The following is a 72,089-nucleotide window of genomic DNA, read 5'->3' on the forward strand; positions in this document are numbered from 1 at the left end:
CTCCCTCAACCGCACGGCCTTCAAGCTCCTTGAAGAGAGGGATCGGACGATGTTGAAGTCTCTCTACGAGAAGGGCTTGGACGAGCCGCTGGTTGCCGATGACGAGGGCCCCAACCAGCCGGTTCCTTATCTGGTTGATGCGCTGGAGGACGTTGTGAGCAACATCGGCCCCATGGCGGAGGAAGAAGCCCGCGTTCTCTCCTCAGCCGCACTGACGCACGTCTTCAACCAAATCCACCTTCACGATCCTGTCGCCCGCCTTGACGAGCTGCTCGAGCCTGTGAAAGACGAGCATTACGTGGCTGCTGCTACAGCTGTGAAGGGTCAGGTGGAGGACCTGCTGAAGAGGTTTCGCGCCTTCACTCCTACGCCCCAAACCGTCGGTGCTACCAATCCTGCAACTCCGGCTGGTGGTGCAGATGAAGGCGACGCCGTTGGAGAAGAAGCATCCCTTGCAAGCGACGGTGGCGTCCAGGGATGACGAGACAACTTGTTGGCGGCTCCTTTCCTGTTTTAGTTTCTGCAACATGCACCATGCCTCGTGGAGGCGTTAAACTCGCGTTTGATTTCAGGGGAACAATATGTGCTGTAATATTTGCTTTGGAATTCTGCGATTTCCTTTCTATTTGCTTTATGTTCTTCATCGGCAGGGCCCGACCCCGCGCATACCTCAGCCGTCGTCGGGCCGTCCAAATCGCCAGGACGGACCAAGGAGTGAGGGGCTACATGATAAGTTAGGCTCCTGAGTCGCGATGCTCAGGAGTCCCCCTTGACGCGCAAACAGCTTATAGAAAGGAGATCTGGGGGTAGGTCTAGTGTTCTACGTCGGCAGGGCCTGACCCCCGCGCATACCTTAGACGCCATTGGGCCGACTGGATCACTAGGACGGACCAAGGAGTGAGGGGCTACGTGGTCAGTTAGGCTCCTGAGTCGCGATGCTTAGGAGTCCCCCTTGACATTCAAACGATCTTCATACCTTAGCTCCGCTTAGGAGGGCACGTGACGACCAGGTCCTAGGGACCTGGCAGGGTGGCGTACGCTTGGGCGCGACCCGAGCGCAGCCCCCGTGCCCAGACCCCTCGCGTGACTCTCCCGAGGGGAGGTGTTGCGACGAGGCCAGACACCGAGCCCGGAGGCTCCCTGAGGTTGATACGGCCGTGAGGCCGCCCTCAGTTGTTTATCACCTACGCAAAGCATAGCGCTTCTGTACTTGCACGGGCATAGCCGCTCCTCGGTAGTGTCGACTGCCAGCGCGGAGCATGTTGCTTCCACTGGCACGTGGAAGGGGACTCCCTACTGCGGAGAGCCCCCGGGGCGTGTACAGCCCCGCCCTGGCACGTGGCTTGCACGGCAGGTCTAGACAAGGTGTGTCTAGGCACTCATGAGCCAGCGCAGGACTCACGAGGCCCTACCTCAAGGTGGGTTGCGCCTGGTCTTGGTTCTTGATGGCTGTGGCGTTCCTGCGAGATGGTTAGACAACCTACGCCAAATGAATTTCCTGAGGCTATCGCACGAGAAGGCCAAGCACCAACGACCCCAGGAGGTGACATGAACGGGGCCGGCCCGCCAGACAGAGCTCAGCCGTTGGATTTATCGACGCCGCAGGGACGAGCCCGAGCACAGACGTCGTGCCTAGCCCTCTTATGCGAAGGATCCTGAAGAAAGACGATCGACGCGTGGCTCCCATGGTAGGTGACAATCAAACAAGTGATATCCGTAGACAGATTACACATGAAAAGTGACTAGCTTAGGTAAATGCGAGAACAATACATGCCACTGGGTCGGACCCGAGCGGCCTGGGGTTAATGAAGACCGAGAGGCGCCCCCAGCAGGGTGAACTAAAGATGCAAGCAGATACATGCCACAGGGACGAACCCACGCGGCCTGGGGATGATGCAACCCAGGGGGCGCTCCCAGCTGAATGAACTTGGAAAAATGTCACCTGGTTTGGTTGTCGAAGGAGTGTTGGGGTAGCTGAAGACACGTAGCGAAGAAGTCGCTTCTCATGAGCTGTCGAGACCCTGAGCCTCGGGAGGCTCTAGAGGCTCGGGTGGCCTCCTGAGGACCGTCTCCATCTCCGCCAGGACTACGTGGTGCCTGGCCTCCTGATCTGCCAGGGTGATCCGCAAGTTGCACTTGAAGGAGGCCGCTATGCTCGCCAGGACGAACGGCATGAGAACGTAGCTGTGAGGTGGACCCTCACACCGTCCAACACACGAAGGTCAGAAACGCTCCTGAGATGCGGCCCCATTGAGCCTTGCGATGTCGATGCATACGCGCAGCTCACCACCCTCTCCTGGGTGGAGAGCAGCACCAGGTGGGCGGCGGTCGCCGCGCATTGCTCTCGCTTCCTGAAGCTCCTGAGATGCCTTGGTGATGAACTCCTGAGCATCGGGCGCTCCTCGCCCGGTGTCCTCCTGAGGGAAACGTGTCGCGAAGCACGCCTCCATACGGTGCCCAAGCACCTCCCTCGTGATGTTGGCCAGGTCCGAGTCCCTCCAGAAGAGAGCCCCCAAGCCCTGCCCGAGGAGGGCGCCAGGAACGCCTCCCTATGCGAGGGAGGGAGGCGCCCCAGGCGCTGTCGCAGATCCTGAAGTGGCGCCGCTGGAGGTGCCACTCCCGTGAGGCCCAGTGCGGAGTAGCTGCTTCTTCTTCTTGGGGTTGGCCTCAGGGGGGTACTGCGCACCCGCGTTGTCAGGGTCTTCGATTGATGCAGCTTGGAAGGCGCGCTCGAGGGAGCACACCGCATCTCTTCCCTTGCAAGGGACTGTGATGATTCCGCCGCTTCCCGGCATCTTGAGGATGTTGTAGCCATGGTGGGTGACTGCCATGAATTTGGCCAGTGCTGGGTACCCGAGGATGGCATTGTACAACAGTCGGATGTGGGCGACATTGAAGTCGAGGAGCTCGGTGTGGTAGTTATCTCGCTGACCGAAGGTGACAGGGAGGCAAACTTTCCCTATCGGGGTGGTGGAGCTGTCTGTCACTGCTGAGAAAGGCCTGGTGGGCTGGAGCTGATCGTATGGCACTTGAAGGCTGTCGAACGCCTCGACGGACAGGACACTCAGCCCTGTGACGCCGCCGATAAGGGTCTTTGTGACTTGGACATTGCTGATGACAGGTGAACAGAGCATCGGGAGGACGCCAGCGGTTGCCGCGCACTTGAGCTGGTCCACCGAGCTAAAGGTGATGGCGTACTTGGACCACCTGAGCAGGCGCGTGGCCTCGAGCTTGGGGAGGGCTGCATTCACTTCACGAGAGAACTGCTTGAAGATGCGCTGGAAGGCTAAGGCCTGAGCGCCACCCAAGATGCAGGCGATGGCGCGCGGCTCCTGGAAGCCCCCAGCCCCTTCGTCTTGCTGGTGGTCGTCATTCCTTCTTGGCGGCGGCACTGGAGGGAGACCAGGGTTGCCCTGAGGACAGTCCTCGCGAGGCTGGTCCCTCCAGGCGCCCTCACGAGGCTGGTCCTGCCAACGATCCTCGTGAGTCTGGTCGCGCCACTCCTGGCGGGGCCCACGGTCGTCCCAATGTCCTCCACCTCGTCCACCTCCTCGGTCGTAGCCCCGGTCGTTGCGCTCGGGGCGTCGACCGAAGCGTCCATCTCGAATGGCCCTGAGCACTTGACAATCGTTGGTGTTGTGCGTGCGCACATTGTGGAAGGCGCAGAAGGTACGGCTGCCCTTGGACGACTCGGGAATATCTCGGCCGCGCTTGGTGTCTGGTTCCGCCGCGAGTACGGCGACTCCTTTGCGCTTCACGTCCTTGACCTTGGCCTTCTTCTCCTCTGGATCCGCAGCAGGAAGCTCAAGGAGGGAGAGATGCCCCTCCTCAGCTCTTGCACACTTGGTTGCTATGTTGAACAGCTCAAAGGTCGTGCACAACTCCTCATGGATGGCGAGCTCCTCCTTCATCTTGATGTCGCGGACGCCATCGGAAAACGCCGAGATGATGGCCTCGTCCGTCACCTTGGGGATCTTGATACGTGCGCTGTTGAAGCGCTGGATGTACTTCTGCAGGGTTTCTCCCGGTTGTTGCTTGATGTGGTGCAGGTCACCCGCACCCGGAGGGCGGTCGCGAGTGCCCTAGAAGTTGGCGATGAAGTGGTTGCGCATCTCTTCCTAGGAGGAAATCGAGCCTGGGGGCAGGTTCAGGAGCCATGAGCGAGCGCCGTCCTTGAGAGCCATGGGAAACTAGTTCGTCGTGACCTTTTCGTCGCTGTTGACCGCCTAGATGCTCAGCTCGTAGAGCTGCAATAACTCCGCAGGGTCGGGGTGCCATCATAGCGAGGAGGCAGATCCGGCTTGAACTTGCCCGGCCGGACGATGCTACACAACTCCGGAGTGAAGGCGTGGTAGCCTGCCATGGCCATCGGGGCCCGTCGTGGAGGCGGAGCTTGACCTTGGCGTCCCTGTGCCACCACGGCAAGTGGCACATGGCCCTGCCGCAACAAGTGATCCCCACATGGTGGTGCTGGAAGCGGTGGAGCATTTTCTTACGGACGGAGAACCTCCCGGCAACTTCTTTCTTCGTGCGCGGGCACACGGCGCGGTGGATCATGCCGCCGGGCCACGCATCTTGGAGCGAGGACTCCATCTTGACGTGGGAGAGGCTGAGGTGCTCCATGAGCCGTGCGCCTCGGTGCGAAGGCGCCATCTTGGTGCTGAGGGGGCGGACGCGCTCCGTGAGCCACATCGCCCACAGCCGGGGGTGGGCGAGGCAGCGAGAGGGATGGTGCAGGTGAGCCCCCCGCGGCGCTGACGAGCTCGGCGATGCAGTCCAACCAGTCCTCGTAGAGGTCGTCAACCGGGCGGTAGCGCAGGAGCTTGCGTGCCATGAGCAGCGCGGCCGGCGCGGCCGTGGGGGCGCGGTGAGCGTGAGACGATGAGACGGCTGGAGTCAGCGATGGGGTGATGGTGTGACCGTCTCGCCGCACAGAGGGGTGCAGTGAAGAGGCCTACTGCTCATTTGCCGCCGGGCCAGTTGTGGCATTGGCGGCGGGTGATGGAGAGCGACGGGGAGGTCCGCCGACAAGGGCTGTCTGAGCGGCACGGGTGGCGAGAGCGGCCCGGCGCTCAGCGCGGGCCTGACGAGCGTCAGCCATGAACTTGGTGAAGTGGTGAAGTGCAGATCGATGAAGAAGAAAGCTTCAGCACACCCCTACCTGGCGCGCCAAATGTCGGATTTCGGGTTCCGGCAAAACCCTTGAGGTTCGAACACTAGGGTGAACACAAAGATCTCTCCCCCTCTCTAGCTCGCACACTCTACGATCTCACGGCCTAGTTCGACGAACCCAAAGAATACGAGACACAAGATTTATACTGGTTCGGGCCACCGTTGTGGTGTAATACCCTACTCCAGTGTGGTGTGGTGGATTGTCTCTTGGGCTGAGGATGAATAGTTACAAGGGAAGAACAGCCTCGCGAGGAGATGTGTTCTTGTGCTTGGAGAGCTATTGTGGTTTGGGATGATCCGGGTCTGATCAGGATCAGATCCCCCCTATGGTGGTGGCTAGTCCTATTTATAGAGGCCTTGGTCCTCTTGCCAAATATTGAGCGGGAAGGGATCCCACAACGGCCAAGTTCGAAGGGAGACAACTAGTACAAGCTATCCTGACAAAAATAGTCTTCGCCTGCCAAAGGCTCTGGTTGTGACGCTGTCTTGGGCTCCACGGTGACCTCTGTCCTGCCGTCCTGATGGCCTTGGTCTTTTTGCACCGATATGGAAACGTTTGCCTGATGCCTCGGGACTCCTCCTCTGCGCTTGCCCCTTTAACACTAAAGAGGAAACGAGGACACTGCGCGCGCTGGCACCCGCCTGGCTCCAGTCGTCATGGCTTGCATCATAGAAACCTCCTGAGATGTCCCTTGCCTTGATCTCTCCGCCCCTCGCGAGCCAGCCTGGTGAGGCCGCCCCTGAGGAGGTCTTGCATGGTCCGCCTCGCGAGGGTCTTGAATGTTTGCTGGTGAAGATGGGTCGTACAGGGCCGCTGGTGGAGCCACGCTACGGGCTGCAGGAAGATAAGTCTAGGGAGCCCCGTTCTCAGAACACCGACAGCCCTATCGAGCTTTTGGCCTGTTAACGGTCTGCTAAGAGCCGTTGTTACGGTGGGCCACATCATTATCCACTTAATATTATTTTGACCAGCACAATTAACGCCCGCTTTGACTACGCATGTTTGTTTGTTTGTATGGCGTCCAGGAAATGTTTGGGCATGTTGGCCCCCGTTTAAATGATATATCATATTCAAGAATCATCCTGCTCTATGCTATCACCTCTAAAAACATACACTATACAATAAAAAGACTAAGGCATAGAAACGTAGAATAATCCTACACTATACAATAAAGAAATTACAACCGAATGTACCCATTGGGCATTATAGTTACGCACCAGTGATAATAAAGCGTACACAAACAACAAATTACATACATTGAACAAATAAAGCTCATACATCATGGACACGCATCAACAAAATTTACCATTTGAACTATAATCTCTTCAGAAAATAGGGTTGGCCGGATTCAAATAGCACAAATTATAGTCTGCAAAATCTCCAATTCCTTCATGGTTACCTCAGTGTCTTGTTTCATTTTTTTGACTCCTGCATCTAATACCTGCAAGTCTAGTCTCAACTTGTTGATTGTACGTTGAGAATCATGTGCACGTTGTCTTGCCACCTCTAGTTGATGCTCGAGAACATCAACACATTCCAATTCCAATCCATAATCAATCGGTAACGGCCATGCCGCACTGCTTGCAGATCTTTGTGTTGATGCCACTTCATCCTGAAATGTTTCTATAAGTACACATGACTAGGGCAAAAATATAGTTACAACAGTGAAGCGAGCAAGACAGATTATTTCGTACGTGGCAAAACAGGACTAACAATAATGTTACACGTCATGAAGCATAAGCATGTGATATTTTAAAAATTATAAAAATGGTAGTCTCTTCAGCTCGCATACAGAAATCTCACTTAGCTCACCAGAGGAGCATGATGTTGGGGCCGAATTCAAAACACAGACAGGTTACAATTTTAGACAACACGTTGTGTATAAGTAAGCAAGCAGTTGGCCATTCTGTAGCTCAATTAAAGTCTTAGGGAGCATAATGAACATCACAGGGATTCATACAAACCTACTACAGCAAGCAAAATTATGCAATCATTAGCCTATCACTACTGCAGGATGCTGCTAATGCGACACTGCGATTAGAGACCCTTCGACGAAACTGTGTGCGATGCCATAATCACAAACGATGGTGTAAAAAACCCATCAAAAAAGTGCAAAATATTTGCGATAGAGGATGCATCAAACATGGTTCAGATTTTAGTTGCGTGTGCGATGCAGGGCATACGGTTCAGCTCAATTAACTATTTACGATGAGAAGAAATAAAAGAAACGGGCAGCCAGATGAAGGTGTGTGCAATATATAGCATACAGTTCACTCGGATGAACTGTTTGTGATTACGCAACACAAAAGAAATGGTCAGCCAGATCAAGGTGTGTGCGATATACGGCATGCGGTTCACTCGGATGAACTATTTGCATTGAGACACGGGAACAGAAACAGTTCAACTTAACAAGATGTGTGTGATACGCGGAAAACAGGTCTGTAATCAGAAACGTCTGTGAAGACCGATAACAACACAGACGATTATTATTAACAAGCCGTGTGTGTTGTGAGCAAATGATTACTGGTATACAATTATGAGTGATTGATGAAAACATCACCGACGGGTTCCATTGTTTAGTCCGTATGCGATGTGATTTTCTTTGTCCGCACAACATCTACGCTCTGTCTACAGAGCATCAACATATCTTTCCCTAATAATAAAGCGATTATTGCTTCTGCCTGTTAGCTCATCGTCATGGCACTTCTACAATAAAGTCCCTGATGTTTTTGGTAATTAAACCCGTGGTCCTTTTATTAAAGTGAAAAAACATTTGGTTTTACAATTTTGTGCAAGAATCCCAGTAGTTTCCTGTATTCAACCCGTGGTCCTTTTAAAGTGAGAAAAGGTTCGACTGCGCGAGGAAGACGGACAGATCTAGGCGTAGCATCGAGGGATTGGGCAGCTGGTGGATCTAGCGGCTGGTGCGGCAGTTTGCTCCGGTGGTGTCGGTGTCCCGCTCATCCAAAGAACGAGAGAGACAAGGCATGAGGAAGAGAGGGAGAGAGGAAGAAAGGAGAACGAGAAGGATAAGGGCACAAGGTGAGGGAGGGCGGTCGCTGGTGCTGGCGCCTCCGGTGACCGGTCAGCGGGCAGGGCGGCGAGCTCCTGTTGAGGCAGTGGGGCTTGGTGCGGGCCGGTTCCTCTGGATCGATCCTTGCCTCCCCCGAGGTGTGCGATTGCGGGCTTGGATCGGGGGTGATCCAGATGGAGAGCTGGGTGGCGGCGACCTCTCCTTCCCCAACTAATCAAATGCAGGATTGCAGGTCATGAACAAATCAGCCAAGGATCTGTCGACGTAGCTGCCACCCAGCACCGGCTGTCCCGCCCGACCACGCGACAGATCAAGGGACGCGAGCGAGTATGGTTCAGCTCGAGCACGCGACAGATCAAAGGACGCCTAGGAGGATGAGTTCCGCGGTTCATCAAGAGCCGGCAAGGGCAGAACGTACTCGCACATGCCCCGCTATTCCAGACCAGAGGCCTCTACATCCACCAGTAAGGATGGCAATGGGTCGGGTTTGGATCGGGTTGAACAATATCATATCCATATCGACATCCGTGAAGACAGTATTTGTCCGCCTATGAAAAAATCCATGGACGAAAAATTGTGTCCATGTCCAAACCCGATGGATATCCATACCAGTTGGATACCCATCTGGTCCTTTCAAGACATATACATAAGACATAACACAATATGCACATAAGTTGTTGCACCCATGTGTTAATGCATGTGTGAAAAAGCAAAGATGGAGGGGTCGAGGGGATATGGAGCTGCGTTGTGGCAGGACAATGGTGCCGGCTGTTGCATTGCTCCACCATACATGGAGGTAGCGGCTGACAGCGTCGGCCGTCTCTAGGGATGCAGGAGGACTAAGAAGAGGAGACAGGGCTGATACTTAATGATGAGTCATTTAACGACGAGATAAAAGGATGAGAAGGGGTGCAGAAGTAATATTACGGTGGGGAATGAGTGTCAACTAATAAAAGTTATGGTGAAGATTGTGCAATTTGTTTTGCATGTTTTAGATAATAATGGTAAAATCTTCTACTCCTAAGGGAGCAGTTGGTAGTCTCGCTTCCAGATTTTTTTTAGTCCCACCTCCCATGGTTTATTTTGGTACCTCCTCCCACCTCTCACTAAGCCACCACAAACCAAAAAAACCTCCTCCTGAGGCCCCAACCCGCACCTATCCACATGTGACCCTCAATAGACGTACGAAGGTTAACCTGCGACAAAAAAACCTACGACGGTTAACCAACGACAGAAAAACCGTGCGAACGCACGTAGGAGCGACGAGTCCTGTTATCGAGCGAGGTCTCCCTTCGTGGCCGCCCTACATCCCTGCGCCGCCGCGCTTCAGTCGCTGCCCTCCATCGTCGCCGCCCTCCATCGTGGTCGAGGTCGCCGCCCCCGCTTCACTCGCCGTCCTCCATCCGCGTCGATCCTGGACAAGGTCGCCGCGGCCCTCCATCACTTCGCCGCCGCGCTGAACACCTCGACGATCCGGCGCTGGTCCTGGATCAGGTCGCCGCCGCCCTCCATCACTTCGCCGCCGTGCTGAACTCCTCGCCCTTGATCCAGGATCCGGCGCTGATCCTAGACGCGTATACGCGGACACGTCCAGGATCCGGCCAGAACACGTCCTAGATCCGAAAAATAGGTATACAAACCATCTCATACGTCAATCGCATCTCATACATCTCAAATGCCATACAATCGCATCTCATACATCTCACAGCCCATACATCCATCGCATGTCATACAGCCATGGCAAGTGCTTTCACAGGGATGGATCCGCCTGCGAGATTGATTTCTGTTGCACACAGTTTAGGTTTTTTTCATGTTAAAAATAGACTCAAGTACACATGTTTACAGTTGGCAATTGGCATTTTTTGTACCAAGGAGTATCCTGCATCCTGCACTTGAGTGAATATGGCAAAAAAGAAAACATAAACCATACAAGACCCAAGAGTATGTTTCCACTTGTGCTGAACTAAAGATAGAACAAAAACACTTGCATTCTAATAAAGTACAGAGATGTAGAAGATGTAGATGAAAGTGCCATTGCAGTATATATGTAGAATAAAATACAATTGCAGTATATGCTAGCAACATGTTGCAGTATATATGTAGAACAATAACCCTTGCAGAATGTCAAAGATGTAGAAGAAATTACCATGTTGGTGAAGATCATCAAAGAACTACCATTTCTGTCTTCATGATTTTTGCCATTCAATAGTTGCATATGGGGAATTCAAAAAGCACGGCACACGAACATCAACCAGAAGATGACGTAACTACAGGTATGATGCAGTCTACCATGTTTTTGTTTAGTTGCGAGACCTGAATATCTGACAGTGACAGGCTGTATGCATAATGTCTTCCAGGTCTTACAAGCGGGAGAAGTGATGCAGAACACAATGCGAGCATCATACCCGTAGCTGAAATTGTTGATAACGTTTACACGACGGAATTAGGTATAATACTGTGCGAAGATTGGTTATAAATGTTGCCTCACGTGCATTTCTGAAAGTGGCAGAATGCATTTTATGTGTTGCAGTCCTTACGAGCGGGATAAATGTTGGAGACTACAATGCAAACTTCATACCCTTACATGCAAATATTCACGATATTTACACGACGGGAGCAGGTATAAGACTGTGTCAAGATTGCTGCTAATGTTTCGTGCATATCGTATATTTTGTTGATTGCTAAGATCTAGGGCGGGAACCTTCAAACGACGGGATTCCATCGTATTCTGAGAATAATAAGGATGGTATGACTAAGCTACGAGGTGATACTCAAGGTATTCACAGGCATGCTTATACAGCTTCCAAATCGACATCTCCGGTAGCGGATCAGAGAGGTTTAGTCCATTTTCCCAGATGAGCTTAATGGGCTTTGTGGTTTTTACGCTTAACGTAATGCAGATGACAAAACTTCCAAGCAGCATGCAACAGTAGCTGTATGTAATGAAGAAAAAAACGTTGGCGAAACAAGGGAGCAGTTCAACGCATAGAGGCGTGAATCTTATCCGAAGAAAAAAGAGGAGGATATGGTCAGGTTACAAGAGGATAATCAGCCATCCCTTTCAAAGACTGGTAAGTATTTAAGCGTGATTTTGCTGACTACTCTTGGGTTTTTCTGAATACCTATAGTATGCAAATTAATCGTTATAGTAACCTGACTTCATAGATGTTCCCCGTGTTGGTTTCATAGATGTTGTATCAACATCTATCTAAGTGATTTGTACATACTTTTTTTGTTCTCTAACTCTCATACCTGTTGTAAAAATGGTAGACCATAGGGATCTTATCAACGCGTGGAGGCGGGCATCTTATCGCACTAAGAAGTCAGATGGTTTTATAAACCATCTAGACGATGGGCCGATTGTTCACCGCCGTACTCTATGTGATATCACAAATGTTCAACAATCTTCATATGTGATCCCTGGTACATATTTGGTGGATTTACAATGTCGTTAGTTATATGTGCGTATTTGACAATCATACTATTTGTGATTATGTTTAACTTCTCTTTGCTTTCTGAACGCCCCTGCTGGATTACAATAGGAACTAATGTTGGGGCAGATCATATGTTGGGGCAGCTAATCAAACCCACGTGAGATGATAAGCACAGGAAAGTTGATCTTCGTCCCCTTTGTAATTCAAGTAAGATTATTTTATGTTACATCCTAGCATTCATGGTTCAGCCATTTTAATAAATACTAACCAAGCATGTTATATTAGATGACCCAGCTAGCTCGGTTGATACATCAATCCCGCATAATGAATCAACATATCCTCCTAAAGCTACGGGCACGTCTGATGTAATTGCAGATAAAAATATAGAAGGTAAAATGATTGTGCTTTTTCCATACTCGTTTGCTATCATGTTGTTTTTACCTTTCGCTTTTGAGAGAAACCCAAGGAAGACATCAGTAGATGACTTGAATGATACCACAGAAAATATGCAAGTAACAGAAGAAGAACGCAAAAGAGACCGTAAAATACCTTTCGCTTTTTCCATACTCGACGGAATCAAGCAGTCCTATTAGGTGGGCTGCAACTGAATACAAACAGTTCTTTCAGATATTATAGGCTAACAGTCTATTCTGGACATCGCATGTGTGTCATACACCTAACTTTTTAAGTCATGACCATAGTTGACTGCCTAACTTTTTAATGAAATCTCATATATATATTTGAGCCAGAAAAACAAACAAATAACTTATTAAGTGTTTCAACATGCCAGTAAACAAACAAATATAATAGGACTGCTTGAAGATATATATCATCAGAGTCATAATATTAAGTCATTACATGTAATAGAAATTGCATGAGGACAAAATGCTTAGATGGAATAGTCTAAATTTATTCACAATGGATATGTAATACTCTAATACCAACTATATCCCAACCGAATGAATCTACATTCTGAAGATAGAGCAAGTAATACAATGAGTATAACAAATTGAGGACAGTGCCAAAGCACAGCATCTGGACAAGCAAGCAATAAAAGCAAAGTTGGGCAGGAAGATCTATTGCTGTATGATGCAGTACATAGAAGGTTGCATAGTCAAATTAAAATAAACTACCACTGGTTTTGAACAGAAAAATTGTACAGAAGTCAAGGGGAGTAATTGTATATGACATAAATAAAAGAATATATAAGGAATACAGATTCAGGCATAAGTTCCAGGTAAGCTTGGTACTAAAGTACAGAAAACAAGATAATATGCTGCTCATAAAATTATATACAATTTACCTCCTTTCTAATTCTTTGTGAATTGTTCTCTTTCTCTTTAAGTACTTTTTGAACTCTTTGTACAGCAGCTCTAGCATTTTCAATCTCCATGCGTGCATTAGTTCGTTCTTCGTCAACAATTCTCCTAGCATCTTCAGAAGCCTGTGAACAATATAGAAAGAGTGATTTGTCAAAATGAAAATATGGGAATATACCAAGATTAAGCATACTTGATATGGATAAATGATGTTTATAAAAAATACTAAAACGACGCGCCAATCCAAGAGGAATTGGAACATGCTTTACGCACAAATCATTGCCAGCATGTTATTTTCTTAACCATGGTAAGAAAATTAGGAAGAACTCCTAAAAATTTGTTGTTCAACAAACCATCGGCAGGCCCCTAAAAATTTGTTGTGCATTTGCAAGAAAAGAACACCATTTCAAATTTGTAGTACTGTTTGATAGTCTGTTTCAGAAGTCCCAACAAAGGAAAAACTTCAGCTTGGCTTGCTTAATCATGGCAGATAATTTACATTTAAAAACGACGGAACTAAGTTTTCCTCCAAAGCCAGTAGCAAGCAGGGAAAATACACATGACATTTGATAGTACATTGTAAACAGAGAACACAATGGATCATGGTACTAAAATGTGCTTACAAAGGTCCATAGAATAAAGATACTTCCAAAGTACAAGGATCAACTCACCAGTTTTAGTGAAGTCGCTATTCTCGTGACCTCGGTTTTCTGCTGAAGCAACTCATTTTCTGTTTTGGACAGCTGAACTGCTAAAATATCCACCTATAGAAAGTGTCAAACTATTAAAGTGCTCGCAAACAAAGGGATGATTTAGGCATGTATATTTAGCTCTTTTAAGAAACCATATTGGTTAGTTTAGAACACTTGCAGTGTCATTAAAGATACTCTAAAACGCACTGAGGAACAATAATCCTTCACGTGGCTGTAAATATGGTTCAAAAGAAGAAAAACCAACCATAGATACCGATTCCCCAATTTCATCCTTATATTTGCCAGCTACTTGACCTCTCAGTGACTCCAATACACTCTTTAGATTCTTCAGAAGGATGTCTCGCTCTAATAAAGCCACTTGTTTACATTTAACCTGAGAGTTAAAGCCAATGCAATAACTTAAGGTCTGTAATAACTGAACCAATTGCTAAATGAGTGTTCAGGAATCAGGAAGACCCATACCTCGTTAGATAATAATGTGGCAGTATTGAGGCCCTTCTCAAATTTCATTGCGAGCTCGTGGACTGAAAGACGCTGACGCCGATCAAGCAGATCTGTTGTCTCTTTGGCAACAGACTCCTTAAGTCATGGCGTTTCTGGCTCATCAGCAAATTTGATGACTATCCCATTCGTACCATTCTTATAGGTAGGGAATTTATTTTTGATGGCATTTACTGGGCGCAACGGCCCAGACCAGTTGTTCTGACCCTGTGTCTTCCGCCGAAAATCAAGAGTTGATGCCCGAGTCATCGATAAGTAATTCTCACCCCTAATTCCAAAAAAAACAAGCGTCAGTATCTCAAAAGATCACTGGTGGACACAATGAATAAATCATTGGTCAAAATGGTTCATACATCACCGTTTTCTGTTTTAATGACCCATCGACAAACATAAAAGATGGGAAAAGGGAACCCAAAAAATAACACCGAAATAAAAATTGTCAAACTGCAGCATGGAAGCTGATGAAAAGGCAGAAGCGAAGTGGAAGAGTTCTCCCCTCCAAAAGAAAGAGAACAAAAGCCATACGAGTTCATCAAGCCTTGGGCATGTGCTACTACCAACCCTCAAGTGTTGCAGTTATAATCATCGCAAGATCGTACAGAATCACCCACTAAACTCAGGACTACAGACCTGCATTAGAAGCAACTAGGATCGGGAGAACCAACTAACTTCAACTAACAATCACGATTTGCAAAAGTGGGAACTGAGAGAATTATGTCTCAATTAAGCTTTGCAAATCATCAACAAAATCCCAATTTGATGCTACTTTCATAGAGGAACTAAAGAGAAAGCATGCTTGGTTACTAGCAACAACATTCCATAGAAGATCCACAACAAAACATAATCTTTGATTCAGATTTGTTGCTCCCATCCTCTTTCCGCACCTCCTTCTTCTCCTTCGGGAAGTCTGAACCATTAAGGGCCGAATCATCAATACAACCACCAACTAAGCAGATGATTTCTCATATTACATTCTTGAAAGGAACCATTCTAATAGAAAACACACACTCTAAAGAATAAACGCGACACCCATTTTTGTTCCATTTTATAATATGAATTGCCAGTTTTTATATTCAAATGTCATATCTGGATGTAGTATGGTTAAAAATTTGCATATGCTACCTGATTAGTTAGTGTAGGCATGAGAGTCATGCACTTCTTGTTCCAGTTTAGCTCTTGAGAAGCACATAGCACTGAATTCCTCTTCAGTAATAACTTCTCCAACTTCCTTTCTTTTATGAAGATAATCTATCATCTTTCAAAAAGATACTGCATCATATGAACTCTTGGATCCACTCACAACCAGAAGGGGCTGCAATTTAGAGCAGAATAATACTCAGTTAAATCAGATTTTTTAACAAAGCCCTTTAACAGAACAAAATATGGACAGTCTTGAAAAGGAATATTCATTGTGATATCTTAGTGAGGCGATGCACCTGGCGACTAACCGAATTGACGGGGAGGAGCATACGGCAGGGTCAGGGAGAGAGAGATTACCTAGACCTGGACGATCGCGCGGGAGAGAGTGGAGAGGCTCATGTTGGCGACGGTGAGGGAACCAGGAGAATGGAGGGACCAAGCATCGCCGGTGAGCATGCCGACCTCGAGCGCCTCCTCGAGCACTTCGGGGCCGGATTGGAAGGAACAGGGTAGAGTAGGGCGTGCAAGTCCCGAGCCTCCGCGTCCGCATCCAACGGCGCCTACCACTGGCGCGAGCATGCCGAGCTCGAGGATCTTCCCGACCACTTCTGCGATCTGATTCGAAGGGGAGGGGCGGCCTGCTAGGGAGCGGTGACGCTGGTGACGAAGGGGAGGGCAGCCTGACCAGGGAGCGCCGGCAGTGGTGACGAAGGGAAGGGGCGGCCTGACCAGGGAGCGCTGGTTGTGGTGGAGAGAATGGGGAACAGAGGAGATTGTGAGGCAGTGGTGGGGAACTATCCAGAGAAGAATGTGAGGCGGCAGTGGAGAGGATGACTGACGTTTTTTTTTTTTGAGAAATCTAACGTTTTTTTCTTAATACTACTACGTAGACTACTGTACTAGGCAGTGATGGGGGAGAGATTGTCTTCTTTTTATCGGCCGTGTCTGATTTACCTCACATTGTTCTAATAAAATCCATTATTTTTATAGTCATAATCATTTGATGCTTTAAAAGGTTCCCTGTATAAATAATATCTATAAAAGTTGAAAAAAATACTGGTAAAAAACACATTTGATATATCTGAATTTTAGTTGAGGAAATGAGTATGAGTAAATAAATTCAAACACAAGGCAAAAGCTTTGATGTTTTCTTGATTATTAAGAAGATTGTTAGGGCCCCGCGCTACTACTAACTAATTGGGAATTAAAATAAATAAATTTCATCCATGGTTGCTGCTGCTGGGCGTCATCGTCCTCTCCAACCATGATTGTTGCTGGTCCTGGAGGGGATGAAGTTGTCCATGGTGATGGTGGCTCCCCACCCAACTCGTTCCCGCACCTCTCATCTGCTACAAAAGAAGAGAAAATTATTTGAATGAGGAAGAGAGAGAGATAGAGAGGAGTAGGAGGAGGAACTCACTGGTGGCCGCCGAAGTTGGAGCCGACGCTCGAAACCTAGATGAAGCCCGGTGACCTGCTACTGCTTATCGTAGGACCCTTGACCATGGTGCTCGCATGTCCTCAGGAGGCCTTGTCCCAGCGAGGAGGTGCAAGTGGTTGCATCCATGGTGGATCTGGTCGCCGCCATGGATGATGTTCTGCTGGTTTCCCTCTCCTTCCAGCAACGGAGGAGGAAGGAGGGGCCGGGGAGGGGGCTGCGATGGGAGAGGTCACCGAATTTGGGGAAGGCGCCGAGGTGTGAGATCGGCGGCGATGGTGGGCGAGGATGGGAATCACGGGTGGGAGGAGAAGGGGAATGGGAGAGTGTGGGAGAGAGGAGGGATTCAACCGAGGATATGGGGACTTCACCTACCTTTTACTTAATAGTAGCGAGGGGTATAAACCCGCTCTACCACTATCAACTTAGTAGTAGCGCGGGTTCATACCCCTCGCTACTACTATGGCATGTCCCGGGGGGGCATGATAGAGACTGCTTAGTAGTAGCGCGGGTTACTATCAACTTAGTAGTAGTGAGGGGTAAAAACACGCGCTCCAATATCTGCCGCGACATGGGATGGATCCGGCGGGTGGAGTCACGCGGGCACCGGCTCGTCGAGGCGCGCGGCCATGCGGCGGGGGGAGGGGAGAGGGCCGAGCTGCTGGTGGGGGTGGAGAGGGCCGGTGAGGCCACCCCAAGATTTGCCGCGGCATGGGATCCGGCGGTCGGCGGGCGGAGTCGTGCGGGCGCCGGGTCGTCGAGGCACGCGGCGGGGAAGGGGAGAGGGCGAGAGGAAATGAGTGAGTGGAGGGGGGTGTGGTGAGTGAATGGTGTTAGGGTTTGGGCCCAGACGCCAGCGTGCCAGGTGGGCCGTTGAGCCGGCCCGTTAGGCAACTTTATAGTGCATGGGCCGTGGAGGCCACCACGCATTCCTGGCCGGTAAGTGCCGGCCCATTTGTCCAGTTATAATGTAATCCCTCAGAAAAATGTGGATAAGGTAATTTATATTTATTTATTAAACAGAAACAATAAAAGTATATATATTCATTAAATATTGTTCATAAAAATAAATATTTTTTATATTTATCTTTCATATACTAAGGGTACCACAACAAAACTTGGTTGATGTATAAATAAATCTACTTGGTTGAAGAAGGTTTGTTTGCATGTTTTTTTCTTTTTCTTGACAAATTTCCATGGCCTATATAAATAATTTAAATAATTTTCATATGACTACTCATTATATATGAACATTACAGTTTGTTGTTTTCCCCTAATTTTGTGTTAGTACAATTATTTAAATTATTTAACCAACATTTTTTCCTAATAATGTCAAATATGTTTTTTATAGAGAAAATAGTGTGTTATTATCACTACTATTTTTTCAGATATTATATATGATTATATTATGCAGTAGAAAACATCATTTATATTTCATCATATATATTCCATCGTAGATACAAAGTGATGGGTTCCGACATATGCACTGATGTAACGATGACAGACCGCACTGAAACACCACGAGAAGAGGTGCATATAGATAACCTTCCTCTGTATGTATATTATACATGAAAACACGAAAGGTCTATTTTTTTTTTAGAATATAGGAGACATGGATATGGACTTTGGAGATGCACAGAAAGAATCCATTGAGGGTTCATATGCGATGTTGCTGCAAGGGGACAAAAATTCACAACATAAAAATGTCGAAGAGGTTATATCTCATAACAAACCAAAAAAGGATGCTAATTTACATGTTATCTCACAAGGTATTTTTTAATATTACTATCAATCTTATTTTTGTGATATTGCCTCTTGTATTCAACTATTTTTGCTCAGTTTGATTGCTAAATTGGCTCATTTATTTATGAATTCGGCAGACTATGTTTGTACCCCTAGGGATATTACAGTCATCGAATCAATCAAGTCTGCCCCCAAGAATACCCAGTTCGTGGACATTGGAGATGCCTTGTTATCAACCGACGATTTGGAATGCCTTATGAAAGATGATATGTTCTTACATGATGGTGTAAGACCAATTGCACAAACTTTGTAATTAATAATATGAACAATATTTAATATCATAAAATGTACACATAATCTAAATGTTGATTACAGGTGATAAATGCTTACATATATTGCATGCTTGCTCACGACCATCTACAAGACAGAGCGGGTGAAAAGATACACATTGTTAGCATGTTTGTATCTGGCCAGATAAAAGAAGACGGGGAAAGAGATATAGACCCATCAAAATATCACCACATCGTGCATCATGTTAATACTTATCTACAACAAGACATGGTTAGTTTTTGTCTCGTTATCCATGTATATAATTATATATTGTTTTTATTAATTCATATGTATAATGATTTATTAATATTTATATCTAATTGCGACCGTGACTTGTATGATATTTACACCAGTTATTCATTCCGATTAACATATCGGGCTACCATTGGTATCTAGCAGTCTTCAATGCCAAAAAACGTGAGATTCAAGTATTTTGGACTCACTTGGTTCTCGGGTCAAACGCAATGACCTTGCTACTACGGTAACTATCTATTATTTTTATTCATCTTAACATATGTTTTTGTTTGCCTTGATCCCTACTATTTCTTATATATAAAATAGTTATTAGGACTCGAGAAGTGTCTGAAACTTGTAGAGCATAAACCGGATTTTATCAGAGGTCATAAGTGGCCCGATCTGAATGTTACAAAATGGACAGTTGTAGAGCAGTTTCATGAGGCAATACAAACCAATGGGTAAGCACTTGTTACAATTGTTTGTTTATTTGATTCATCTGTGTGGTATTCTAAAGCATTATTTTATAATACTATAGCGTTTCATGTCGACTGTTTATGCTAAATTATATGGAATACTGGACATCACATGCATTGTCAGACCAATTCACCCAGGTATTTCGTTTTTATACATTATCTCGTTATTTTATCTCAAAATAATATATAAATTGTTTTTATATATATCTTGTAGGAGGATATGAAACATTTTCTACAAAAATTAGCTGTCATTTTGCTCAATTCAGAGCTGAATAAGCTAAAAGGAGGTCCCATATACCATCAACCTGACGATCAAGAAACTTTAGCTAATTCTGATCTCAATATATTGGACAATCCATCTGACGTAGTCAAAGACAAACGTCCTACACCAATCAGTATCATACCCACGGACCAACGTGAATTACTTGCCGACCTCTGCAACTACATCATGTCGATCGATGATGCCGGTTGTTTGGAGTAAGTATCGGGTATCAATATTTAATGTGAGGTTGTATATTATTGTTCTTCATACCATCCAATTTATAGGAAGGTATGGGTCCGGAGCTCGACACTCGATCCAATGGGCTTAAGTCTTAAGAAACTTCAGTGCATACTTAACATAGAGCAGCCCATGGACAATGATTGCTTCAACACAGCTGTGCGTATGCTGGCATGTGACGAGGGAGTATTGTTCACATACCCTCCTGTGCACTACATGGATCTACGATTTTGTGTAAGTTATTGTAACTCTTCATTCTATGTGTCATTAGCATCAACATGTTGAAGAAATATTTCTTTTTTTACATAGTCCATGATGCTAGAGTCAACACGAGATCAGAAGTTTTGCGAGAAGGAAACTATCCAGACGTTGGCAACATTATTTGATAGCTGGCCTGGGATGGACAACGACATCTCATCGTGCAACAAGGTAAGTAAAGTATTTTGTCCATTGTTATCATGGTTTATTGTTGTTTCTAATAGCTCCACTTGTAGATTTATCTTCCCTATGCATCCATCGGCCGATACATCTTGTACGTCATCGAGAAAGAGACACGTCGTCTATATATTCTGGATCCTATTCAAACATCACAATCGTTAGAGGAAAAAGAATTGAGGCATGCACTGAAATTAAAAAGTTTTGCAAGGGATTTCAAAGAAGCACTCGAAATAAAGCTGCCTGGTTGGAATTATGATATATCTAAATGGCAACGTTTATTTCCGTTCGGTGTTCCAACGAGTATAGACGGATAATGAATTCATAACAAAAATATTTATTTTTGTTATCACTATATTCTATATATTATTAATCTGAAGTTTTGCAGGAATGTGTCTGGCTATTTTGTTTTTCATTTTATGCTCGGGTGGAACGGCAAAGAATTGGTCAAGCCGATTTGCACGATGAGTATTGTCAGTTACATGTTTTAAGACCTTCGACGTGAAATTTTCATACTAACTAAATGTATTGTTTGTGCAGGATGGGTATTAATTGAGGAAGCAGTTTTTATTACACTTGCTAAAACATCGTGGGAATGAAGCTAAAGGAAACTTTCCTGATATTGTGAAAGAATTACTTAAGCGCATCATCTAGATATTAATAGTTTTGTAATAGATGTTTAGTTGGAACATCGCTTGGTTTGTTACATGGACATGTCGTTAATTTTTCTTCATGTTATCAATTTACATTGCAAAAATGAACTTTAGTTATTAAATAATTGTATTTGTGTTTTATTGTTTGTACGTGTGGAATTTAACATGTAACTCTTGTAAACTATTTCAAAAGCCCGTGGCAACGCACGGGCACTCTACTAGTTACACTAGGACATGTGAATGTGGGGTAGGGATAGCAGAATATTACCCATTAAGTCAGACTATCGGGTCGGGTTTAGGTATATCCACTGATACAAGATTATGTCCATGCCCTACCCATGAGTAATCGGGTCGGGTTTGGGCGCTACCCATGGGCGCAAAAGCATATCCAAACTCTGTCCATACGAGTCGGATATCCATGGGTATCCATGTCCATGGATAAAATTGCCATCCTTAGATGAACCCATGGCCAAATTGTTGACTGTGTTGCGGTGGCCGTCTGTCGAAGAAGGGGAAGCAGATCCAAGGCGACGAAGGACGGTGTAGCGGGAACAGCTCTGGTGCGGAGGACGATGACGACGTTGGAGCGGCAGGAGTGAGGCGCAGGACGACGTGGTTGAACTGGCTCGGTTACGACGCACCTTGGCGTCCTGGAGGTAGCTTGGCTTCGGCTTCAACTATTAGCCGTGGAGGGCGTTGCGGTTGCGGTTGCGATGGACGATGACGTCTGGGTATCAGCTCCGGCGTGATGGAGGAGGGCGGCGGTTGATAGGTGGGATGGGTGGCGAGCGAAGGACGCTAGGGTTTTGCGGCTGGTGGAGAGGTAGTTTTGGTGCCCACGGGGTACGAATGGGGAATCGGACGGGCGAGCGGGGGGGGGGGACGAGGAGCTAAGAGGGAACCATGTTTCGGTTTGGGATGCGCTTGTTCTGTTTTTTTAACAGATGGGACGCACTTGTTTGAAATTTGGAGAAAGTACAAACTTTGCCCCCCCCCTCTTAAATTTCGGACCTACTGCGGGTCGGGGGTAAGATGGTAATCTCAAGTGTCCCAAATAGTGGGCGGGAGCAATTTCGGCCGAGCGCATGTGTGTTTAGGTGACCATGGTGTATGAATGTTTTTCGAAGGCGGTTGTGTAGCGTCTAGATGAAGTTACAAACCTACCACAATTTAGACCTTTGGACATCGGATCAGTAGAAAAGTAATTTCCTTCTACCAAACATTGATCTCACACGGTTTTGGACAAGTAGAGGCTCTTTTGGCGCTTTGTTCGAAATTTTGAAACAGAAGCATTCACGTTTAGAGTACTCTTGAACTTTGAGGATTGACCTAAATAGACAACGTTAAATTTAACCTTCTATGTTTGAAAACTTCATTAAATTATGCGCTTCTTTTTGAAATTTTGACTCTTGAAATTCCTATAATTACGATTATTTTGAAATGGAGGAGGTAATTTGAATCTATTTTGTACACGACTATATATGCTATTATGTACAAAAGCAGAGCAAAGATTGGTGCTCCCATAAGTTAGGTATGATTTACAAATGCCATGATCTCGAATTCAAATAATTGAATGGACTTCATGTTGAATTCGAATTTTTAAAACCACCTTAAGTTGTATTCAAGTGTATGATAGTTCTTAGCTAGCTATTTAGAGTGTTCATTGTGTAGCTTTTGCGTGTATAATGTGCTTTACACACACAATATGAACTATACTCATGTTTATATTCTAATTGCTAAAGTGATGCATTGTCTAGAGTTTAAAATACTGACTCTATGGATCAATCATGTCGAATAACAATATAGACATGCTCAAATTCGAAAGAATATATATGTCTGGTGAATCAATGACCGATCCTTATAAATATCATGATCACATCCTAATATTTGGATACAATTTATATTTGTAATCAATGTGTATGTCAGCCTTTTACGTGTAGTTTCGCTCTCCATGGGACCCTCCTCACACAGGCGCTAACTTTCTCTCACACATACGTGCAAACGGTGTATATCCATCGGGGTCTCTCACACATGCTCACACGCACTCTCTCGAGGTGTCTTTCTCGCACACATGCTCTCGATATCACCCTCCCTCCCTCTCGCAACCATTTACGACTGTTTTCACTAACCTTTATCACAAGAACTCTTCTTCTCACACGCATACGCATGCACGATCCTCATCGACCCTTTCTCTATACATAGACCTATCTACGTGTCTCCCGCACGCACATTATCTTTACGCCTATCTCGCACTCACTGTCTCCACCTCTCTTTCTAATTGACGAATATGATTCCAGCAGAGCATTCTATAGAATGCCTCTTAAAGTTAGGTTGGATGAATGGTAATATCAGAGACAAGGGGTTACCTTAGTCTGAGGACCTAGGATTACAAATCCTAGACGGCTTTGTGAGTGGACACAGAGTCCTTCACGGCTCTGGTATCCTTGTCTTGTACGACTAGTCCTCTATGGGTCTTCCTGAATGCGTCACGGGCCGACCAATGTGACGCGGGATGGAACCGACCCAAGGGCCTCACCTTGGCCCACCGGACCTCACGCGGTGACACACTTGTGCCCCTAGGTCTCGTTATCTTCTCACACCCACACATACCAACACAGACACCGCACAAACTATTTCTCCTCAAGCCTCTATCCCCTCCCCCTTGCATGTACACACTCAAGGGCATCTCTCGCCGTGACATCCTATTTGTCTCTCTCTAGACCTCTCTCATTTCTCGTGATATCTCTCCCACGTCACCCCCTGCCGGCCCCTCAATCCATGCATCTCTCAAATACGTACACATACCCTTTCTAGGTCGCCAAATACGTCAACTACACATTCACACATGTTACATCTTATCACGTACCCTATTGATCTAAAAAGCCTTCTCTTCACGTTTATTTCGCATATAACATTTCTTTTGAATAGAACCACACAAAGTGTGACCAAAAATTTATTTTAGAATTTCTACATATATACAACATTACAAAATTATATGAAGTATGAAAATTCATTTATATTGCATGGTGCACCCAATGATATTTATTCCGCACTGTGATTTTTTATATTTTTATAATATATATAAAATTAGTCATAATAAAGAGAAACGAAGAGCATCTCTCTCTCCATCGCACACACCCCCTCTACGCCCCTTTCACGTACGCACACAAACTATCTCTAGATACTCTAAAAGTACGCCCCCGCACGTTTACATATGTTTTATCTTTCTCTCGTGATATATACAACGAAGATCATTGTATTTGAAGCGAAAGCACGATACGTACATTGGACTTTAGAATCCACTCATTACGGTCACCATTTATATTTTGTGGTTATTATATAGTCACAAACTCACCGTACAACTCTGTATTTGTTCAAGACACGACTAGTTGACCAGTTAAACGCTTCACGTGGCACCTCTAGTGTTGCATCGCATTGTCTCACTACCATTGGGCCCACCTGTCGGTGTGTATAAGAATAAAAACAAACGATAAAAAATATTGGATCGGGGTATTCGAAGTCATGACCATGAACACAGCGGACAAGGTGGCCTTGTACTGGTATGTTGAGCCGTCTGTCTTAACACACAGGAGCTAGTGTGATGATTATACACACGCACGTATGCACATGAACTGCATGCATGCAACACTCACACATACACACGCACGCACGCAACATTCACACGCACGCACGCATATATGCACACCACACGGCCAACACACACGATCACGCTTAAGTGCTCAACCTACACGTACATGCGCACACATCAGGCCCTTACACAACCAAGGGATTCCCGCGCACGGGTTGGAGTCTTATCGTGCCTACGTAAATTTGTGGTTATCTTACTTTTTTCCTCTGCAAACTGATAAGTGGGACCCACAAGGAACGTGGTCAATTTAACCAATCAACATAGTGCCACGCAGATTATTTGGCCGGTCAACAAAGTGCAATCCGATGCCGAACGGTTAGCAAGTGACTGTATAATCACCGTAAAACATATATAGTGACCGTAATGAGCGTATTCTGAAGTCTGGTGACCATATTACGCTTTTCGCTTGGAAACACTGACAGCTAGTGTATTTATCTCTTCTCTCGCTCTCTCTGTGGAGCCGAGTAGGCCAACATGCCAGTGCCTAAATTAGTGGACACCACCCCATTATTGTTGTATTGGTTTCGTAACAACAAAAAAGCATTCACTTCTACCGTACAAACTGTAGATATGAAGACGAATACAAATATTTGAATCCATTTTATGTCCAGATTCTTTCTGTAGGCCCTCCAAAAGTACATCTCTACATGTTCTTGCTTGTTACACCTAACAACTATGCAATACAACACTACTACACTCTAACACAATAAATCATATGTTTTTAGTTTTACTAGATCTCGTATTGTTACTTAATTATTCAGTTTGCATACATTAAAATTGCCTTTGAAATGTATGGCTAGTATCATTTAGTGATATGAAAGGTCAGACTACACACACAAAAAAAAGGCCCAGTACACATTCAAGCATTTCACATCTTTCTCTCGCTCTCCGTGTCAAACCGACTATGCCAAACTACCCTGTCTACCGCGCGAGAAAAATCCCGCCCTCGGCTGTTTAATCGGGTTTGTATCGATGGATCGTGCGAAACATCGAAACTATAGTAGTACATGAAAATGTACACAATACCATGGCATGTGTCAGATTTAACCTGTGGACTGTGGTAACACCAAATTCAGTTAAGAAGATAGCATTATAACTAACACGTAATTCAGTTCTTGTTTTTTAACCAAAAATTCAGTCGACCCTTCAGGGTCATCTAGTACACAAAATATTAACATTTACTATCAACCAAGAGTTTACTAAAGAACTTCAAGCTACCTGAATAAAAAAATTCAAGATATGGATGTTATTGGTATCTTTATCGAGAATGTCGATACTCTTTTGATAGATGGAAATATCTGTTGTTTCCACAGAAAACCGGATCATATTTTCTGGGTGAGCACCTCAAATTTTCAATAAAAAGACCCTGATCAACATAACATTTTTATACCTGATCTGGCAACTAAATTGAGCGTGGGTCAATGGGGGAGGCAGGAAAACTTAATCAAGGGGGGCAACTTGATGTTAAGTCATGTTGGGGAGGGCCAAAGCCAACAAAATCATGATAATACACAGAATTAGCAGCAGGTAATCACTTGTGTAGTGGAAAATTCTGCTTGTTGGCCTGGGCCGGGGCCCCTGCTGGCACCCCCCTGCCTCCGCCACTGGTGTGGGTTATCTAATTTAATCCATTGGTATTTTCCTCATAGAACATACTGAACATATACAGGTAGCTAGAGAGAACTAAAACTGAAATTAAGATATATTGAGCTAGGTGATTTCCCTTATCCAGAGCATAAATGCCATATTATACTTAATTTAAGCTACGCATGACTAAGGAAAATAAATGCTTTATTATACATAAATCATCAGAGTTGAGCGTCTCGGCAATACTACAGTGGAAGAGATGACCGACAGACTGATGAAATAGAAGATTTATGTCTTCGTTGTATGAACCCCTAGAGAGGCTAATGTAGCACTTAAAATTGTTAAGAACTAACAGTGTCAGGAAGTGCTTTATCTTATCAAATGAATCACATCTCAGTACACCATGTAATTGCCGCAGAGCTTTCTTGCATTTTAGCATTTGTGTCCTATGTGTTATTGCTGACGTGTACTCCCTCCGTCCGGGTTTATTAGGCCTAAAGACAACTTCTCTTAGACCAAGATACATAGTAATTTGCTCACATTAATTCTTCAATTCCACTCCCAATGCACTCTCTCACATGCATGCAGCCAATGAAAAAGCAGGCATGAAGTGTATTAATTTTCCAGCCATGACACCAACAACAATGACTTTTAATACAACCAATGAAATGGTTGCATGCATGCACCTTTCCAAAGCGGGGCCTTATAAAAGGGGACATGCTTGTAATGCTGAGAGGCCTAATAAACCCGGACGGAGGGAGTAATAACTAATAGTGGTGTGTAAGGAAGTTGGATAAATCTTGTTACCACTGAAGGATCTTGAGCAGCGACAATGCCTCCTGCCATGACAACCAAATGAATCATTAAACACTAACCAAGTAAGCCAAATAAGTGAGAATTTGCAGTACGACTGAAGATGTGTATTGTGCCGAGTGCCCGCATAATTGCAAACAAACCCAACTGGACAAAGATAGCCCTCACAAATACGATACATAATGCAGCGAGGAGTGTGTGCCACTTCCACCAGAGCAATGGAGCTTGAAAAGGATCAAATATGAAACGGAAATATTGATAACTTTACTTAGTCGCAGAGACTGAAGCAAAAAAAAATCCACAGCTTACCCTTTTTCTAGTCAAGAACCTGCAGTCAAGAATGCAACTGAGTAAAACAATGGTGTAATGATTAACAAATAATTTGGTATACAGGTATACAGCCTGATGGCACTGGCTATTATGAAGGTGAATATTATGCAATCAAAATTTTCTGCCATGAAACAGGGGACATAATATTTCTTAAAGAAATGAGCCAATCTGAACAAATCTGAGTATTACAAAATTATTATAAGCAGATCTACAACATGCATGTCCTGATGTCCATACACAGCCTATCTCCAACTAAAATTTTGCACCATCCTGTTGAACATGGAATTCTTTGGCCCACCTCTCTCCTACAAAGGCATGAAATTAACCCCATTTAGCAGGAAACAATAATTTTCCTATGCACGCGTAATCTTGGGCATGAGAAACTCCTGATCGACTAAATAAGTATTTAGGTGTACAGGCTTTTCACCAATTTCGTTATAAGAGGATAATCAACTTCTCAACTTTGTGGTAAAATGTACTCCCTCCGTTCCAAAATAGATGACTCAATTTTGTACTAACTTTATACAAAGTTGAGTCATCTATTTTGAAACGGAGGGAGTAACTGAGTAGGTTTTGTTGAAAGAAGAAATACAACACACCACGTTCTTAGGATCAATTGTTTAAAAACAGAATATATACACAATCAAGTTTTGCTCTGTCTTGCAATATACTAACCAAGGGAAACAAAATTTTCCATCTGACTTGAAACTGAATAGATAAAATACCACTCCTCTCCCACTCCACACCCCAATGAGACACTTTCTCAGTTCAACAGTGTACAACCTGTAGATCCAAATTATGGAGACCAAGTGCCATCAATACTGACTGTACCTTGTTACAATACATGCATAGCAACTACCTGGAATACCTAGCAACTTAAAATATATGCTTGAATGAAGCTGCAGAATGAAACAAAAAAGGGAGACAAGAGTGAGAGCAGAGGGGAGAGAGGAGGAGGCAAACCTGAACCGCCTCGGCATCCTTGCTCCTGCTCCTGCTGTGCCGGGAAGGAGAAGGTTGCGGGATGCAGGAGATGCGTGCACAAGCTGCAGGTGTCGGTGCCCCACCTTTTGAGGCCGCCGCACCACCGCACTGTGCATGCTCCTCGACGAAGAGTCAGAGCGCAGCCGAACTAAATCTCACAATCCACCATAAAGTTTGGCTCAAGATCACGGTCGCCTAACTAAATCCAATTTGTTCCAAATTTATTAAAGATTCATTTATCCACCAACATAATGATCACCATGCTCATCTATTAGACCTAAAATCTCATAATCCACCAAACATCTTTGACTATCTTCTCAAGACACAACCACCTAACTAAATCCAACTAAAATCACAGAGAAATTTGGTTCAATATCACAATCACCTAACTAAATCCAAAAATTTTAAGATTAATTAATACACCGAACATCTTTGACTATATCCTCAAGATCACAATCAACTAACTAATCCATCAAAAATCTCATAATCCATCATAAAATTTGGTTGAAGATCACAATCGCTTGACTAAATTCAAACTTTTTCAAGTTTATTAAAAAATTATTTATCCATCAATAAAACAACCAACATGCTCACCTACTAGTAGACCTATATTCACATAATCTACCGAACATCTTTTACTAGCTTGTCAAGATCCCAATCACCTAACTATATCCAACCAAAACCTCATAATCCACCGTAAAAGTTGCTCAAAAGATCACAATCACCTAACTAAATCCAAATTGTTCCAAACTAAATTAAATATCTGTTTATTCACCAATATAGTAATCACCATGCTCATCTACTAGACCTACAATCTCATAATCCACCAAAAAAATTTGATTATCATCTCAAGACACAATCACCTATCTAAATCCAACTAAAATCTCATAATCTAGCGTGAAATTTGGTTCAGTATCACAACCACCTAACTAAATCCAAATTGTTCAAGATTAATTAATCCACCAAACATCTTTGACTATCTCAAGATCACAATCAACTAACTAGTCCATAAAAAATCTCCTAATCTCTACTCTTATAGAAAACAGAGTTGGTGATGATGGTGTGCCTGCCATCCTGCAATATAGGCCATCCGATTTATATCCGACGAATAGGAAGGAAACTATGGCAATTTTACAAAAATATACCCACACCCCTCTCCACATTTGCAAATAAGGCCTTCTCTCGTTCATCCTTTTCTCCCACAAGATAAACTACTCGTACAAATGCATCTTGATTTTCCGTGCAACGCATCTTGCTAGTCCACCATAAAATTTGGTTCAAGATCACAATCGCCTAACTAAATCCAAATTGTTCCAAATTTATTAAAGATTTATTTATCCACTAATATAATAATCAACATGCTCACCTAGTACACCTAAATTCATATAATCCACCGAACATCTTTTACTAGCTCGTCAAATCACAATAAACTAACTAAACCCAACCAAAACCTTATAATCCATCATAAATTAGGTTAAAAGATCACAGTCACCTAACTAAATCCAAATTGTTCCAAACTAAATTAAATATCTATTTATCCACCAATATAATAATCACCATGCTCATCTACTAGACCTAAAATCTCATAATCCACGAAACATCTTTGATTATCTCAAGACACAATCACCTAACTAAATCCAACTAAAATCTCATTAATCACAAAGTTCAAGATTAATTAATCCACCAAACATCTTTGACTATTGTTAAAAAAAACTATCTCCTCAAGATCACAATCAACTAAATCCATTGAAAAATCTCGTAATCCATCATGAAATTTGTCCAAGATCACAATCGCCTAACTAATTCCAAATTGCTCCATGTTTACTAAAGAAGCCGCTACTTCCTTGAGATTGAGGTTTCTTTTACCTCTAATGGCTTCTTTATTTCCTAAGAGAAGTATATTCAAGATCTTCTTGCTTGTGTTGCTCTTATTGATTAGCACACTATTGAGACTGCTATGGAGCTCAACATCCATCTTTGTGTCCACCTCCGCTCCCTGGAAGTCCAGATGAGCATCCATTGCCTGGTGGCGGGTTGCTATGTGTGCTGTCTTGATCCCACATCCCGTGTTCCCTTGCTGGATGCCACCATAACCGCACGCTCAAGCACCAACAATGGCAAGCAAGAGCTCAGACAATCGGCGCATACCTGAATTTTACCCACGAGACGTGCCCGAGAACACAGCGCTACCTATCGTCAAGGTCAAGGGCGCACAGTAGGGGAATGTGGGATGCTTAATCAAGTGCGTGACACAAAATCCACAAACAGGACAAGGACACCAAGCCGGACCCACATGCACGTAAGATGCTGGGTCAAGTCCATCTACTACCACTACCCCCAGTCTCTCCACCTCTATCGCCTTGTTTACTAGTTATTTTCAGTAGTGGTATCATCGCCTTAAGTCACTTGTGTGGCCCTCATCTCTATCCACCAATATAATAATCAAAATGCTCACCTACTATATCTAAATTCACATAATCCATCGAACATCTTTTACTAGCTTGTCAAAATTACAATCACCTAACTAAATCCAACCAAAACCATATAATCCATCGTAAAATTAGTCTGAAAGATCACAATCACCGAACTAAATCCAAATTGTTCCAAACTAAATTAAATATCTGTTTATCCACCAATATAATAATCACTATGCTCATCTATTACACCTAAAATCTCATAATCCACCAAAAAAATTGATTATATTCTCAAGACACAATCACCTAACTAAATCCAACTAAAATCTCATTAATCACAAAGAAATTTGATTCAATATCACAATCACCTAACTAAATCCAAATTGTTCAAGATTAAATAATCCACCGAGCATCTTTGACTATCTCCTCAAGATCACAATCAACGAAATCTCGTAATCCATCATGAAATTTGTTCAAGATCACAATTGCCTAACTAATTCCAAATTGCTCCATGTTTACTAAAGAGTAAAGAAGTCACTGCTTCCTTGAGATTGAGGTTTCTTTTACCTCTAATGGCTTCTTTATTTCCTAAGAGAAGTATATTCAGGATCTTCTTGCTTGTGCTGCTCTTATTGATTAGCACACTATTGAGACTGCTATGGAGCTCAACATCCACCTTTGTGTCCACCTTCGCTCCCTGGAAGTCCGGATGGGCATCCATTGCCTGGTGGCGGGTTGCTATGTGTGCTGTCTTGATCCCACATCCCTTATTCCCTTGCTGGATGCCACCATAACCACACGCTCAAGCACCACCAATGGCGAGCAAGAGCTCGGACAATCGGCGCATACCTGGATTTTACCCACGAGACACGCCCGAGAACACGGCGCTACCTATCGTCAAGGTCAAGGGCGCACAGTAGGAGAACGTGGGATGCTTAATCAAGTGCGTGACACAAAACCCGCAAACAGAACAAGGACACCAAGCCAGACCAGCACGGAACGAAGAGTGCACAGGCACGTAAGATGTCAAGTCCATCTACCGCCACTACCCCTAGCCTCTCCGCCTTTATTGCCTTGTTTACTAGTTATTTTCAGTAGTGGTATCATCGCCTTAAGTCACTTGTGTGGCCCTCATCTCTATCCACCAATATAATAATCAAAATGCTCACCTACTATATCTAAATTCACATAATCCATCGAACATCTTTTACTAGCTTGTCAAAATTACAATCACCTAACTAAATCCAACCAAAACCATATAATCCATCGTAAAATTAGGCTGAAAGATCACAATCACCGGACTAAATCCAAATTGTTCGAAACTAAATTAAATATTTGTTTATCCACCAATATAATAATCACTATGCTCATCTATTACACCTAAAATCTCATAATCCACCAAAAAAATTATTATATTCTCAAGACACAATCACCTAACTAAATCCAACTAAAATCTCATTAATCACAAAGAAATTTGATTCAATATCACAATCACCTAACTAAATCCAAATTGTTCAAGATTAAATAATCCACCGAGCATCTTTGACTATCTCCTCAAGATCACAATCAACGAAATCTCGTAACCCATCATGAAATTTGTTCAAGATCACAATTGCCTAACTAATTCCAAATTGCTCCATGTTTACTAAAGAGTAAAGAAGTCACTACTTCCTTGAGATTGAGGTTTCTTTTACCTCTAATGGCTTCTTTATTTCCTAAGAGAAGTATATTCAGGATCTTCTTGCTTGTGCTGCTCTTATTGATTAGCACACTATTGAGACTGCTATGGAGCTCAACATCCACCTTTGTGTCCACCTTCGCTCCCTGGAAGTCCGGATGGGCATCCATTGCCTGGTGGCGGGTTGCTATGTGTGCTGTCTTGATCCCACATCCCTTGTTCCCTTGCTGGATGCCACCATAACCACACGCTCAAGCACCACCAATGGCGAGCAAGAGCTCGGACAATCGGCGCATACCTGGATTTTACCCACGAGACACGCCCGAGAACACGGCGCTACCTATCGTCAAGGTCAAGGGCGCACAGTAGGAGAACGTGGGATGCTTAATCAAGTGCGTGACACAAAACCCGCAAACAGAACAAGGACACCAAGCCAGACCAGTGCGGAACGGAGAGTGCACAGGCATGTAAGATGTCAAGTCCATCTACCGCCACTACCCCTAGCCTCTCCGCCTTTATTGCCTTGTTTACTAGTTATTTTCAGTAGTGGCATCATCGCGTTAAGTCACTTGTGTGGCCCTCATCTCTATCCACCAATATAATAATCAAAATGCTCACCTACTAGATCTAAATTCACATAATCCATCGAACATCTTTTACCAGTTTGTCAAAATTAATCACCTAACTAAATCCAGCCAAAACCTTATAATCCAACGTAAAATTAGGTTAAAAGATCAGAACCACCGAACTAAATCCAAATTGTTCCAACTATATTAAATATTTGTTTATCCACCAATATAATAATCACCATGCTCATCTATTACACCTAAAATCTCATCATCCATCAAAAAATCTTTGATTATATTCTCAAGACACAGTCACCTAACAAAATCCAACTTAAATCTCATAAAAACCAAATCCAAATTGTTCAAGATTAATTAATCCATCGAACATCTTTAACTATCTCCTCAAGATCACAATCAACGAAATCTGTTGAAAGTCTCGTAATCCACCATGAAATTTGTTCAAGATCACAATCGCCTAACTCATCCAAATTTCACCATGTTTACTGAAGAACAATTTATCCACCAATGTAATAATCAACATGCTCACCTACTAGAACCAGAATTCACATAAGGCACCGAACATCTTTTACTAGCTCGTTAAAATCATAATCACCTAACTAAATCCAACCAAAACCTTATAATCCACGGTAAAATTAGGTTAAAAAATCACAATCACCTAAACAAATCCAAATTAAATTACATATATGTTTATCCACCAATATAATAATCACCATGCTCATCTATTAGACCTAAAATCTCATAATCCACCAAACATTTTTTACTATCTTCTCAAGACACAATCACCAAACTAAATCCAACTAAAATCTCATAAATCACAGAGAAATTTGGTTCAATATCACAATCACCTAACTAAATCCAAATTATTGAAGATTAGATAAATACACCGGACATCTTTGACTAGCATGCGCGCCTATCTTCTCTTCTCGAGAGGATGAAATGATTCTGGCTAGAGTGTTGACCACTACTAAAAGCAACTCGATGTGATTCTCTCTTTTTAAAGAGGGTGTTAGCTACGATCATGTCGTAGGCTAGAGCAAAGCTTAAGACATCTTCTCCTTGATTCCTGATGCCATAGCCAAAGCCCCCATGCAACCCTTCAAAACCTGTGTTAGATGTACCCACGTGGACATTGAGGGTCTCCTATGAAGAGCTTCTCGCCAATCGGTACACTCCTGACCATGTCTTCCAGGCCTTCCCAGAACTCCCTCTTGGTGTTCTCATTGTGGCCTACTTGCAGGGCATATGCGCTAATAACATTGAGAACTAAGTCCCCAGCTAACAGCTTGACCAGGATAATCATGTCCCCACATCTCTTGACGTCTACCACTCCATACTTGAGGCTCTTGTTGATCAAGATGCCTACGCCATTTCTGTTTGTAACTGTCCCCGTGTACCACAGCTTAAGCTGGTATCCTACACCTCCTTCACCTTCTGTCCCCTCCATTTGGTTTCTTGGACAAAGGATATCAACACCTCTCCTCACCGCTGCATCAACTAGCTCTCCAAGCTTCCCTGTCAGAGACTCTACGTTCCAGCTACCTAAGCGGATCCTACTAGGCTCGGCTAGCTTCCTTACCCTTCGCACTCGTCGAGTCAAATGTGAAGACCCTTGCTCATTTTCCACTACATCAGGGCGCCGATGTAGCGCGCCACTAAGGATGCGACGACCTGATCCTCGCTCACTTGCCACTGTATCCAGATCAAGCTACGGCGTGCCACCGAAGGGGTGACAATCCGGCCCTTGCCCATTTGACACCACACCCAGGTTCCGGTGTGGCGCGTCGTTGAGAGGGTTACGTCCAACGAAAATCTTTTGGGTTTCATCTCCATAAGAGTGACTGAGTTTTTATGTTGGCTCGTCAAGCCTATCACAACCCTCCTCCTTTACCAGGGCTTGGACCGGCTATGTTGAAAAAACATAGGCGGAGTTGGTTCAATATCACAATCACCTAACTAAATCCAAATTGTTCAAGATTAATTAATCCACCGAACATCTTTGACATCTCCCTAAGATCACGATCTACTAAATAAATCCATTGAAAATCTCGTAATCCACCGTGAATTTTTTTCAAGATCACAATCGCCTAACTAAATCCAAATTGCTCCATGTTTACTAAAGATCCATTAATATCCACCAATATAATAACCACCATGCTCACTTACTAGAACAAAATTAACATAATTCACCAAACATCTTTGACTATCTCGTCAAGATCACTGTCACCTAACTAAATCCAACAAAACCGCAAAATACACCATGAATTTGGTTGAAAGATCACAATCACCTAACTAAATCCAAATTGTTCCAAACTAAATTAAAGATTTGTTTATGTACCAATATAATAAGGGGCCTGCTACGCGTCGGCCTATGGATATTTTTAACAACAGATGTCTTATTGCGGAGACATTTGCAACAGAGGTTATGTTGTGTTTTTTTTGGCAAACTAGGTTGTGTTTGTGGTATTTATTTTGCATCATGGGTTGTGTTGCAGATTTTTTTTGCAGCATGGGTCGTGTTGTGGGATTTGTTTTGCAACATAAGTCATGTTGCGGGATCTAGCCCCTGTGGGATTTAGCTCTTAGTCGATTTGCAAAAAGGGGCTAGTTGCAGAATCTCTTTCTAAAACAATGGACCAGGTGCTCCTGACTGTCTAATGAAGCCCATCCAACAGACATGGAGGCGGTGGATGCTCGCATAAGATCTGTCGGTTGAAGGGAATCATTTCCCTTATAATAATCACCATGCTCATTTAACATACCTAAATTCTCATAATCCACCACACATTTTAACCATCTTATCAAGACACAATCACCTAAGTAAATCCACCCACAATCAAATAAATCACCGACAAATTTGGTTCAATGTCACAATCACCGAACTAAGTCCAAATTGTTCATGATTAATTAATCCATCGAACATCTTTGACTATCTCCTCAAGATCTCAATTAACTAATTAAATCCATTTAAAATTTTCGTAATTACCATGAAATTTGGTTCAAGATCACACTAGCCTAACTAAATCCAAATTACTCCAAGTTTACTAAATATCTTATCCACCAATATAATAACCACCATGCTCACTACTAGACATAAATTCTTACATAATCCATCAAACATCTTGTCCAACATCGTCTGAGATGGTTTGGGCATATTCAGCGCAGGCCTCCAGAAGCTCCAGTGCATAGCGGACGGCTAAAGCGTGCGGAGAAAGTCAAGAGAGGGCGGGGCAGACCGAATTTGACATGGGAGGAGTCCGTTAAGAGAGACCTGAAGGATTGGAGTATCACTAAAGAGCTAGCTATGGACAAGGGTGCGTGGAAGCTTGCTATCCATGTGCCAGAGCCATGAGTTGGTTGCGAGATCTTATGGGTTTCACCTCTAGCCTACCCCAACTTGTTTGGGATTAAAGGCTTTGTTGTTGTTGTTGTTGTTGTAATCCATCAAACATCTTTGACTATCTCATCAAGATCACAATCACCTAACTAAATCCAACCCAAATATCAAAATCCACTGTGAATTTGGTTAAAAGATCACAATCACCAAACTAAATTAAAGGTCTGTTTATCCACCAATATAATAGTTATCATGCTCACATACTAGACATAAAATCTTAAAATCCACCCAACATCTTTGACCATCTTCCCAAGATCATAATAACTTAACTAAATCCACCTAAAATCACATAAATCATTGTGAAATTCGGTTCTATATCACAATAGCCTAATAAATCCAAATTGTTCAAGATTAATCAATCCATCGAATATCTTTCAGTATCTCCTCAAGATCACAATCAACCAACTAAATCTTTCTAAAATCTCGTAATCCATCATGAAATTTGGTTCGAGATCACAATCGCCTAACTAAATCCAAATTTTCTCAAGTTTACTTATTCACCAATATAATAACCACCATGCTCACCTACTAGACCTAAATTCACATAATCCACCGAACATCTTTTACGAGCTCGTCAAGATCACAGTCACCTAACAAAATCCAATCAAAACCTCATAATCCATCGTGAGATTTGGTTTAAGATCGCAATCACTTAAATAAATCCAAAATGTTCCAAACAAAATTAAAGATCTATTTATCCACCAATATAATAATCACCACGCTCATCTACCATACCTAAAATCTCATAATCCACAAAACATTTTTACTATCTTCTCAAGATTAAATCACGTAACTAAATCCACCTAAAATCTCATAATCCATCATAAATATGGTTCAATATCACAATCACCTAACTAAATCCAAATTGCCCAAGATTAATTAATCCATCGAACATCTTTGACTATCTCCTCAAGATCAAAATGAACTAAATAAATGCATCAAAATCTCATAATCCACCATGAAATTTGGTTCAAGATCATAATCACCTAACTAAATCCAAATTGCTTCAAGTTTATTAAAGATCCATTTACCCACCAATATAATAACCACCATGCTCATTTACTAGATATAAATTTTCACAATCTATTGAACATCTTTGACTATCTCGTCAAGAAAGCAGCCAGCTTACCTTGTTGTTAGCAATTTGCATCTGGAATTGCTCAACACAACTAGAGATAGTGCCAAATGAGCCAGCATCAGCCTGCAGAAGGTCACATGACAAGTATGGTTGAATAAATGGATGCACAGCTAAATGTGAAGTCCTGACCATAAAAAAGATATCACAGTACCTTTGCAAAAACATCACTTATCAACTGCTCAGCTCTGCTTATCTGGTCAGGAGTGCCCGAAAGATCAGCCAATCTTGTCCGTGACCCGGGTTGAACATCCATGTCCCTTGTTACTTGGATCTTTGCCCCTGAATGAAGTTGGATATGCTTTATAGTTTCTCCAGCATTTCCAATGATAACACCAACCTAAAAGAAGTTATGAACATTATCAGTTAGCAGAGCAAAAAAAACTGCACTTCATGCAACCTGTTATCAACTACAAGAATGCAAAAACCAAACAAGTAAACTCCCAAGTAGCATACCTTCCATTTGGGATATCAATCTTTTTTGTTGTACTACCACTCTGGTATAGTGGTATCCACCACCATATGAAGAATACTGATGTGCGTTTCCTTGAGAAGATAAGTGTGGGATGGAAGAACCATGGCCTGGAAACAAAACAACAACTCATTATATTATTGATAGATGCAGATCTGTTGAGTGAGAAGAACAACCTTCATGTGGACAACATAAAACAGGACAATAATGTCAGTACATAAGTAACAAACTAATAACTTTTAGAGCTGACTAAAAAAGTAAAAATATTACTGGAAATCGAGCTGACTAAAAATATTAGTGGAAATCACATCATCTATGTACTACATGAGATAATCAAATATTTGGCTCTGTGCCGATAGACAATCATCAATTCAGTATGTTACTATTTTTTGTATGTTAAAAAGGAACCACAAAAACTATTGTCATTTGTTGCATCTAGCAGACAGGGGCCAGTTCCATGAGACGTTGAATAAAATATTACATGATATAGCAGAATCAAACTATGGATACATATTTTATTTGAGCTGGGCATAAAAGGATTGTTGTATCAGTTCCAGCCTCTTATAGCTTCTGTTTGTCATCTAGATATTTAGGATGTTTGGTCTGATGATCTCCCCTACATTTGCTTGTTTAAACAAACAGGAATTAAAGTTTATGGAATGCAAGAAAAAAAAATGTAATTGAATCTGTGATTCTGTGAATGCGAAGGTGCATTCTTACAAATTATCCGCGCATGTTAGTTCCCCTGGCTGCATTATACAGACAACCCTGGTGGTGGTCGTCTGAGCATGCAAATAACAGGGACCGAGCTTGAGAGAAGATTACCAAGGGCGGTGGGCGTCTACTCAAGAACAGCTTTGACAAGTGCATCATACATTGGTGAGCACTGAGTACCAACTACCAAAATCCCCTATGTGCTAATAATGTCTGCTAATGATGTAATTGCATAAGCTTTTATATGATGGTTCTCAGTACTAGGTTTGGAACTGGTTTTATTTATATGTAACTACATCTCTGTGAAATTGGGATTGCTGAATTTGTCGGGTTCCGCTACTAGTTCGAACTGCCCGGTCTTCTCCTGCCGCCGTGGCCCTCCCTGCTGCCTTATCTGCCCTCCTCTTCAACCTAGAGTGTCCTGAAGCCTCAAGTATTAATGCTACCGATGGCAAAGATACAACAATTACCTTGTGTTTTGTACAGAAGTTTTAAATTGTTTTCATGCTCATAATTGTGTGGATGGTTGAACTGATTCAGGGGGGAGGGGGGGGGGGTTGATTAGATCATTGCAAAAGAGAGGGAGGGAGGGAGAAGTTTACCATGACACAACAAAAACTGTGGGCCCACCTTACTAGCTTGAACCGAGGAGGTAGATATTGCAGGCTTTAACGAGTAACCACGACTAGCTGATTCACAAGATGATTTTTAAGCAAAATTGGTAGTAATAGCTAAAACCTGTTTAGAAGCACAACTACAGTATGTGCACTTAATAAAATACAAGTCAGTTTTGCTTGTGCTTTACTTTCTGTTTACGTTTTCCAGAAATTTACAAGGAATGGCACATGTCGTCTATAACATGTCCCTTTTGTGTGAATGTTCAACTAGGAGTAGTTTCATCTCGAGCACTGCAATAATACATGCTACTCTCAGCAACTACTAACATGAAGTTGCACTCAGACTCTCGCATATACTAAAGAGGCACTGTCAGTAAAAGTATCACAGTTTAGTTTTTTTACGGCCTATAGATTTATTTATATGGACAATACTGATCTGAAGAATAACACTGTAGATTCCTCTGTTACTTCTGCTAATGTGACTGTACAATCACTCCCTTTCAAACTTTTTGTAGGGAAACTACAACATGCATTTTTCTCACCTGAACATTAAATTAAGGAATGCAGAAGGTTCAGGGCTTGTGCGAATTATTGAAATTTTATATTTGTGGACAATGGAGAAACGCCTAAATGAGGCGGTAGAGTAGAATTTACACTCGTTGTTGCAGTGCGACTTTTGGGCATCCTTAGCATGATAAGCCCAAACACGAAGATTAGACGCCACCTTGAATTTGTCTGGCTGTTAACTTGTGGTCATCAAACACATTTATATTGTGCTCCGTCCATATGCTCTAGAGCAAACAAGCAATGATAGTGGACTGCAGTTTCTGGGGTATCACGTCCATTTAAACTGAAGGTGCAAGTTCGGGCCGGCCTTCCTTTTTTCCTTCAGATCTTTCTGTGTTAAGAATTTTACTGTTATAATTATACCATTATATATTTATTTTAGATACATGTTCAAAGATTATTTTATTTCACCCGAAAATACAGAGGATGCGGGAAAATAACAATTTCTCTATTTCCTGAAATCATTGTCTGAATTTGTTTACCATGTTTTCTCTATTTCCTTCCTTACAACAGTGTCAAAAATGGAACAAATAAAGTCTTGAGTAACTAAAGGCCGTTCTGATTCCGGTATGGTAAATATTCGATGGATGACAAAGGGTCCCGGGGGAGCTCTTTTGTGTTGACGACACTCAGCATATTTTGCAAATATCCTCTGAGTTCACCATCCATGTGCCACAAGTCATATTTTCTGGTGCTATAAGTATAAAAAAGGTTAATACTTTGTTTTACTACCCCTTTATGGTGTTGTTCCTGTACCTTTTGGCCTAAGAAGGCTATCTGAAACACTGAGACACATAAAGCTAAACATTTGGAGTATTGGAGTATGATTAAGTAGTCCAGTCAGCGTTACTAACCCCCACTTGAGCTTGGCTGTATTTCCTGGCTTAATGTTTGAGATTCTATATATAGCAAAAGTATGTGCAGAATTTTATGCAAGTTTGAAAGCCAATCAATTCCATGATTTGAGATGCAAAGTGACCCCTATTCTGAATTGGTCTTTGGATCCCAAATATAACTCCGATGAACATACAAGGAAATTTTAGTTGTGAAACGACACTTAGACATGCCATATTGCTATATGAGGGTGTTGCTATGTACAATTATAGATGCTTGCATTTGACTTCCGCTTTGATGTAACAATATACATGTAGTTTGTTGTCAATACTGTTGGAAGACCTTGTTCTAAAGTTTATGCCCAACATTTAAATTTGTGTTTTCATATTTTCTACTGAAATATATACCCTTGTATTTTGGTAGTTTTGCGGAGTACCGATGATGTCCTTTTTGTACATATGAAACCCTACAATATCTTTAGAGCATGGAGGAGTTCGTTTGTGCTGCCAACCCTCACCATATTCTGCAAATATCACCGACTTCACCATCCATGAGTGGCAAGTCATGTTTTCTATTTTCTGGTGTTATAAGTAAAAAAATGTTCATATTTGATGGATGAGACGGTACAATGTATTTAGAACATCTAATCCACACATGTCTATAACTTTGAGCCTTGGATGAATAATTGATGATTGAAGTGGGAACATGGGTGGTACCATAATCATGAAAGGCGTCTCCACGAGTTGATGCTACACGATATGAGGCTACAAGGTGACTCTGATTGCATCTTCAAATCAATGGACGAAAGGGAGTAAATAATAAACAGGGTCAATTTGAAAAAATATCAATCAAGATAATATCTTCTTTGTGAGACGGTTATTAAAATTGACCATCAATTTGTGTCTACTTTATCATATTATGAGCCTACGGGCACTCTACTAGTCTAGTTAGGATTTGGCTGGCAGGGAGGGGGGATGAGCTTACTTCGCGGCGAACTGGAGCTGGTACAGGCTTGAGCATCGACGTTATCGCCGTCGAAGCAGGAGCCGAGGAGCGCCGGGATGGCGGCGGCGTCCAGGTCGTCGTAGAGATGCGCGTCCGCCCCCACAACCCACGACGTTGCCGCGCCGCTGGGCCGCATCCCCGAAAATCCACGAACTACTCTCTCTCTATAGGCTATAGGCCGCCTTGCGTGCCCCGGCTCCCTCGTCGAACCCGGCGGCGGATGGCTACGCGGCGGCGATCTGGGAGCGTTCCCCGGCCGTCTCGGTCTCGTACGGGAGCGCGATGGGTACGCGGAGCGGGCCGCACTTGACGTGTAACCCTGGGTCGTCCGGGCGAGGGACTGGCCCGTACTTTTGTGGGCCTGGTCCACATAGGGGGAGACAGATGGGCTTTGGAAGCGGGGACTCGGTGAGTACTACCGAGGTGAGGGGAGACAGATGGGCTTTGGAAGCGCACACAAGTCTCGGAAGCGATAGCTAACATCCAAGGGGGATATAAGTCTAAACCCAAGGGAGATGAGATTCTTGCACTCCCCGCGCCACAGATCCCATTGAGCCCGCCCCCAAAGCAGGACCCGAAACGGGCTCGGGTGGACATAGCAGATGACAAGGGAAATCAACTCCAGAGCAGCATCGGGAGACTGGGCAACGACACAGAAGCAACATCGGCGGGCTCCCGAGGGGAGTACCGCCGGGCACAATGAGTATCTTGAGCTGGAACTGCCGCGGTGCGGGCAAAGCCGCGACAGTCCGAGAACTTCGCAATTTAGCGAAGAAGTTTGTCCCTACCCTGCTTTGTATCGTCGAAACTCAGCTAGATAGAGCTCGGGTAGAAAATTTAGCAAATTCTCTTGGTTTTGATAATTCCTTTGCTGTTAGTAGCCAGGGCCGGAGCGGAGGCCTTGGCATTTTCTGGAACAATCCAATAAAAGTCGAAATTTTGGGTTACTCGGTGTATCATATTGACTGCTCTATAGATGAACCAGGTACTGATAAATGGCGTGCATCTTGCTTCTATGGAGAGGCATGTACACACCTGAGGCACCAAACATGTGACACCATGAAGGGAATAGCAAGTTTGAGCGAGCTCCCGTGGGTGTGTATAGGCGATTTTAATGAAGTCCTACGTCCAAATGAACAAGAAGGTATTGGAGAATGAAGCAATGCTCAAATTCAGGGTTTTTGTGATGCGGTCGATGCTTGCATGTTAATGGATTTGGGCTATGAAGGCAATTTCTGGACGTTTGAGAAAAAGGTGACCGGGGGAAGCTATACAAGGGTTCAACTGGACCGGGCCCTGGTGTCGGCCGAGCTTAGTGCACAGCACCCGGAGGCTAATCTCAAACACTTAACGGCAGCTGGCTCAGACCACTGCCCGATTCTGTTGAACCTGAGAGGAGATCGGGGACGGCCTCCTGCTAAACCTCCATTCAGGTACGAGGTGATGTGGGAGTCTCACGACTCGTGGAAAGATACTATCATCCAACAATGGAGCCAGGAGCAGGTTTCCTTAACTATGGAGGGACTCAGGGAGAAATTAGAAGCAATATCAAGCAACCTGGGGCGATGGAACAGGGAAACTTTTGGATCTGTCCGAAAAGAAATAAAACACCTCAACGCTGAGCTGCATCGTTTGAGGGGGGAGCCAACCAGGGTAGGACCAACGCATGCCGAGCTGAAAATAAATGAGAAACTTGTTGAACTATACCATCAGGAAGAAATCATGTGGAGGCAACGGTCACGTATACAGTGGCTAGCGGAGGGTGACAAGAATACACGCTTCTTCCATATGAGAGCCAGCATGCGGAGGAAGAAAAACATGATTAAAGCACTGGCCAATGCTCTTGGAGTGATGGTTGAGGACAAAGCAGAACTAAAAGGTATGGTGTCTGACTTCTATAAAAATCTCTACACTTCCGAGGGAGTTACAGGGATCGATCAAGTATTACAACATGTTCCTGTCAAGGTTACTGAAGCCATGAACGGACAACTCACATCACCATACACAAATGAAGAAGTGAAAATTGCACTCTTTCAGATGTTCCTCACTAAGGCACCGGGGCCGGATGGATTTCCAGCACATTTTTATCAGCAACACTGGGACCTATGTGGGGAGGAGGTAACTAAGGCAGCATTGAGGATTGTTAGAGGGGAGGAGAGTGCAGCATGTGTGAATGACACGGTACTGGTTCTCATCCCCAAGGTGATCAATCCAACTCTTCTATCCCAATTTCGCCCTATTAGCTTGTGTAATGTTATTTACAAAATAGCTTCAAAGGTCGTAGCAAACAGGCTTAAAGTGCTTCTACCAGACATCATCTCTGAAGAGCAATCCGCGTTTGTTCTGGGAAGACTGATAACTGATAACATTATATGTGCATATGAATGTCTACATTTTATGAAGTGAAGCAAGGCGAAGTCAAATAGCTATTGTGCGCTGAAACTGGATATGATGAAAGCTTATGACAGACTTGAATGGTCTTATCTCCAAGCGATTATGATAAAGCTAGGGTTCAACCAAGTATGGGTGGACACAGTTATGGGGATGATCAGCTCTGTTTCATTCTCGGTTCAGTTTAATGGTGAGAGGCTTGAGAATTTTTTGCCGTCTCGTGGCATCCGTCAGGGAGACCCGATCTCCTCCTACCTCTTCTTGATCGCAGCAGAGGGCCTTTCGTGTGTTTTAAAGTCCAGTTCTCGATCATCGGCACCCAGTGGGATCAAGGTGGCACCCACAGCTTCGGCTGTTAACCACCTTCTCTTCGCCAATGATAGCCTGTTGTTGTTCAAGTCAAGTGTGGAGGGGGCGGCAGAGGTGTAAAACCTGATGGATATGTATTGTAATGCCTCAGGACAGAGGGTAAATCATGATAAATCCTCTATATTCTTTAGCAAAGGGTGCCCGCAACATGTAAGGGATAGTATCAAAAATACTCTCAACGTTCAGAATGAATCATTGAGCGACCGATACTTGGGAATGCCAACAGATGTGGGACAGTCAAAGATGGGTACCTTCAGATATCTTCAAGACAGGGTTTGGGAGAAGGTGAAAGGATGGATGCAAAAATTGCTGTCAACAGCGGGTAAGGAGGTACTCATTAAGGCGGTGGCTCAAGCATTGCCGGTCTACTCTGTGGCTTGCTTCAGGCTCCCACGAGGCCTATGTGAGAATATCACATCTATTATTCGTCAGTTTTGGTGGGGAAGCAAAGCGGGCAAGAGGAAGCCTAATTGGGTCGCTTGGGATGTCATGATGAGACCAAAACACTTGGGTGGTCTTGGTTTCCGTGATATGGAGATCTTCAATCTTGCTCTACTAGCCAGACAAGCCTGGCGTGTCCTTGTTGGGGAACATAGCAGAATTTTAAAATTTTCTACGATCACCAAGATCAATCTATGGAGTCATCTAGCAACGAGGGAGAGGGGAGTGCATCTACATACCTTGTATATCGCGAGCGGAAGCGTTCAAGAGAACGGGTTTGATGGAGTCGTACTCGTCGTGATCCAAATCACCGATGACCTAGCGCCGAACGGACGGCACCTCCGCGTTCAACACACGTACGGTTGGGAAGATGTCTCCTCCTTCTTCATCCAGCAAGGGGAAGGAGAGGTTGATGGAGATCCAGCAGCACGACGACGTGGTGGTGGAAGCAGCGGTGATCTCGGCAGGGCTTCGCCAAGCTCCAATGAGAGAGAGAGAGAGAGAGAGGTGTTACGAGGGGAGAGGGAGGGGTCAGGGACATGGGTACGGCTGCCCTCCCTCCCCCCACTATATATAGGGCCCCTAGGGGGGCGCCGGCCCTAGGAGATGGGATCTCCAAGGGGGGTGGCGGCCAAGGGGGGGGGGGACTTGCCCCCAAAGCCAAGTGGGGCGCCCCCACCCTAGGGTTTCCAACCCTAGGCGCAGGATAGGTCGCCCACCCGGTGGACCCGCGGGACCCTTCCGGTGGTCCCGGTACAATACCGATTACCCCCGAAACTTTCCCGTTAGCCGAAACTGGACTTCCTATATGTAAATCTTCACCTTCGGACCATTCTGGAACTCCTCGTGACGTCCCGGATCTCATCCGGGACTCCGAACAACTTTCGGGTTACCGCATACTAATATCTCTACAACCCTAGCGTCACCGAATCTTAAGTGTGTAGACCCTACGGGTTCGGGAGACACGCAGACATGACCGAGACGACTCTCCGGTCAATAACCAACAGCGGGATCTGGATACCCATGTTGGCTCCCACGTGTTCCACGATGATCTCATCGGATGAACCACGATGTCGAGGATTCAATCAATCCCGTATTCAATTCCCTTTGTCAATCGGTATGTTACTTGCCCGAGATTCGATCGTTGGTATCCCAATACCTCGTTCAATCTCGTTACCGGCAAGTCACTTTACTAGTACCGTAATGCATGATCCCGTGACCAAACACTTGGTCACATTGAGCTCATTATGATGATGCATTACCGAGTGGGCCCAGAGATACCTCTCCGTCATACAGAGTGACAAATCCCAGTATCGATCCGTGTCAACCCAACAGATACTTTCGAGGATACCTATAGTATACCTTTATAGTCACCCAGTTACGTTGTGACGTTTGGTACACCCAAAGCACTCCTACAGCATCCGGGAGTTACACGATCTCATGGTCTAAGGAAATGATACTTGACATTGGAAAAGCTCTAGCAAACGAACTACACAATCTTGTGCTATGCTTAGGATTGGGTCTTGTCCATCACATCATTCTCCTAATGATGTGATCCCGTTATCAATGACATCCAATGTCCATAGTCAGGAAACCATGACTATCTATTGATCAACGAGCTAGTTAACTAGAGGCTCACTAGGGACATGTTGTGGTCTATGTATTCACACATGTATTATGATTTCCGGATAACACAATTATAGCATGAATAATAGACAAATATCATGAACAAGGAAATATAATAATAATCACTTTATTATTGCCTCTAGGGCATATTTCCAACAGTCTCCCACTTGCACTAGAGTCAATAATCTAGTTACATTGTGATGAATCGAACACCCATAGAGTTCTGGTGTTGATCATGTTTTGCTCGCGGAAGAGGTTTAGTCAACGGATCTGCGACATTCAGATCCGTATGCACTTTGCAAATATCTATGTCTCCATCTTGAACATTTTCACGAATGGAGTTGAAGCGACGCTTGATGTGCCTGGTCTTCTTGTGAAACCTGGGCTCCTTGGCAAGGGCAATAGCTTCAGTGTTGTCACAGAAGAGAGTGATCGGCCCCGACGCATTGGGTATGACTCCTAGGTCGGTGATGAACTCCTTCATCCAGATTGCTTCATGCGCTGCCTCTGAGGCTGCCATGTACTCCGCTTCACATGTAGATCCCGCCACGACGCTTTGCTTGCAACTGCACCAGCTTACTGCCCCACCATTCAAAATATACATGTATCTGGTTTGTGACTTAGAGTCATCCAGATCTGTGTCGAAGCTAGCGTCGACGTAACCCTTTATGACGAGCTCCTCGTCACCTCCATATACGAGAAACATATCCTTAGTCCTTTTCAGGTACTTTAGGATGTTCTTGACCGCTGTCCAGTGTTCCATGCCGGGATTACTTTGGTACCTTCCTACCAAACTTACGGCAAGGTTTACATCAGGTCTGGTACACAACATGGCATACATGATAGACCCTATGGCTGAGGCATAGGGGACGACACTCATCTTTTCTCTATCTTCTGCCATGGTTGGATATTGAGCTGAGCTCAATTTCACACCTTGCAACACAGGCAAGAACCCCTTCTTGGACTGATCCATATTGAACTTCTTCAATATCTTATCAAGGTATGTGCTTTGTGGAAGACCTATGAGGCGTCTCGATCTATATCTATAGATCTTGATGCCTAATATGTAAGCAGCTTCTCCAAGGTCCTTCATTGAAAAACACTTATTCAAGTAGGCCTTAATACTGTCCAAAAGTTCGATATCATTTCCCATCAAAAGTATGTCACCCACATATAATATGAGAAATGCTACAGAGCTCCCACTCACTTTCTTATAAACGCAGGCTTCTCCATAAGTCTGCATAAACCCAAACGCTTTGATCATTTCATTAAAGCGAATGTTCCAACTCCGAGATGCTTGCACCAGCCCATAGATGGAGCGCTGGAGCTTGCATACCTTGTTAGCATTCTTAGGATCGACAAAACCTTCTGGCTGCATCATATACAATTCTTCCTTAAGAAAGTCGTTAAGGAATGCCGTTTTGACGTCCATTTGCCATATCTCATAATCATACTATGCGGCAATTGCTAACATGATTCGGACGGACTTCAGTTTCGCTACGGGTGAGAAGGTCTCATCGTAGTCAACCCCTTGAACTTGTCGATAACCTTTAGCGACAAGTCGAGCCTTATAGATGGTAACATTACCATCCGCGTCCGTCTTCTTATTAAAGATCCATTTATTCTCTATCGCTCGCCGATCATTGGGCAAGTCTGTCAAAGTCCATACTTTGTTTTCATACATGGATCCTATCTCGGATTGCATGGCTTCAAGCCATTTGTTGGAATCTGGGCCCGCCATTGCTTCTTCATAGTTCGAAGGTTCACCATTGTCTAACAACATGATTTCCAGGACAGGGTTGCCATACCATTTTGGTGTGGAACGTGTCCTTGTGGACCTTCGAAGTTCAGTAGCAACTTGATCCGAAGTACCTTGGTCATCATCATTAACTTCCTCTCTAGTCGGTGCAGGCACCACAGGAACATCTTCCTAAGCTGCGCTACTTTCCGGTTCAAGAGGCAGTACTTCATCGAGTTCTACTTTCCTCCCACTTACTTCTCTCGAGAGAAACTCTTTCTCCAGAAAGGACCCGTTCTTGGCAACAAAGATCTTGCCTTCGGATCTGAGGTAGAAGGTATACCCAATGGTTTCCTTAGGGTATCCTATGAAGACGCATTTTTCCGACTTGGGTTCGAGATTTTCAGGTTGAAGTTTCTTGACATAAGCATCACATCCCCAAACTTTTAGAAACGACAGCTTAGGTTTCTTCCCAAACCATAATTCATACGGTGTCATCTCAACGGATTTAGACGGTGCCCTATTTAAAGTGAATATAGCTGTCTCTAGAGAGTATCCCCAAAATGATAGCGGTAAATCAGTGAGTGACATCATAGATCGCACCATATCCAATAGAGTGCGATTACGATGTTCGGACACACCGTTACGTTGAGGCGTTCCAGGTGGCATGAGTTGTGAAACGATTCCACATTTCCTTAAGTGCGTACCAAATTCGTGACTTAAATATTCTCCCCCATGATCTGATCGTAAGAATTTTATCTTTAGTTCATGTTGATTCTCTACCTCATTCTGAAATTCCTTGAACTTTTCAAAGGTCTCAGACTTGTGTTTCATCAAAAAGACATACCCATATCTACTTAAGTCATCAGTGAGAGTGAGAACATAGCGATAGCCATCGCGAGCCTCAACGCTCATTGGACCGCACACATCAGTATGTATAATTTCCAATAAGTTGGTTGCTCGCTCCATTGTTCCGGAGAACAAAGTCTTGGTCATTTTACCCATGAGGCATGGTTCGCATGTGTCAAATGATTCGAAATCAAGAGACTCCAAAAGTCTATTTGTATGGAGCTTCTTCATGCGTTTGACACCGATGTGACCAAGGCGACAGTGCCATAGATATGTGGGACTATCATTATAAATCTTACATCTTTTGGTATTCACACTATGAATATGTGCACCATCACGTTCGAGATTCATTTAGAATAAACCATTGACCAGTGGGGCATGACCATAAAACATATCTCTCATATAAATAGAACAACCATTATTCTCGGATTTAAATGAGTAGCCATCTCATATTAAACGAGATCCAGATACAATGTTCATGCTCAAAGCTAGCACTAAATAACAATTATTGAGGTTTAAAACTAATCCCGTAGGTAAATGTAGAGATAGCGTGCCGACGGCGATCACATCAACCTTGGAACCATTCCCAATGTGCATCGTCACCTCATCCTTCGCTAGTCTCCGCTTATTCCGCAGCTCCTGTTTTGAGTTACAAATGTGAGCAACCACACCGGTATCAAATACCCAGGAGCTACTACAAGTACTGGTAAGGTACACATCAATTACATGTATATAACATATACCTTTAGTGTTGCCGGCCTTCTTGTCCGCTAAGTATTTGGGGCAGTTCCACTTCCAGTGTCCCTTTCCCTTGCAATAAAAGCACCCAGTCTCAGGTTTGGGTCCATTCTTTGACTTCTTCCCGACAACTGGTTTACCAGGTGCGGCAACTCCCTTGCCATCCTTCTTGAAGTTCTTCTTACCCTTGCCTTTCTTGAAACTAGTGGTTTAATTAACCATCAACACTTGATGTTCCTTTTTGATTTCCACCTCCGCTGATTTCAGCATTGAAAATACTTCAGGAATAGTTTTCACCATCCCCTGCAAATTGTAGTTCATCACAAAGCTCTTGTAGCTAGGTGGGAGCGACTGAAGGATTCTGTTAATGACCGCCTCGTCCGGGAGGTTAATGTCCAGCTGGGACAAGCGATTGTGCAACCCAGACATTTTGAGTATGTGCTCACTGACAGAACTATTTTCCTCCATCTTACAACTGTAGAACTTGTCGGAGACTTCATATCTCTCGACCTAGGCATGAGCTTGGAAAACCATTTTCAGCTCTTCGAACATCTCATATGCTCCGTGTCGCTCAAAATGCTTTTGGAGCCCCGGTTCTAAGTTGTAAAGCATGTTGCACTGAACGAGGGAGTAATCATCAGCACGTGACTGCCAAGCGTTCATAACGTCTTGGTTCTCTGGGATGGGTGCATCACCTAGCGGTGCTTCTAGGACATATGCTTTCCTGGCAGCTATGAGGATGATCCTTAGGTTCCGGACCCAGTCCGTATAGTTGCTGCCATCATCTTTCAGCTTGGTTTTCTCTAGGAACGCGTTGAAGTTGAGGTTGACATGAGTGTTGGTCATTTGATCTACAAGACATTTTGCAAAGGTTTTTAGACTAAGTTCAAGATAATTAAGTTCATCTAATCAAATTATTTAATGAACTCCCACTCAGACAGACATCCCTCTAGTCATCTAAGTGATACATGATCCGAGTCAACTAGGCCGTGTCCGATCATCACATGAGACGAACTAGTCATCATCGGTGAACATCCCCATGTTGATCATATCTTCCATACGACTCATGTTCGACCTTTCGGTCTCTTGTGTTCCGAGGCCATGTCTGTACATGCTAGGCTCGTCAAGTCAACCTAAGTGTTTTGCATGTGTAAATCTGGCTTACACCCGTTGTATGTGAACGTTAGAATCTATCACACCCGATCATCACTGGTGCTTCGAGACAACGAACTTTCGCAACAGCGCACAGTTAGGGGGAACACTTTCTTGAAATTATTGTGAGGGATCATCTTATTTACTACCGTCGTTCTAAGCAAATAAGAAGCAAAAAACATGATAAACATCACATGCAATCAAATAGTGACATGATATGGCCAATATCATTTGCTCCTTTTGATCTCCATCTTCGGGGCGCCATGATCATCATCTCACCGGCTTGACACCATGATCTCCATCATCGTGTCTTCATGAAGTTGTCTCGTCATCTATTACTTCTACTAGTATGGCTAACGGTTTAGCAATAAAGTAAAGTAATTACATGACGTTTGTGTTGACTCGCAGGTCATAAATAAATTAAGACAACTCCTATGGCTCCTACCGGTTGTCATACTCATCGACATGCAAGTTGTGATTCCTATTATAAGAACATGATCAATCTCATACATCACATATATCATTCATCACATCCTTTTGGCCATAGCACATCACATGGCACATGCTACAAAAACAAGTTAGACATCCTCTAATTGTTGTTGCAAGTTTTTACATGGCTGCTATAGGTTTCTAGCAAGAACGTTTCTTACCTACGCCAAAACCATAACGTGATATGCCAATTTCTATTTACCCTTCATAAGGACCCTTTTCATCGAATCCGACCCGACTAAAGTGGGAGAGACAGACACCCGCTAGCCACCTTATGCAACTAGTGCATGTCAGTCGGTGGAACCAGTCTCACGTAAGCGTACGTGTAAGGTCGATCCGGGCCGCTTCATCCCACAATGCCGCCGAATCAAGATAAGACTAGTAACGGCAAGTAAATTGACAAAATCAACACCCACAACAACTTGTGTTCTACTCGTGCATAGAAACTACACATAGACCTAGCTCTGATACCACTTTTGGGGAACGTGGCAGAATTTTAAAATTTTCTACGCATCACCAAGATCAATCTATGGAGTCATCTAGCAACGAGGGAGAGGGGAGTGCATCTACATACCCTTGTAGATCGTGAGCGGAAGCATTCAAGAGAACGGGGTTGATGGAGTCGTACTCGTCGTGATCCAAATCACCGATGACCTAGCGCCGAACAGACGGCACCTCCGCGTTCAACACAAGTACGGTTGGGAAGACGTCTCCTCCTTCTTGATCCAGCAAGGAGAAGGAGAGGTTGATGGAGATCCAGCAGCACGACGGCGTGGTGGTGGAAGCAGTGGTGACCTCGGCAGGGCTTCGCCAAGCTCCAACAAGAGAGAGAGAGAGAGGTGTTACGAGGGGAGAGGGAGGGGCCAGGGACTTGTGTATGGCTGCCCTCCCTTCCCCCACTATATATAGGGCCCCTAGGGGGGGCGCCGGCCCTAGGAGATGGGATCTCCAAGGGGGGGGGGGGGGCGGCCAAGGGGGGGACTTGCCCCCCAAGCCAAGTGGGGCGCCCCCCGCCCCTAGGGTTTCCAACCCTAGGCGCAGGGGGAGGCCCATGGGGGGTGCACCAGCCCACCAGGGGCTGGTTCCCCTCCCACTTCAGCCCATGGGGCCCTCCGGGATAGGTGGCCCCACCCAGTGGACCCCCGGGACCCTTCCGGTGGTCCCGGTACAATACCGATTACCCCCGAAACTTTCCCGATGGCCTAAACTGGACTTCCTATATATAAATCTTCACCTCCGGACCATTCCGGAACTCCTCGTGACGTCCCGGATCTCATCCGGGACTCCGAACAACTTTCGGGTTACCACATACTAATATCTCTACAACCCTAGCGTCACCGAACCTTAAGTGTGTAGACCCTACGGGTTCGGGAGACACGCAGACATGACCGAGACGACTCTCCGGTCAATAACCAACAGCGGGATCTGGATACCCATGTTGGCTCCCATGTGTTCCACGATGATCTCATCGGATGAAACACGATGTCGAGGATTCAATCAATCCTGTATTCAATTCCCTTTGTCAATCGGTACGTTACTTTCCCGAGATTTGATCGTCGGTATCCCAATACCTCATCCAATCTCGTTACTGACAAGTCACTTTACTTGTACCGTAATGCATGATCCCGTGACCAAACACTTGGTCACATTGAGCTCATTATGATGATGCATTACCGAGTGGGCCCAGAGATACCTCTCCGTCATACGGAGTGACAAATCCCAGTCTCGATCCGTGTCAACCCAACAGATACTTTCGGGGATACCTGTAGTATACCTTTATAGGCACCTAGTTACATTGTGACGTTTGGTAGACCCAAAGCACTCCTACGGCATCCGGGAGTTACACGATCTCATGGTCTAAGGAAATGATACTTGACATTGGAAAAGCTCTAGCAAACGAACTACACGATCTTGTGCTATGCTTGGGATTGGGTCTTGTCCCTCACATCATTCTCCTAATGATGTGATCCCATTATCAATGACATCCAATGTCCATAGTCAGGAAACCATGACTATCTATTGATCAACGAGCTAGTTAACTAGAGGCTCACTAGGGACATGTTGTGGTCTATGTATTCACACATGTATTATGATTTCCGGATAACACAATTATAGCATGAATAATAGACAATTATCATGAACAAGGAAATATAATAATAATCACTTTATTATTGCCTCTAGGGAATATTTCCGACAGTCCTTACCGAGCCCGAATCTCTGAGTGCGAGAATACTTAAGGCGGCATACTTCCTGGATACCACGTTGCTCGAGGCTGAACTTGGCGGGAGGCCGTCTCAAATATGGAGGGGGATTTTGGACGGACGGGATATGCTGAGACTTGGTATAATCTGAAGAATCGGGAACGGGCAAACCACACATATATGGAGCCATAACTGGTTGCCTCAACCAGGTATGATGAGACCCATCTCTTCGAGGATCCCAACGCCACCGATCATGGTCTTTGAATTGATCTCTACGGCAACTGCAACATGGAACGAATCACTGGTCAGGTCGGTTTTCTTACCAATCGATGCGGAGGCAGTTCTTAGTATTCCTCTCTGTACAAGGAATATAAATTTTTTTGGGCTTGGAGTGGTGAGAAGAAGGGATACTTTTCAGTTAAATCGGCTTATAGGCTGATCATGAACACCAAGCTTGCAAGGGAATCTTGGATAGATGAGGAGGAAGGTACCTCGCGGGTAGGGCAGGATAGCAGTGCTTGGTCAGCACTCTGGAAGGTCAATTTGCCACCTAAGATCAAATTCTTCTATGGCGTTTGGCTAGAAGTTCCATCCCGACAGCTGATGTGCTAGCTCATAGACACATGGGTGACTCGCCGGCATGTAAACTTTGTGGTGCCATGGATTCGTGGAGACACACAATGCTTGATTGCACACACGCTCGCTGTGTATGGGTGTTTACGAAAGATGAATGGATCCAGACGATGTGCCAACACACAGCCAAAGACCCACATGAGTGGTTGTTCTCTCTGAATGAAGCGCTGACCACAGATCAGTATATGAGGATGGCAATTACATTGTGGGCTTTTTGGAGTGCAAAGAGGAAAGCAGTCTATGAGGATCTACATCAATCTCCCATGTCAACACACATGTTTATACATCGATACATCAGTGATTTCCAGGTTCAGCCCCATGCCACACCAATCAGAAATAGCACCCAGCCACAAAGACCGAAGAGATGGTTACGACCACCTAGCAACATGTCCAAGCTTAATGTTGATGCAGCCATGACAGAGAGACGAGGGGTTGGAGCCATCGCCGCTATAGCCAGGGACGAGAATGGCATGTTCCTGGGAGCTTCTTCGTTGGGATTCAGAGCTATCACCAATCCAACTACCCTTGAAGCGCTAGCGGTACGGGAGGCTTTGGCTCTTTCCAAAGATCTCCAACTTCAGAATATCCATGTGGCTTCTGATTGTAAGGAGGTTATTGATAGCATCAAGCAAAAGAGCGGAGCGGAATATGGAGCGATTGTGCATGAAATCTTAGTTTATTCTACTAGCTTTAATTCTTGCAATTTTGTTCATGAAAATAGGAGCTCCAATATGGAGGCTCACAATTTAGCGAAGCATGCTTTGAATTTAGGTATGGGCCGCCGTGTGTGGTTAGGCCATCCCGGGAACCTCTCTTTCGTCCTGGTCCAACTGGTGACGACGTAATAAAGCTTCGTAAATTGTCTAAAAAAAGGTGTGTGAAGCCCTAAAAAAAGTGAGGCATGTGTGTTTTCTCAAAAAAAAGATGAGGTGTGTGTTACTCAAAAAAAGTGAGGTTCTATCTCAACTCCCGCGTCTCCTCCCCAAATCCCTCCATGGAGTGTGGCCTCTTCCACCGCTTTCCTTCCTTTCTCCTGCCTTTTAGTCTCATTGCACCACCCTGTGAGTGTAGGATCACTTCGAGTCCAAGTCGGTGAGCGGGGGACGAGGCGACTCTGGCACCCCGGATCAGAACAACCGGTTTACCATGTATTGCCAGCCCAGACACCATGTCCTCTAGCAACACACAACATCTTGGTACAGAAAACAACCGCTTTATTGATGCTAGCGGCTCATAGTTTACATTACAATAGGTGTCGAGGCCAAGCGGCAAACACGGTGCGACTGAACAATATGTACATTATTTAGTGAACATAAAGGGGCCTCGATCATAACTACGTGGCAGCGGAACAACGTCGTAGCGAAAACTCCATAGCGCAGGGACACCGATGTGGACACGATCTAGACTCGAGCAGCACTCCTTTCCAACGAGACTTTCCTGAAATCTGGCATGACACGCCAGGTCAGTACATGGAATGTACTTGCAAGCTCACACCAGGCATAATCATAATGACAATCAATATCATGATAATTAACCAATTAATAATGCGATAATGCTGTGATCATGCTCTTGCGAGAAAAGTCCCTCGGGACTGGCTTACCAACCGTGGTCGTTCTTGGATCACACACGTACCACCATCGTGGTCCTGAATAGGATATCTCGTGATCCTTACGGCGATCACAACCACGACCAATACTTGATCTCGAACATCTCGGTGGCTTTCCACCATCATCAACAGTGCAAAGTTCATAACTTAGTGTGCAAAATTTATTAAATGTTGACCCATGGTGTGACCTACTACGAGCGTGTCCATAACCGTGGACTCGGCTATCGATAGATTATTACACTCTGCAGAGGTAGCACAATGTACCCACACCACGGAACCCATGGCCTCGTACTCCCATTCGGGTGGACCAACGGCATTCCGACGAAACCCCTCCATTGCCATGACAATCTCCCAGCCACTCCGACAGAATCCCCACTGGGCTAGTCCTGGGTGGCCCCGTGTCTACCAAAGACACAATGACCACCGTCGTGGCCAAAACGACCCCACAAGGGAACCTGGTACCATACTCTCAACAACGGGCACACAAGGTTATGTATGTTTACCGGGCCAAGGTAAGCAAGCCCATAACTTTCCCTAGTTGGAGGCACCGACCAGAGGCATGACAACGGACCGAATCAAGGCCCCCATAAGGAAAATGTGGTTGCACTGGGAAAAACTCGATTCAGTGGCACCATGACCCGGCCAATGATATATTCAAGTTGAGTTATATTCAGGTTCAACTTAAAGTAAAAATAACCGGTGTCATGATATGCCATGAAATGCAATGCTAACATATGCATCACATATTAACGAAAATGACTGAGTCAACCATCTTCACACTAAGCATAATCATCAACAACTTATGCCACTTTTCTAGTTAGGATAAACCTTACTTTAAACAGAATATTTTCTAGCCAATTTTTATTATTTGGCTCAGGCAAGAAAATAACTTTAAGTAATTACTCATATGCATAACAATATTATTCTCTCATCACCACAAATAAATCCTAGTTTATTTACCAACTAAGTTAGTTTCAAACATTCTGTAACTCAAGCATATTAACTAAAACAAGCACTTAATAAGATATAAATAACATAATAGTTATTTAAATGCATGGATTAAATCTTTCATTCAAGTAAGAAAAATCATAAATATTGAAATGGCACCATGAACATGTTGTTAGTGTAGATGAGGTTAACAAGCCTTCTGGTGATCCTAAGACAAGCCTCGCCCTCTGAAAATAATTTTAAACACAAGAAGAAAGTATCAAGAACCCTTCTAGAAATCACCAGAAATTCTAGACAGCTCAGAAAAGTCTCATTTTTGGTGAGCTGCTAGATTTCTTTGCAAAGAACACAATGCAAAAAGAATCAATTCATTTGGACTTATGGTTGAACAGTTATAGCTGTTTGAAGCTCTCTGGAAATTAATTGAATTTGAATTTAAATAAAACAGACTAGGGGGTGACGTCGAAGGCATAAAGCCTCAGGGCGCCACCACTCGTACCGCTTCGCGCGTGTACAGAGTGGTTGACTAGCGGGTCCCGCTAGTTAGGCGAGGGGGAGAGGGAGGGGGAAACAGAGGGGGTTGCGGCTTCGCCGGAGCTCTCGCCGGCGACGAGGGCTCCTTAGCCAAAATGAGAGGGAGGGATTGAGAGAGGGGATGGAGGCGCACCTGCACATACCCGTAGCGTAGCTAGGGGTGGTCAGACGATGTCAGAATCGACCTCGCAAGCGGAGGCAGAGAGCAGAGCTCGCTGGAGACGAAGACGACGGCGAGCAAAGGCAACTCCAGGGGCTCCAAGTGGATGGAACGGCTTCACCGAAGAGAGGCGGAGGCTCTGGAAGGGTCACCCTGGCCTGGGAAGGGCTGGAGCTACCGCGACGACCCGAGGGGATCGTCGGTGAGCTCGAGCTCGGGGACGGCGGCCCACGGTCTGCCCAACCGGGCTACGGCTATCTACGCGTTTGTGGAGTGTGTGGGAGTGGAGGATGGTGCTCGAGGAGGCTGGGGGTGTCTCCTTTTATAGGCGAGCGTCGGAGGGGTGGATCGGGCTCCGCCGGCGACACCTGGACACTGCGCCCGGTGACGAGCGGCGTCAGTGTGAGGGGGAGAAGGCGACGCAACTCACGCGGGGACTGTGGGCGAATGGGGACGAGCACGAGATCAAGAGGAAGGCGGCGAGCACAGTGCAGAGCACACTGTGGCGTTGGCCAGACCGCGCCCGTGCTCGCTGCGGCGAGCTCCAGCGTCAGCGAGTGCCAGGAGGGGTTAAGGGAGTTGAGATGAAGATGGTGGCGAAGTTTGGCGCGCTTTGGTAGTCGGGGAAGCGAGCACGCGCGAAACAGAGCGCGTGACGACACTCAGAGCGCGTCGACACGCATGCTGGCATCATGGACACGCATGGTCACCACGTGAACTCTTCCCTCAGGCCAACCAACGTCCAAAGATCATGTCTGGCTTGTTGTTGGTGGTAGTTCTGAAGATTACCACGCTTTGGTTTGGGTCCAGTTGCAGTAGAAAATATTTCACACGTTTGGTAAGCTTCTGATCAGTAACTTTGAGAGGTTACTGAGGTTAAATGGCTGGGAGTTGGAGGTTGTGCTTTGGAGGCTAGCAATCATCTACTAAGGTGATGATGCACAAGAAAAATCAGGCACAGTGGAGCAAGTAAAATGGTAGATGTTGTAGAAACCCCCATTTCTGTCCAGAACAGAAAATATTTTCTGTAGCAAAAATATTCCAAAAAGTGGTGCAATACTTTTGCTCAGGAAGGTTCCCTAGGGTTCAAAGAATATTTGTGAATTTTCTCAGATTTTTGTGGGCAAGAAAAATTGGGGTTGCTTTGGAGCACAATGAACTAGCTAGGGTTTTGGAGGGGAAAATGAATATTTTTCATTAAAAAAAGATTCCAAATATTATTTTGGGAAGAATCAGAGAGGGAATGATGGTTAGGGAGAGAAATGATGCACTTGAGTGAAAGCCAAGGGTAACCAAGTGTTTAAGTCCATATGAATTTTTTTCCAAAAACTCCACATTTCAAAATCAACTCAAATGAAATATCAGGCAAATAAAGGAGGGAAAAAACCAGGCTGTCACAGCGACTGCCGATGGCCAACGTGGGAGGAGGAGGAGCATAGGGCACGCATTGGCGCATCACCGTCATCCCCGCGCTGGAGACAAGTGTTGGGACGACGGTCGGAAGCATGACTCTCGGTGGAGCCGGAGCAGATGCTGGTCGGCTACTACTAGTAAGTTGTACCCGGGAATTTTTAGTCCCACGTTGTGGATTTAGCCGGTTTTCCACTAAGTTACAATTGTTTCCCTCAGCCATATCACCTCGATATTAGACTTCGAGTTCGTATGAAGATTTGGCGGCCGTTTTACCAGAGGAGTACACACCATAAGACAGCCTTTCGAACGACCACAAGCGACCGTTTCAGCAGTCGTTTGACATGTTGTCAGCTCCAAAAGTTGCCCTTCCAGACGGGATTCTTCACTGATTTCGTTTCGGTTCAATCCCACGAGATCCTTGGCTCATAAAAAAGAGATTGGGAGAGGATTTGTCTCATTGTGAGCCCTTGGATGAAGCCCGTCAAGAGAGGAGGCTAGGAAGGCTCCATATATATCATCTACAACCCTAGTCGTCATCTATCGCGTTCCATCACATCTCATTCATCCACAGCCCATCTCCATTGTTGCTCCACACCTGAGAAGAAAGGACAACAACAAACAGAAGAAGGAGAAGGCTCCACCACCATGAGCATCGGCCTTAGGGCCAGTGCCCTCGCGCCAGCGCAGCTGCCATAGGTGGTTCCCCCATCTCCGTCACCTCGGGCGCGGCCATCATCATCACCACTGCATCGCCACCAACACCACCATGCATTCTCCCTTCACCGGCTTGATGTCGGCTTGTAAGTTGTGCCTAACCTTCATGAGTTTGATTGAGTAGTTGTACTAGTTCTTGAGCATATGGTTGAACCCTATATGATATTTGTTGCAATCCAATATTACATGTTCATAATTCGGGTTAGTAGCCTTCACGAATGTTGAGAGGAGTGCTCACTCATATTTGTGCCTTGTGCCGTGAAGTATGTTACAGTCCTTGTGATGGTTGGGGATACTGGGGTAATTTGAGGTGACAGTAAAAGCCTCGGTTCCTCTCTTTTGCAAAGGATGGGGAATTACGAAGAACCCTTAGAGAGGCCGCGTCCATGGGGCAACCCTTAATTGTCGTGAGTTGTAACCTTATGGGGAGACTATGATGGTGGCATGCGTGGCATGAAGTCTAGCTACTTCGAGTAGAACGTGTATTGTACCCGGCTCCACCCATTTATGCATTTGACTAGTTACTAGAGGATATGATAGTTCATATGAGGTAGTGATTCCAGACCCCTCGAGAACGTTTACTACTCAAACGTCATCCCTACTAACTTAGTGTCTTTTAATTCTTGTTTTTACTCTTCTTGTTAGGTTGCCAAGATGAACCAGTTAGAAATTGCAACTATGTCAACTAGCCCTAGTTGAATGTTGTGATGAAGTCAAATATCAACCAAACCTATTAAATCAATTTGGAAACACCAAATTGAATGAAAACAATCCAACACCTTATGATGTGTGATTTGTATATTTGTATTCATGCAAGTTTGCCTTTGCATGAATTGTGTGATTATGGACAAATAGGCTGAAAGAGGTGGCTCTCCCACCTCTCTCCCACCTCCCCTCTCTCTCCCACCTCCTCTCCACCTACAATGGCGATTTCTAGCTCCATCTCTCATGGAAAGCTTGCTGCGTTGGGATTTTGCCCCGGGCCTTGCCCTGGCAGACCAGGTGAGAAGGAAATTTGGATCCACGGTGCATTTTTCTCCCTCCCGAGACGCCAAGGAGTTATTTTTGGTCATTTCCTTTTCCTCTGCCTCCTTTCCTCTGGATGCTGAAACTGTGGGGATTGCCTTGCAATGCTGTCTTGGAGGGATTTCCTCTGGCTTCAAGGTGTCTAAGATTAATGCTCGATCCTTTCGCTTCTCTGTGGCTAATAACAAAGTGGGACATTTTGTCTATGGTCTCAAGGACCGAGTTTGGCCTGATTTTGTCTGCCATTTTCACTTGTTCAATGGACGTTTTGCTAAAGCTCATTCTCTCGATCGTCATTGGCATGCTGATACTGAGTTGGTTGATATCGTGGACCGGAAACCCATTGCTCTCAAATCCTCCTTGAAGTTTCTTAATCCCAACAGAGAGTTGGATCATTCTTCTGTGAAAGTTCTTAGCAAATTTGGGCTTATTAAGTTGGATAAATGGTATTTCTCAAACAAAAATGCCCATGAAGCTTCTTCATCTACGGCTCAGGATGAACACATTCAATTTGGTACTTTTGCTCCGGTCCAAAATTTGGGCATAATTTTGGCTAAGGTCTCTAATCGCAACGCATTATTGCACCATTACTTGGCCCAGACGCATTGTGAGGATAATCAAGCCATTGAATTCCTGACCCTTGGTGAATTTAATTGTCCGCTGAATTTGCCCTACGCTTCGCTTCCTCTCTATTTTTTGAATTCGGCCTTTAAATATGCCCCCTCTCATGAGGTTTGGCCCCCCCGGCTTACAGCGCAGGATAAAGCGGATTTAGCGCAGGCCCTTTATTCTCAGCAAGATATTGAAAATCTTGCCGCTAATTGGCTGGCCTTATGCTCCAAATGTCTACAATGGGGGCACAACCAGATCAATTGTGAAGCAAGAATTATTTGCATTAACTGCTCCGGTCCGGATCATAAAGCAATTAATTGCCCCAAGAGAGCCCATCAAGTTTTTAGGCAAGTTCCATCAATTGGCAACAACTTGATTAATCATACCGGATTGTGTGGAGCTCCCATTTCTGCCGTTGAACCTGTTCAATCATCTAAGCCGTCCATCCGTTGTGATGCGTGCAGCTTCTACGGCCACGTGGTCCGCGCTTGCAGGAGGCTCAAATTCCAACAGAGGTGGAGGTGGGTAGTCAAAGCACAGCGACCCCGCCCCACCCCTCCCTCACGCTACGCCTTCGGCCCCGAAAACCCAAAAGCCCTCGCTCTGCTCCGTCCCATCACCATTTTTTTGACTGAACACTGTCAGGCAATAGCCCACAGCCTTGCTGCCACTCTGCCTCTCTGCTTCATCGACCATGGCAAACTACCCACTGAACCCGGTCCCTTTCCTCCCGCCGGGGTTCGCCGTCGAGCCCGGCCCGGCAGACCGTGTGGTTCGCAGCGGCATGGTGGTTGGTCCCATCGCCCCTCTCAACCATGACTTCTTGGCGATTGCTGAATCCATCCATTATGTTCCTCTGCATCGCCGGACCACCATCCGCAATCAGATCGTGGAGGCGCTTCATGAACTACAACTCTTCACCACCGAGGTCAGTGACCATCCCTTCGGGATTGGGATATTTGGGTTCGTGGGTTCTTTCCTGCGAGATACTGCTGTTGCCACTCCGATTGAGTTAGAGTCTGAAGATCTGTTGATTTCATTTGTACCTCACAATGAGGCGCTCAATCGCCATACTACTTCGTTTGGTCCGGAAGTATGGCTGCTGTTCTTTGTGTTCCCGTATGATTATCAAACGGATTACTACATCACCAAAGCTCTCGGTGGATATGGATCCCTGGTTTCTTGGTACAATCCCCGGCAAGACCTTAGGTTCATGTTGATCAAGGCGCGCGTTCTTTGCCTCCGCCTAATCCCTAAGAGCTTTGTGGTGTGGCAGCTTGGAGGCGCCCGTGACTGCTGGACAGTGCAGGTCACCATCTTACGTACCAACGACTGGAATGGCTTATTGCCCGAGGTACTGCCAGTAGGAGAAGAACCCCCTCCTCCCGATGGTAATCCTCACCCTCTGTTTGGTCCGGAGCTCATGGCTGAACAGTTATACCAGCAACAAGTCCATAATTGGCTAGTTCAGAATGGTGCACCTCAAGCTGAGAACAATGGTGCCAATGATCAAATGCAGAATGTGCATGCTAATGGAGGCTGGGGTCAATGGCCGGATCCTCAACCTGTGCATTTGCCTCCCATGCCCACTCACCTGATGAACTATCAGGCATGGCTTTCTGCTCAAGGGCTGACTGTTCAACATGGGTTAGTGCCTGAGGACAACATCACTGACAATCCTTTTCAGGCATGGAATGATTCGTTTACTACATCTGACAGCTCCAGCTCCTCTCAGCCTGACCTTGGGATTCTGCCTTCTATTGAAACTGCTCTCTCTGAGGATATTGTGGCGCCTGCTTCTCTGACTGTGACAGTAGAGGTCCATGCTCATGGTCTGCGGTTTGGTCTGTCTTCACTATGAGACGAGCTCTTGGCTATTCTTCTCAATGAGCCTATTCCTCGGCAGCAGCTTAATGGTTTCCTCTTCACTGCCATGCGCCCGATCATTGCCAACATTGGCCCCTGGAGTGAAGGCTATGGACTGAGAAACTTTGGTGCTGCAGTTGAAATCGGAGTTTCTTTGGATGATGCTGGGCTCCACTTCTTTCAGTTATAGTCTAATCATCGCGTCATGCCTAACCCCTCCTCGGTGGCCATTGAAGATATTACTAATGATAATGTGGGACAGAACAATGTTGCTGCAAGCAATTTCTGATGCTAACATTGAAACTAGCACCATTCTGTCTGAACCGACCACTGAACTACTGTCTGCTTCTGAACCACTGTCTGCTTCTGTTATGTCTGAAGCTGGAGTGGAATCTGGAACCTCTCTCACTGTTGTTGTGGCTCCACCAACTGCTAATGGGCAGCGTGCCAGGCGGGTGAGAGCTACGGCCCCCATCTCCACTACTGAGGTCAGGCGCAGCTTGCGATCCAACAAGTACGACGGCTTCAGAACACATGCTCCCAGGGACACGCGTGTTGCCTCCTCCAAGGTTAGGCCTCGCCTTATGCCCTCGATTGGCTCTTCTAGTAATGTTCCTAGTCTCGATGATGCAGTCCCTCCTCCTACCCCAATTTCCACTTTAATGGAGATTGGTGTCAACAGATGTGCCATTCATGAAGCAGAAATTACGCCTGAGGCTCTACTTGCTACTCAGCTGACGGCTGACCCCTCTGATGAGCTGGGGCAGCCGGCCTCCCCTTCCCAGGAGTAACTTGATCTGCCATGGCACCCCTGCGCTGCTGGAACGTCCTATCTTGGAACATCAGGGGTCTCAACTCTGAGAAGAAACAACTGGCCCTCTCCAATGCCATCATCTCAAGTGGTTGTGCGGTAGTTTGCTTGCAGGAGACTAAAATGCCCGAAGTATCTTTTGCGTTCCTGAAAACTTGTTTCCCCAAACAATTTGATCGCTTTGCTTTTGTTCCCTCCCGTGGATCCTCTGGTGGTATTCTTACTGTTTGGAAAAGCGCTTTATTTACGGGCACGATTATGTTCTCTGATGTTTTTGCGCTAGTGGTCAGTTTCGTCAGTACTCAGTCCTTGCAGAACTGGTCGCTCACGAATATCTATGGACCATGTGAGGGCGATGATCGTTTGGCGTTTACTTCTTGGTTATACGACGTCCACATTCACAATGACCATGATTGGTTACTCTTAGGTGATTTCAACTATATACGTGCGCCTGATAACCGTAATAAGCCGGGAGGGAATATGAATGACATGCTTACTTTTAATGATATTATTCGCAAGCAACAACTGATTGAGCTCCCAATCCAAGGTCGATCCTTTACATGGAGTAACATGCAATCTGATCCACTTCTTGAACAATTAGATTGGTTCTTCACCTGTTTACATTGGACCCACTCGTACCCCAAAACTTTTGTGAAACCTCTTGGTAAGCCTGTTTCGGATCACATTCCATGCGTGGTTACCATTGAAACCAACATCCCTCGGAGTAAGCTCTTTCGCTTTGAATCATATTGGATTTTGCACCCAGGGTTTATGGATGTGGTGCAACAAGCTTGGGACAAACCAGTGTTCAATAAAAATGCTGCAGCCACTCTTTCTCATAAATTCAAAACCCTCCGTCATGCGCTCAAGGCTTGGAGTAAGAACATCTCACGACTCTCTATTGCTATCGCTAACTGTAAGGAGGTGCTTGCTGATATTGATGAACTGGAAAACAAGCGTAGCCTCGCAATTCCGGAAGCAAACTTTAGGAAAATTCTTAAAGCTCACCTACTCAGGTTACTCAAATATCAGAAACTCTACTGGAAAAAGCGATGCACCATTCGTTGGATCAAATTTGGGGACGAAAACACAAAGTTTTTTCAAGCGATTGCAACTGAACGATATCGTAAGAACAATATTGCCTCATTCCGATCTGATGATGATCGTGTGATCGATGACCACCCTGGGAAGGAAGCTCTTTTGCATTCCACTTACAAGTCCAGACTTGGAACCACGGCTCAATGTGAAATGAAATTTGACTTGCCTGCTATCCTCCAACGAGCAAACAATCTGGATCTTCTTACTGAGCCTTTCACTCCAGAAGAAATCGATGGAGTAGTCATGGAAATGCCACCTGATCGCGCTCCGGGGCCTGATGGATTCAGTGGTGCATTTCTAAAGGCTTGTTGGCCAATCATCAAACATGACTTTTACTTGCTCTGTTCTCAGTTCTATGAAGGAAACCTTGACATCACTTGCATCAATGATGGCCACATCACACTGATCCCCAAGGTGAATGCACCCATGACAGTTAATGATTACAGGCCAATCACTTTGCTCAACTATTGCCTTAAGCTACTGACGAAGCTGCTAGCTAATCGATTGCAACGTATTATACTTCAGCTAGTCCATTGAAACCAATAGGGCTTCCTCAAAGGGAGAACCATACAAGATTTCCTTGCTTGGGCTTATTAATACATTTATCAATGCCAAGCATCTAGGAGGGCGACCATCCTGCTTAAACTTGATTTCGCCAAAGCTTTCAATACAGTGGCACATGCTCCCATGATTAACATAATGAGACAATGGGTTTCAATGAGCGCTGGATATCCTGGATTAATTGCCTCTTCTCCTCCGATCGATCTTCGGTCCTCTTGAATGGCGTTCCCGGTCATCAATTCCCTTGCAAGTGTGGGGTCAGACAGGGTGACCCTTTGTCACCTTTAATCTTTGTCCTAGCTGCAGAGTTGCTTCAGGCAGCTATTAATGATGCTTTCCATCAAGGCTGTCTTGATCTTCCGATTCCTTGTGCTGGGCAAACTGACTACCCAGTCCTTCAGTATGCCGATGATACACTTATTGTTCTCCCCGCATGCATGCTCCAAGCCACTCTGGTTAAGCAAATTTTGACTGATTATGCCTCCTCGATTGGCCTCAAGATCAACTTCCACAAATCCACGTTGATCCCGATTAATTTGGATGCCACTGCTACGACCAATCTTGATGGCATTTTTGGGTGTGCTGTAGGGACGATGCCATTTACTTATCTATGACTCCCAATGGGCACCACTAGACCTACACTCCAAGAGTTTATGCCCCTGGTCTGCAGGTTAGAGCGACAATTGACACCCACTATTGCGTTGATGTCGTATGGTGGCAAGCTTTCTTGGTTAAATGCTTCGGTCACGTCTCTCCTAGTCTTTTCCATGTGTACTCTCAAATTTCCCCCGAAGCTCATTGAGATCCTTGACAAAATCAGACGCAGATGCCTCTGGACTAAAAAAACAGAACAAGGCGATAAGTGTAACTCACTGGCTGCCTGGGACCTGGTCTGTCGGCCAAAGAAGATAGGGGGATTAGGTGTGATCAATCTGAGAGTTCATAATGAGGCGCTGCTTCTAAAATTTCTCAACAAGTTTTACAACAAGCTCGATGTGCCCTGGGTCAACCTAACCTGGGATAACCATTACAATGACAAAATTCCGCATGTGGCTGATCCTGTTGGGTCATTCTGGTGGAAGGACATTCTCAAACTGACTCACATCTTTCGGGGTGTCTCTCACGTTCAAATTGTTGACGGCCGGTCCACATTATTTTGGAAAGATCTCTGGAAGGAAGAAGTGCTTCAAACCACCTCGTGCTTTCTCATTTGCCTTACATGAGGATCTTTCCGTGGCGGCCATGGCGAATCCTATGGACATGCATGCAACCTTTCATCTTCCTCTATCGCCCCTGGCTCTTAATGAGGTCCAAGACATTCAGCAACAAGGACATCTCCGTCGACATCTCTGCATACGTTTGGCACTACTCTTGGGGGGCTGCGCTATCCACGCCAAAGGACTACTACAACAATTACTTTAGGGATGGAGTTTCTCACCAAGCATTTCGCCAACTTTGGAAGTCAAGGTGCACTATGAAAATCAAAGTTTTTGGTTGGATTATGTTCCATGATCGACTCAACACTTGCAATATGCTGAAGAGGAGACATTACTACATTGGCGACAACTTTAACTGCGGCCTTTGCAATCACCTTGTTGAAGAGATAGTGGATCACATGATCTTCTCTTGCCCTTTTAGCCAAAGTTGCTGGACGAGACTTAACATTACTTGGCCAACTTTCTCTTGCCGCCTTGACCTTCTTCAACACACCAAAGAAAGCTGGCCTAACCCATTCTTCTATGAAACGTTTCTAACTACAGCGTGGAGCATTTGGAAAGAAAGGAACAATCAACACTTCAGAGGCTTGGCCCCCAGTATTGGATCCTGGCTCACAAGGTTTAAAGCAGACCTCTTTCTTCTGCAACATAGAGTTAAAGCAGCCCATAGAGCTGCGTTCATCACCTCTTGTACTTCTATTGTGTAACATACTCTTTCCCTTCTGTTGGAGCAGCCATACTCCTGGTTATGCTGACTCCTTGTGTGGTGTGTTGTAAGTTGATATGTCTATGTAAACCTCCCATTTATATAGATATATGATTATACAGTAGGGGTTTTCCCCCTATTGTCTTTCCTCAAAAAAATTGTGTGATTATGATTGTTGTGTGTTATATTTTTGTAAATGCTAGATTATGAGGAGTGCAACCCATGTGACTATGAGGAGTGCACAAGTGACAACAACAACCAAGGCAAGTTTCACTTTGACCATGTTACCTAGTATTTTCTTGCATTGTCGCCATGATAGGTGTGTGAGTTTAGGATGCTAAATTATGTACGACCCAGTAGTTGCCAACTTAGGTCCAAACTTGCGCTGACCTTGTAACCATCGAGTAGATGCTTAGCTACTATAACGTGGATTGGGAAATAACAATTATTATTCCACCATACAACCTCATGGTTGAGTACTTAACTACAACTTAGTTAATGAATCAATCTAGGTGGACTGGCTTTGATTGGGTCATTGGAGTGTAGTCATTGGTGGGGAATGCCACCCAGGTATCAAACGGATTGTACGGGTTCAAAGTTGAGTAGCTTCCATGTGTAACCGTGAGACAATATAGGCTCTGCTGTAGGTGTGTAGGTCAGACTAGGTCTACCTTTTCTGAGAGGGCTACTACTTCCCAAAAGTCTCGTCTTGATCTACCTAGCTACTTCACAAGTGAAGTTTAGTGGCACAAGGGTGTGATCGGGAATCACGGGTAAAGTATAGAAACCTCTGCAGAGTGTATAAAACTGATCATGATTAGTCGTGTCCCTGGTTACGGACAATTTTGAGCAATTCATCTAAGAATTTGTTAGCTTGATCTCATCACCTCTTCTATTAAAATCAATGGGTTTAACCAAGGTGAGTGTGGAGCTGGTCTCAGAGGACTGGGGTGTATCATGATCTCTAGAGAAAGGCTTGGGGCAACCGTGTGAGGTGGAAGCCCACATACTCAAACTGCATTATGGGCAGCCACTTGATACGATCTGCCCAGGACTGCTATGTGATATCATATGTCCAGCTCTTAGAGTAGAACACTACTAAATAAATAGGGCAAAACTATATTTCTGCAAAGAGCCTTGAACCCAACTAGACAAAGTGCGTGTAGGTGAACAGGATTCCAATGAACTATGGACTTGCCAATACATTCAATGTATTGACCCTAGTGGTTGTAACGTATCATGTTACAGGTGATTACTACGAGGAGTGACTTACATAGGGTTTCATGCCTCTACTCGACATGCTTCCCTGTGGTGTTGATGGAGCTTACCAAGATGTCTACCTTAGATATGCTTCCGTTTCCGCTTGTTATGAACTATGTTTGCTTATTGTAAGACTATGTATTTGACTAGGTAGCCTGTGGCTAGAGTCCATAAGACTATTTGCTTTATGGATCATGCGATGTAATAAAGGATGCATTTGTGTATGATACAACATTGTTACCGTGTATGCCGATGATCCGATCCAGAGGTTGGCATGGAAACACACATAGACCTTATGCCTGAAAAGGTGGGTTGTGACAGGTAGTACCACTTGTGCGGTACTTCCGCTAGAGTACCGCGCGTACTACCGTGGAAGTTTTTGTTACCCACCAACTAATTCGCAGTAGTACTGCTTATTAGAGGCGGTAGTACCACTCTAGCAGTACACCATGCCAGTTTCATGCTGGTCCACCGTGGATCTCGGATACTTCACTATGTTTAGCGGTAGTACCATTCCCCTGGGCGGTAGTACCGTTAAGCACAAGCAGAACATAATGGTTGGATTTTTACCCCCCCACTATAAAAGGGGCTCTTCTTCCCCATTGGCCGCAATGACTTTGGGCAACCTTTCTCCTCCATTATTAACCTCCAAAAGCTTTGTCTTCTCTCCATTCCTCCCATGAATCTTGCATCTTTTTGAGGAAAAAGAGAGAGAGAGGATCTAGATCTACATTCTTCACCAATCCATCTATCCTCTTAGCTAGTGAGGGGAACCTTGTGGATCTAGATCTTGGAGTTATTTTATGTTCTCCTTGTTCTTCCTCTCATGTTTCTCCATAGCTTTTGTTGCTTTGGAGGGATATGAGAGTGAGGGACTTGAGCACTTCATGTGTTCTTTCCATTGCATTAGTTGCACTAGTTTAAGTTCTCCACGGTGATATGTGGAAGTGTAACTTGAGAAGCTTATTACTCTTGGGTGTTTGGGCACCCTAGAGCTTGTGCCTCTTGGGTGCTTGGACGGTTGGTGGTGTCGTGGAGCTCAGTCATTATGGTGTAAAGCTCCGGGCAAGCTTTGGGGTCTCCAATTAAGTTGTGGAGATTGCCACGAGAAATCTGTAAGGGTTCGGTGACCGCCCCCAAGGGTTGCCATTTGTACGGGTTCGGTGACCACCCCCAAGGGTCGCCATTTCTATTGGTTCGGTGACCGGCCTCGAGGGCCCCTTAGTGGAATCACGACAGCTTGAATTGGGCGAGGGCGTGAGGAGAATACTATGGACATATTGGCATTTTGGGGAGCATTGTGCCTCTACACTGCTCTAATAGAGATTAGCATCCGCAAGGGTGTGAACTTTGGGATACACCATCGTCTCTGCGTGCCTTAGTTGTCTCTTACCCGATCCCTTTACTCATGCATTTATTTGCTGATAGCTATAGTGATTCATGTTATATATATATATTGCTATCGCATAGTTGTTTATCTTACTTAGCATAAGTTGTTGGTGCACATAGTTGAGCCTAGTATATTTAGGTTTTGTGCTTGACAACTTAAACACTAGTTGTTGGTGGTGCCCTAAGTTGTCGGAGAATGTTTCTAGAATAAGGATAAATTACTCTAGAAGTGATATCATTCTTATAGGGTTTTCTCTAGAGGAGATCGGTGTTCTTTGCTTCCTTAATGGGATACACTATAGGTGCTTTCCCCATCAAATATCTAGGAATTCCACTAAACTATGATAAACTTAGAAGATAGGACATTCATCATCTGATAGACAAAATTTTGAAGAGAATGGCTGGATGGAGGGGGAATTACTTTCCTACTCTGTCAGACTAACTCTAATCAAGGCATGTTTATCTAGTATACCTATATATATACCTATATATATTATCCTTCTTTAAATTCCCCAAATGGGCTTTATATCTGGATAGGGGATGAAGGGGCCTATCCCAGTTGAATTCGGGAGGGGGGTTAGTTTGAAGGTTAAGTAAAACTTGGTATGGGGGATTATGGTTGGAAATAGGGGATGAAGGGGCCCATCCTAGTTGAATTCGGGAGGGGGAATTAGTTTGAAAACTTAAGTAAAATGTTTGTAGAGTTTAGGGTCTAGCATTATTGGCCCGAGTCTGTCCTACGGAGGATTTGTTGCATACACCCGTATTGAGAAACAAAATATTCGACGTGGTTGTGGTGCTGCTCTGCCTCTTATGAACGTGTGTGTGGCTAAGGAGTACTACTACATATAATAACCTATTTGTATGCAGATGCAATTTGTTTTTCGTATCATGTGTGTACTCCCTTTGTTCCTAAATATAAAATGCATTGTCAGTTCAATTTGAATTGCCAAAGTGTCTTATATTTATGCAGATGCAATTTGTCCTTCATATCATCTATGTACCCCCCTGTTCCTAAATATAAGACACTTTGGCAGTTCAAATATAAAACACTTTGGCATTTTGAACTGCCAAAGCATCTTATATTTAGGAATGGAGGGACTAGTTCATTGCGAACCAAGTAAAAAAATTGGGCCCGTGGAACCCTGGCTATCCAGGACCATCTACCTTCGGCCTAGGGAGCGGTGCATGACAAGAGCCCAACGAGTGGCCCACCAGCGGGCGCCATGAGCAAGACCCCTCACGGGGGCCTGGCCTCATGAGACCCCACCTCAGGAAGCAGGCATCTCGAGCAGACTCAGCGGCTTCATCGAGAGCCTCGCGAGGCGGCCTCCCGAGGTTGCCTCGCGAGAGGCGTGCAAGGCAGGCGCTGCTCGGCTCGGTCGCGCAGTCTCATGTCCAGCACGTGGGTGATGTGCGCGGAGACGAATGGTGGCAGAGGCCGTGCCAGCAGGCGCGGATGAGGAGGATTTCCCCTTTTGTGCTAAGGGAGTAGGGCCAGCAGTCCAGCTCCCAAAGCCACCCCAAAGGTTGCCCGATCGGTGAAAGAAGACCAAGAAGGTGATACATCTCCAACGTATCTATAATTTATGAAGTATTCATGCCATGTTTACAATAATTTTATATGGTTTTGGTATGA

The 72,089-nt window shown here is 44.8% G+C and overlaps 2 protein-coding genes across 5 annotated transcripts; both read right to left on the reverse strand.

Annotated features, from left to right (window-relative positions):
• Positions 1–9,169: 9,169 nt before the first annotated feature.
• Positions 9,170–16,149, reverse strand: LOC123088105 (stomatal closure-related actin-binding protein 1). Of its 4 annotated transcripts, XM_044510264.1 has the most exons (8): positions 15,672–16,137; positions 15,297–15,486; positions 14,136–14,442; positions 13,918–14,046; positions 13,632–13,724; positions 12,945–13,085; positions 12,191–12,245; positions 9,170–10,093 (listed from the first exon to the last, which is right to left on the reverse strand). In XM_044510264.1, exons 3-7 carry the CDS (start codon positions 14,181–14,183, stop codon positions 12,231–12,233), a joined length of 426 nt encoding a protein of 141 aa, XP_044366199.1. In that variant the 5' UTR covers positions 14,184–14,442; positions 15,297–15,486; positions 15,672–16,137; the 3' UTR covers positions 9,170–10,093; positions 12,191–12,230. The 4 variants fall into 4 exon arrangements, 2 of the variants coding, with proteins under 2 accessions (XP_044366199.1, XP_044366198.1); XR_006441693.1 differs by adding an exon at positions 15,059–15,081 and having other exon boundaries at positions 9,170–13,085; positions 15,672–16,140; XM_044510263.1 differs by having other exon boundaries at positions 9,170–12,245; positions 15,672–16,136.
• A 10,396-nt stretch (positions 16,150–26,545) lies between these two features.
• On the reverse strand, positions 26,546–42,038 carry LOC123084267 (uncharacterized). Its single transcript, XM_044505961.1, has 6 exons — positions 41,882–42,038; positions 38,150–38,166; positions 37,848–38,033; positions 37,688–37,759; positions 28,465–29,559; positions 26,546–27,806 (listed from the first exon to the last, which is right to left on the reverse strand). The coding sequence occupies exons 1-5, from the start codon at positions 42,036–42,038 to the stop codon at positions 29,506–29,508; spliced, it is 486 nt and encodes a 161-aa protein (XP_044361896.1). The 3' UTR covers positions 26,546–27,806; positions 28,465–29,505.
• Between the last annotated feature and the right edge of the window lie 30,051 nt (positions 42,039–72,089).

This window comes from Triticum aestivum, chromosome 4A (assembly GCF_018294505.1).
Source record: "Triticum aestivum cultivar Chinese Spring chromosome 4A, IWGSC CS RefSeq v2.1, whole genome shotgun sequence".
Lineage (NCBI taxonomy): Eukaryota > Viridiplantae > Streptophyta > Magnoliopsida > Poales > Poaceae > Triticum > Triticum aestivum.

Excerpts from the sequence above, each read along its gene's own strand:
- LOC123088105 (XM_044510264.1), bottom strand. The coding sequence starts at position 14,183 with ATGAAATTTGAGAAGGGCCTCAATACTGCCACATTATTATCTAACGAG. Across the intron at positions 14,047-14,135 it reads CCACATTATTATCTAACGAG|GTTAAATGTAAACAAGTGGC; the intron begins GTATGGGTCTTC and ends TTTAACTCTCAG. Across the intron at positions 13,725-13,917 it reads TTGGGGAATCGGTATCTATG|GTGGATATTTTAGCAGTTCA; the intron begins GTTGGTTTTTCT and ends CACTTTCTATAG.
- LOC123084267 (XM_044505961.1), bottom strand. The coding sequence starts at position 42,038 with ATGCGGCCCAGCGGCGCGGCAACGTCGTGGGTTGTGGGGGCGGACGCG. Across the intron at positions 37,760-37,847 it reads TAAGTGATGTTTTTGCAAAG|GCTGATGCTGGCTCATTTGG; the intron begins GTACTGTGATAT and ends GACCTTCTGCAG. Across the intron at positions 29,560-37,687 it reads TGCAAATTGCTAACAACAAG|GATGGCAGGCACACCATCAT; the intron begins GTAAGCTGGCTG and ends CCTATATTGCAG.